At 44.4% G+C, this 57,998-nt stretch overlaps 3 protein-coding genes across 4 annotated transcripts; 2 read left to right on the forward strand and 1 right to left on the reverse strand.

The window, feature by feature from the left end:
• Positions 1-10,055: 10,055 nt before the first annotated feature.
• On the reverse strand, positions 10,056-10,883 carry PSMB11 (proteasome subunit beta 11). Its single transcript, XM_033924661.1, has one exon. The coding sequence runs from the start codon at positions 10,881-10,883 to the stop codon at positions 10,056-10,058; it is 828 nt and encodes a 275-aa protein (XP_033780552.1).
• A 6,323-nt stretch (positions 10,884-17,206) lies between these two features.
• PSMB5 (proteasome 20S subunit beta 5) lies at positions 17,207-20,290 on the forward strand. Its single transcript, XM_033925661.1, has 3 exons — positions 17,207-17,439; positions 18,558-18,864; positions 19,865-20,290. Exons 1-3 carry the CDS (start codon positions 17,248-17,250, stop codon positions 20,149-20,151), a joined length of 786 nt encoding a protein of 261 aa, XP_033781552.1. The 5' UTR covers positions 17,207-17,247; the 3' UTR covers positions 20,152-20,290.
• Positions 20,291-28,816: 8,526 nt separating this feature from the next.
• C16H14orf93 (chromosome 16 C14orf93 homolog) lies at positions 28,817-50,820 on the forward strand. 2 transcript variants are annotated; one of them, XM_033925156.1, is made up of 7 exons: positions 28,817-28,884; positions 36,774-37,839; positions 43,737-44,084; positions 45,197-45,258; positions 45,779-45,882; positions 48,426-48,538; positions 49,926-50,820. In XM_033925156.1, exons 2-7 carry the CDS (start codon positions 37,255-37,257, stop codon positions 50,355-50,357), a joined length of 1,644 nt encoding a protein of 547 aa, XP_033781047.1. In that variant the 5' UTR covers positions 28,817-28,884; positions 36,774-37,254; the 3' UTR covers positions 50,358-50,820. The 2 variants fall into 2 exon arrangements, with proteins under 2 accessions (XP_033781047.1, XP_033781048.1); XM_033925157.1 differs by having other exon boundaries at positions 48,426-48,572; positions 49,926-50,144.
• The last annotated feature ends 7,178 nt before the right edge of the window (positions 50,821-57,998 follow it).

Here is a 57,998-nt window from a genome sequence, read left to right on the forward strand (position 1 = left end):
CAATCCTAGTACTGGCAAATTCGGTATCCCTGGGCTCTTCTGCTGAGCCCTCCAGTTCCTTTGCCCACCCTCTGTGTACCCCCTGCTATGTCTACAGTATATTGATGAGTTGGCCTGTGGCTTTGGGGGGATCCCGACAATTGGTAGAAAAATAATTTGTAGAATACCAAATTGTCCTACATTTACCAATTAAAAATCTAAATAATCCATAGCTTGCCATCAGCTGATTGTAACAGGGGAATCCATGATCAGCTGAGCCAGCAGGACTCCCCAAAACCAGGGCTTCGGGGAGTCCTGCTGACTCAGCTGATCAGAGATCCCCCTACCATGATCAGCTAAACCGGCAGGGAGATCCCAGATTCCTCTCTCCCTTCCTCACACCCACCAATACCCCCCCCAGCTCCCCTTCCAAAGAGAGTTCCCTTCATTTGAGCCCAACGCCCCCCACACCTCCCAACTTCCCCTGACACCCCTCCCCTCACCCCAACATAGTTCATGGCTTGCCATCAGCTGATCGCAGCAGGGGAATCCCTGATTAGCTGAGCCAGTAGGACTTCCTGAAACTGGGGCTTTGGGGAGTCCTTCCAGCTCAGCTGATCGGGGATTCCATTGTCACGATCAGCTGATGGCAAGCCATGGATTATTTAAATTTTTTAATTAGTAGATGTAGGATAATTGGGTATGACAATTAGTAGGAAGACAATTGTCGTATCCTACAAATTGTATTTCTACAAATTGTCATAGTCCTGGCCTTGGGGCAGTGCAGTAAACTGCCATGCAAAAAAATTGGGTTTGTTTCCTGAGTCTGGTGATGTCGGTCATTACGGGACAGACAATCTACTGGAATAACCTGGTTCTGTACTGACCCTGCTAAGCTGGAGGAAAGAGAGGGGGACCTCAGATAACTGCACAAGGAGTAGGAGAAAGGTAAAAAATAAAATGGATGGGATCAAACTCAGCCAGGGGCAGTCAGTGGTGTTTTTTGGCCACTGACAGTATTATGCCCAGATATATAATGCTGATTTGTGCGTTCAGCTATCCTTTCTCAGGTTAAGTGCAATGTTTAGCACTTAACTGCTTAAAACAGGACTGAATTTTACATGGTCCGATTTATCCAGTTATCTTAGGTGGTTAAGTGCTGAAAATCGGTACTTACCGGCCACAAAATCACTAGCCGTGAGTTTAGTTCTCATATTCGGCAGCGCCATTTACCCCCCCCCCCCTTTTACAAAACCGCAGAAGTGTTTTTTAGCGCAGGCCAGCACGCCAAATGCTCTGTGCCACTCCCAACGCTCATAGAGGTCCTATGAGCGTCGGGACCTGCACAGAGCATTCAGCACACCGGCCTGCGCTAAAAACTACTTTTGCAGTTTTGTAAAAGGGGGGGATTAGTTAAGTGCCACACACACCCCCAACCGATTTAACTCGTCAAGAGTTTCCTGCCCAGTTAAATTGTTAGCTATGGTGACATCAGAAGAAAGTCAAGGTTCACAGAAAGGAAACCCTCCCCACCCATCGAATGCTCAGCCCCAGCGATCATGGCTCCCATTTGGCTTTAGGCTGATGCTAATGAAACACAGAAGGACAAATGTCCTCAGTGCCACCACAGGACTAAACAGCACCCGAACGCTGCACTACAGACCAAATGAACGTGTGGTTTATATCACTTCCTGCCCCCAACTGGCTCAGCAGCTAAGGTAGTCCACTTTCTTGCCCATCCTGTTCACGGCCTCAGGCCCGCTCAGCTACGAGATGTAGTTTGAGGGAGAGGAAACAGGTAAAAGGAGAGAGGGAGAGCAAGGGGATGGGAAAGAAGGAGAAATGTGCAAAACACAGGCAAGAGTGGGGGAGGGAAGCAGAGAAAGAGACATATGGAGAAGGAGAGGCAGAGAAAGACAGAAAGGCAAGCTCTCCCCGGGGTCCTCTCAGCACTGTGAGCACAGGTGATGCTTATCTCTGTAATGAGGCTGCCAGGTCTCTGATTGGCCGGCGCAGAGAAGATGGCACGCCATTACTCAGGGGTATAGTGGGAAAGGCAGAGGAGACGGGTGTGTGCTGAGATAAGAGGGGAAGAGGGAGGGAACGCCTCTCTGGCAATCTTCAGCAGTGCTCCCCCCCTCTAACACACAAACACACACACTGATTCATTTCACATTGTTTCTCTCTCTGTATCTTTCCTTAGCTTCCTCTATACTTATATCTGTCTGATCTCCCCTGTTTCTCTCAGTCACTCTGTCTTTTCCCAAACCTCAGCACTGATATACAGTAATATATCGCAAATACAGCATGGACAGACGACGGGACCTATGTTAGAACCCCATGGAGATGTTACTCTGACCCATGTAAAGCTTGAATACAGCACTGACGACAGCATCAGGCCATTTCTTCAGGGTGCCATGTAGTCAAAGCCTGTATACAGCACAGACTACGACAAGTGGGACTTGCAAATTAAAATATTTAAGAACCTGGAGGGGGGGGAAAGGGTGTTCCCATAAACATAAAAAAGTGTTCTGTTCCGTTTTTATTCCGCGAGTGTGTGCGTAAACAAACTAGGGTAAAAATAGAAAGGAAACCTGTGAATAAGACTAAAAAGAGAGGAGGAGTCAACAAAACAGCTGGTGATCTCTTGCAACCTCTAGGTGGTAGGAGAGAGCTCAACAATGTTTATTGTGATAAAGCAGATTTAAAACGCAGGACTTGATGTCACCCTAGCTTCGCCGCATCTTCGTTTTCTTCCGCCTCCTATGGAGAATGGTTTCTCTCTGCGATGACAGCTTTGAAAATGGCAATCTGTCATCGCAGGACTAAGAATGGAGAAATACACTAAGGCAATAGGGGCAGTGCTGGACTTGAGGCTTCAGCAGGGCTCTGCAAGGGTAAGCAAGGGTACCCTAGACCAGTGGTTCCCAACCCTGTCCTGGAGGACCACCAGGCCAATCGGGTTTTCAGGATCGCCCTAATGAATATGCATGGATCAGATTTGCATACATATCACTTCCATTATATGCAAATCTCTCTTATGCATATTCATTAGGGCTAGCCTGAAAACCCGATTGGCCTGGTGGTCCTCCAGGACAGGGTTGGGAACCACTGCCCTAGACAAACCTTTGACCTTGTGCCCCTCTAATTGGCATTTAAGCCCCTCCCTCCAACAATTATGACCACCCCTTCCAGAATAATGTGGGTTAAGCCACTGCTACTACTTATCATTTCTATTACGCTGCTAGACACACGCAGCTGCCTACACCCTCCCTCCCTGCTGATATAAGTACCTCATGTCCTCTTAGACTTCCGCGGCTGGTGTCATGATTGTAGTAGATTTCCAGGTCTTGCCACGTCTGTGTAGAAAGAACCGACGTTTCAGCCATCATGCTGTGGCTTTTAAACACTGGCTCTTTCCACACCGACGCAGCGAGTCCCGGAAAACCTGCTACAATCATAAGTGCCTCAAGTGTTTCTTGTAGTTCGGGTTGTCGGGACCTACAGATTTGCCTCGACTGCCACTGTTCTTTGACGTGCGTCCCCTACACACAACACACACACAAATGCTGTTACCCTAGGCAGCTGCCTAGTTCTGTCTAGCAGTCGGTCGCCAATCATTTCTGTCTCGCACAGCAGGTGAGTTTGCCACAGGTTCAATGACACAGCTGGGCCATGTATAAGCAATATTGCAGAAGAATTATTTATTTATTCATTCATTTTTGTAGCCCATCCTCCCCAGGAGCTCAGAATGGGTTACAAGGATACATACACAAAGTAGAGAAAGAGAGACTGTTCACCCTTTCCAAGGTGAAGAGAACGAGAGGGCACTCGCTAAAGTTAAAAGGGAAAAGATTCTGTACAAACGTAAGGAAGTTCTTCACCCAGAGAGTGGTAAAAATCTGGAACGCTCTTCCGGAGCACAAGACAAGGTTGGATAAGTTCCTACTGGAACAGAACATACATAAGTAAGGCTAGACTCAAATAGGGCACTGGTCTTTGACCTAAGGGCCACCGCGTGAGTGGACTGCTGGCACAATGGACCACTGGTCTGACCCTGCAGCGGCAATTCTTATGTTCATTACAGAGTCAATAACATGTTACAGGATCAAAACACAAAGCTATAGAATCAATAACCTACAACTTATAGAGCATTTGACTAAGAACACATGCTTTGCAGAATCTAAGAAAATAAGTCATAGTCACGAATGGGTATTAACATATCTGCAGTGAACGGTAGAAGAACTGGTTAGCAGGAACAGGTGCTCTGAGGTAAGGTATGTTGAAGCAAGGTCTGTCAAAGTTTGAGACCAGAATTGAGATTAGATAGACGAGTACCCCTCCCTCCTATGTTCAGAAAGGACACTGGGCCAGATGGAGTAAGCAGGACTCCCAGACCCACAACATGTGGCTCTATGAAAGCGATAACCCTGCTCAGATTGGGAGGGACAGGAGCATCTAGCTGAGAGATTTATACCCCCTGTCCTCTGCCCTTGAGAGTCTCAGGCTTCAGAGACGTAAGAGCGGTGAGGAGGACAAGAGAGAGTGATGCCACAGCTGCTGTGAATGCAGATCACTTCTCAGGCAAAGATCAGAGCCCCTGTCATCGAGCACCAGGAATGGGCAGGAGGGGGGGGGGGGGGAGAGACAGGAAGAAAAATATAAGGAGATGGGAAAGGAGAAAGAAGCTGTTTAAATAAAGGGCAAAGAAAGAAACACATTCAGTTCTGAAATCCTGTCACATCCAAGTCCCACGGTGCAGGGCTCCGAGCTGCTCTCATTCCATTTTGCTGCTTTATTTTTTTTTTAATCCACTTTGTTGTCTCAGTCTGTCCTTTCGGTCTCTCGGTGCCTGTCCCCAAAAATAAATCACTGGTGATCTGATGGACCCCCCCATATCCACCCACCCCTGACCCCATCACATGAGCCCTGGTGGTTTAGTGGACCCATCTCCTCCTTGGACCACTCCCCTGATGCCCACCTGTTTCTGTCTCCAGTGACACTATTATGGTGGTACCTGACCCCTAGAGGAATGTTCTGACCCACCTTTAAGAATCAGTGTGCAAATAAAGCAACGCTATAAAGGGGATAGGACTCAATATATTGCTTTGTCTGTGTGATTTACACAATCAAAGCAGTTTACATATTTTAGACAGGTACTTTTTGTACTTTTGTAGGAGCTGCAGTGGGAATCAAACTCACAACCTCAGGGTGCTGAGGCAGCTGTAGAGAATGACGCGGGGACAAATTGTCCCCGTCCCTGCAGGATCTATCTCCATCTCAAGGCTTGTGCAGATAAGGACAGAGCTTGCAGAGATGGGACTGAACTCACGGGGACAAGACAGAGATGGAGATAGATGCCATGGGCAGCTGCTCTAGCCACTAGGTCAGACCTCCACTCACAATGCTCCCCCCCTTACACAATGCTTTATTTGGTAGGCTGACCCCTAGCAGTGCATTGGGACACATCGTTAGAGGTCAGACACCAACATTATGGAAGATGGTGGCAGCTAGGCAAAAGCGAAAGGACAATGCTCTGTACAGGTAGGTGGGAAGAGTCCAGTGGGTCCATGGAGGGGAAAAAGGGATTTAATTTTGTGTGTTGGGGTCAGGAGTTAGGTTCAGGAGAGAGAAGGTGGGGTTCATGATCCGATCTATGCAGTCCTCAAACGAGGCGTACAGCCCCACTATTGTCCTCAGCCTTTAGGTTTTCAGCGCTCTTCTCTACATCAGCGCAGAATAGCCAATTAATTCCATTTCAACGGGCTTAAATATGCTGTGCGCTGAACTCTAGGAAAACTTTGTACAGGGTTAACTTGTGCGCAAAACCTTTTCCTGCACTGTGCACTTAAGCCTTGCTAACCCTGCACAAAGTCTTGGCGCAGTTAACTACATTGACCTCTAAGCTTGACCCTGGAACAGTGGTGGGTTAAATAACTTGTCCATGATTACAAGTATGTCAGTGAGATTCTCAGTCCACTGTACTTGCCATTAGGCTATACCTGTTCTTTGTCTCCTACCACCTTCAACCCCCCCCCCAAAAAAAAGTTGCTACCCTAGGCAACTGCTAGTCTATCTAATTGTTAAGCCAACCCTAGGTGTACTGGTTGATAGGGGCAGAGCTGAAGGGAATAGTGGCAGAGTGCTAGCTGTAGGGGAAGGGGCTGTAGGGATTGGAAGAGGAGGGCTGGCTAAGAGGGTGGGGGAGTTGTTGCAATAGTAAAAGAAAGCCAGCTTTAAAGGTAGGACTACTACTGCTATTTATTATTCCTATAGCGCTACCAGACATATGCAGTGCAGTACATTAAACATGCAAGAGACTGTCCCTGCTCGAAAGAGCTCACAATCTAATTATGACAGATGCACTGGACAAAAATGGTGGATCAATATATGCTGCTCATGTAGGGAAATCCAAAGGGATGAAAGGGTAGAGGCTACAGAGGGAATGATATGGTGCTTTACCAGTTGGTAGGGTTAGGACTTAAACGCAGCTTCAAAAAAGTGAGCTTTCAGCCTGGTTTTAAATACCGCCAGAGACGGAGCCCGATGTACCGAGTCTGGCAGGTTATTCCAGGCATACGGAGCATCCCTCCTGCTGATCTTCAATTTGGGGTCCTTTTTTTTTATTTGCGGGTTTATTCTGCGCATGTGCCGATCGCTATCACCAGTGAATGGCATATGCAAATTTAGTGACCCTCGGCAGCTCTCCGCGAACCTCATTTGCATGTGCAGTTTTTTAAAGAATGCTTGCCTTTTTTGAAAACAGAAAAATAATAATAATAATAATAATAATAACTTTATTTTTCTATACCGCCATAGTCAGACGACTTCTAGGCGGTTTACATAGTAAGAAGGCTGGACATTCAGCGAATATTAAAGGTTTTAAAACAGTACAAAACAAAACAATAGATCCACATACAATACGATACTATACAATACCGTGAGGCTGAATAACAATACTATACATTAAGTCTAAATACAATACTATACATTAAGTCTAAATACAATATCGTACAAAGAGTCTAAATGCAATACAATAGTTTAGATGCGAAAGTTACGTATTAATTGATTGGAGATCTAAGGGTAATGAGTGTCTGAGGGATTTAGAACAACCATGAGTTGGAGTTCTGGGTTCGAGGAGATCGAGGTATGAGGGGTTTGTAGAGAGAGAGAAAATGCGTTTTGTGGGGAGAGGAGACCTGGTGACGTTGGGGACCGTTTTAGTCAATGTATTTTGCGAATAGGGCAGTTTTGATTGTTTTGCGGAATGCATTATAAGTTACGTTGGGTTCGATTATGTGGTTTTTCAGCCAGATTTGCTGTCTGTTCGCTTGGAACTTAAAGGTTCTATCTAGGAAGGCTTTGTATCTGCAGCCTGTAATCTTTGGGTAAGCAAAGATGTTTTTGTTCCTGGTCGTTCTTGTGGGGTTGTGTAGGGTGAAGTGTGTTTGTAGATATGAAGGTGCTGTTCCCCAGGCTTGTTTAAAACAGGTGCAAGCAAATTTGAATATAATTCGCGCTTCTATTGGAAGCCAATGCAGTTTTTTATAGTAGGGGCTGATGTGGTCGTTTTTTCTTAGTCCGAAAATTAGGCGGACGGCGGTGTTTTGTATGAGTCTTAGTTTTTTGATTGTTTTTTGTGGGATGCCCAGATATATGATGTTGCAATAATCAAGAAGGGATAGTGTCAGTGCTTGTACCAGCAACCTGAATGATGTAGGGTCAAAGTATTTTTTTATGGTTCTTAGTTTCCATAACGTGTAAAAGCATTTTTTGACTAGTGCGTTTGTGTGGTCAGTCATAGTTAGATGAGTGTCTAGCGTGATACCTAGTATTTTTATGTTTTTGGAAATTGGGTATTCGTGGTTGTTTATTTTTATCGATGTATTTGAAATTTTGTCATTAGGACTAGCCAGAAAGACTTTTGTTTTCTCTGCGTTAAGTTTTAGTTTGAAGTTGTTGGTCCATTTATTGATTTCGGAGAGCGAAGAAGGGACATAATCACCCAACTTGAAGGACAATCATTTTATTGAAAACACAAGAAATGGTGCAAGCCTAACAGAGAGTCTTTCAATCATTACAATAGTGGCCACAACAACGGCCCGTTGGATTTTACCGCCAATGTTTGAGAATCTTCCCCAGTCAGATGGCAGATAAAGCCCCGAGTGGTCCATCCGGTCTGCCCAACCATACATGCCCCATAAATTCATTTGGTTTAAATGGTCCTTTTTCTTAGATATTTGTGGGCCAGAAACCCACAGCCCTGCCCAGTAGTGTGCTTAGGTTCCATCTACTGGAGCCTCCATCAAAGCTCACTACAGCCCATCTTAACCATCCCAGCCATTGAAACCCTCCCCAGCCCGTCCTCAACTGAATGTCCATATACGGGACACAGACCTTGAAAGCCTGCCCAGTACTGGCCTTAGTTCCTTCAATGTATACCCATTATTTTCTGATTAGAGATCATCTGTGTTCATCCCTCACTTGTTTAAACTCTGTCACCGTTTTCTTCTCCACCACCTCCCTCAGGAGCACATTCCATGCATCAACCACCCTCTCCGTAAAGAAGAATTTCCTAACATTACTCTTGAATCTACCACCCCTCAGCCTCAAATTATGCTCTCTGGTTTTACATATCTCCCCTGTCCCTCTTTTCCTCTAGGGAATACATATTCAGGGCTTCCAGTTGGCAGTAGAGGAGAAGAGAACAGACAAGATGAATGGAGTTCTCAGGGTTGAGTATAGGGAGAGATAAGAGAAGAGAGATATTGAGGAGGCGAAGAGTAAATACACTTGTAGGTCAGTAAGAGGAGTTTGAACTGTAGGAGAGTCGGAGGCAATGATGGAGGAAAGCTGGCAACAGGTGGAGGTGTGCACAAACCAAACTGTGTCCATGGTGATGGAGTGAATTTCAGGGTAAGAGCACCAGTTACAGATAGGAGCCTGGAGTTGACAGGCAGCCCTTCTCTGATAAGGTTTACTTTCCTCGTCATTGCGTCTCCGGTAACAAACACTTTCCCTTAAGTTTTTCTGTAAACATTAATGGAAGGAGACAGAAAGAGATAGCAAAGAGACAACCGCCGTCAGCTCCTGATGAATTTCTAAACAACAAAATGTATTTCAAGTTGTCTTAGGAGACGCCAATTTTATATATACAGACACATGCTTATTCTAGTCTTAAGAAAGACAGCAAAACATACATCCCCTCTACTCTCCAACTAAACATCTGGAAAATAAACAGTGAGGAGAGCCCGAGCTTTATCCTTAGTTTGCAGATATATTCAGAGGATCTTTAATTCCAGCCACTAGAACTAGAAACACAATAACCTCCTCTCCAACACACACTTAAGAACATAAGAGTTGCGATACTGGGACAGACGGAAGGTCCCTCAAGCATAGTATCCTGTTTCTAACAGTGGCCAACCCAGGTCAACCGGTACCTGGCAAGATCACAAGGAGTAAAACAGAGTTTATGCTGTTTATCCTAAGGAGAAGCCATGGATTTGTCCAAGACCATCTTAATAATGGCCTATGGACTTCTCTTTTAGAGAATTATCCAAACCTTTTTAAAACCCCGCTAAGCGAACTGATTTCCCCACATTCTCCAGCAGCAAATTCTACAGTTTAATTACACGTTGAGTAAAGAAATATTTTCTCCAGTTTGTTTTAAATCTACTACTTATTAGCTTCATCATATACCTTCTAGTCCTAGTATTTTTGGAAACAGTAAACAAGTGATTCACATCTACCCTTTCTACTCCACTCAGTATTTTATAGACCTCTATCAAATCTCCCCTGAGCACAGATAACGGAGGACTGGTGGTAGTTTCCTGAATACACAGAGTCTCATGACGTGCTCCATAAATGCCAGACATAGGACAGTGTGTAAAATGGAGCAGTCCAGAGCCAAGGCAGGGCATCTGCTATGGAAGACAACATTTCTAGACAATATAAGTGGCTCTTGGACAACTGGGCTAATCTCCAACAGGCTGTTCATCTTCTAGTCTGAGTGAATCTGCAGTAAGCGCTGAAGCATGATGGGTACAAAAAGCTTTGTTCATTTCCCTCTCTGGCCCTCATAGGGCGCTGGCTCCTTCCTCACCCTCCTCCACATTCTTTTGCCTTGACTGGAGATCATAATAGAATGGAAAGACGTCTTTCCGTGATACCAGCTTCCAGCCACTCTCCTGCACGTGGAAGAGGTCTACATGGCCTCCGGAGTAGGCGTCGCGGTGAGTAGCATGGCAGACGGCACGGCACGCCAACGCATAAGCCTCTGTTGTGCTCATCTCATACCTGTAGCCCTCATCCAGAACACTGTAGGCATATGGTGATCCTGAGCCCACTGAGAACATATCCCCAGGAAGTCGTGTTCCGTCGCTGTACACATAGAAAAGGGCAGGGCCCGTGTGGTCCCAGCCACAGAGAAGAGTCGCCACACACAGCCCCAGACTCTTGTAGCAGTATAGTGCACTGGAGAGGAGTTTGGCAGCCCCTGCTACACTCAATCTACGACCATGGCGCAGCTCGTAAAGCCGGAAATCCCGTGCCAACAGGCGCTCCCAGGTAGCACAGTCTGCAGCTGTGCCAGATGTGGTGCCCACGAGATGGCTATGGATAGGGATGACCTTCTGCGAGTCAGGGCTGGAGATGTATGAGCCACAGGAGGAACGGGTGTCCGCTGCTGCAATTATACCGCCCTGGAACTTGAAAGCCAGGGTGGTGGTACCATGTGCTAGTTGCAGGGCAACCCCACTGCCTTTGCCACGACATAACTGGGCTATGAAGGTCTCTGTATCCTGGCCGGGTGGTACTGCACCTGTGCTGTAGGCACCCAGAGACACAGGTTCTATATAATGCTTCCTTAGTGCAAAATCAGAACCGCAAACTTGCTCCAGGGCCATGGCTGTCTGCAATCGGGTCTTTTCCAACTTGCCACAGGGAAAGGAGTGACACCACAGGGAAGCAGAAGGGTTTTATATCATGACATTCCCCACATCCATCTCACACTCAGTGCCCCACCCCATGTCTCCACAGCCAAGCAGGACTGATGCTAAACTGAAGGCATCAAGGATGCTGTGAATGGTTGTATCTGACAGACGCTACCCAGGCACTGTAATACATTGAAAATAATCCCAACTGACTATGGATCAGTGACACTCTGTAACCTCACCCATCTCTGTTTTTTTTTCTACAGCTCCACATTGCTTTCTCTCTTTCTCCGCGTGTGTCTCTGTCTCCATTAACTCTCTTGGTCTGTGTATCTCTCTTTTTGTTTTAATTGGTCTCTCACCACTGCTCTCTGAAGCCCCATCATCCATCTCTTTCTCTCCCCAGTGCTCTCTGTAACTTAGTCTTATCTCTCTCCTGCATCCTGCTTTGCTCTGACTCAGAGGGGTAAACCCTTTCCCCATTAACTTTCGTGCCCCTAGCCTGGGTCTCCTAAGATTTTGTTAATTAAACTGAATAATCACGATCACCACACAAACCTTCTACAAAAGTATGGGTTTGGACCTCCCCTTTGCAATTCATTATACAAAGGCATTTCGCAAAAAGGACTGAGACGGTTACAAATAATTCCAAATACGGTGATAAAAGTTATTACAAATTCAAGAAAGTTTGACCACGTTACACCCCTTTTGAAGAATGCCCACTGGCTTCCAATCTCATATAGAATTACTTATAAAATAGCTCTTATAATTTTCATAATTCGACTATCAAAATCACCTGTCTTTATTTATTTATTTTTTAAAATATTTTTACATTTTTATTAAAGTTTTAGAAAATTACATAACATCGCAGAAAGAAAGGGATATCAGTACAATATAAAATACACAAGGAAATAACCAAACAACAACTGTCTAAACAATGCAAATCAAAAAGCATCCCCCTGAGCACCGCCAGTGCCCTGATATCCAAGCCACAACAGCCTATCCCAAAACCCCACATAACAATACCACTCTTACGAGTAGCCCCCTCTTGTTTCTTCATGAAGCCACCCTACCTTCTCAACCCCCCCCCCCCCCCCCCCCCCCCCGGTAAACTTAATTCAGCAAATTCACTTTATCCATAATTAGAGACCAAGTCTGAGTGTAAGAAGCATAATAGCCATGACTCTTTGCTATTGAAAGTTCCATGGCACTCAAAGCTTCATTTTCCGTTCAGTAAGGAAGGCGGTTCTGCCTGTTTCCAATGAGTAGCAACCAGGCATTTAGCCGCTGCCAATTCCCAGCGAAGGAGCTTAGTCTGCCAGGTATGCGGGCACACATTATAAAGTCCCAACAAACAACCCTGTGGAGTAAAAGTTAGAAGAATCTGCAACAGCTGAGACAAACCCCCCACCACCTTTTTCCAAAAAGTTTCAATACTGTACATTCCCACCAAATATGCAAAAATGTACCAGTCTTCCTCCCACAAAGCCAACAGGTATTAGAGGCCCCAGGATACATCTTGTGCAAACGTGCAAGTCAGTGTAAAGTACCACCTAGTGAACACTTTGTATGCATTTTCCTGAATACAGGAGGAAGCCTTACCCACTTCAATGCATACCTGGGATCGCTCCCAATCCGTAAAAATATACCCCAAATCCATTTCCCATGCCTTTTTATAGGTGGGGCGAAAAGGAGTAGAACCTCTATAATGTTGGTAAAGAACCGATATAGATTTAGGTAAGGTCCGAAACGTGATCCACAAACGTTCCAAATATTCAATAGACAATGGAGGCCCCTTATCCCAACCCCTAAAGCGTATAAAATGACAAATCTGGAAGTAAGTCAAATAATCCCCCAGAGGAAGAGCACAATTCTTCTGAAAGGCCTCAAAAGACACCAGGACCCCCCTATTAAGAGCATCTCAAAATGTAAACAAACCGGACTGCTCTTACCTCTCAAAAGATCAACTCTCCCATCCCACAGGAAACAGTGGTTCATCTTGTATGGAATCCAGTGTAGAAGGGACTAACCCCCCACTCCAGCCCCAACGGGTATCGCCTGTATTTCTTGATCAACTTCTTATACCCTACACCCCTTCCAGCATATTAAGATCAAATCCTTGAACATCATTAGTACAAAGGCATGCTGCCATCTTCTTGGTTACAGCTCCCCAACTTTGGGAACGCCCTACCAGCCTACCTGAGAAAAGAAACAGCACTGGATAGATTCAAAGGTTCCCTCAAAAGTTTAATTAATAGGGATGCCTTCGAAACCTAGGCTTAAGGATCAAGACATAATCGTATTGTTTTATATTTTCTGACAGTCTATACCCACACTTCTATTTTCACTCTTACCCCTCCTTGTTGTTCCAACCCTATATGTTTCTCTTGTGCTATCGCCATTGCAGTTCTTTTCCCTTCCCATCTTGTACCAGTCTAGTATTGTACATCTGTTCAAAATTGCCATGTATGTTATTGTCCTCCCATTTTAGAATTGTAATTTGCTTAGAAATATTTGATAAGCATGTGTATCAAATTTTAAATAAAACTTGAAACTTTTGCTCTGAAAGCAAGCCTTTCTTTGCTGCTCTCTAGAAGCTGCTGTCCCAGGTAACCTAGACTTGTTTAATGGCTGTGCCAATTTTACTCTGCCCCCTCTCTCTCATCTTGCATTTCCCCTAATGAAGAGAGGAAAGAAACCTTCCCTGCTCCCGTTTCTAAAAGAAAGATTACTAGCCTGGAGGAGGGGAAGTATTTTCTCCACAATCCCAAACTCTTAGAAGGCTCTAATAACACAGCACCTTTGCTCCTCTTTACCCCTCACTGCAATTTCAGCTTCGGGACGCAGCTTGGATGAGCTCAGAAGTCAAGCACTCTGTGTGTTTCACAGAGAATGTCCATGTCCACTGCGCAGCTCCACAGACCGACACAGTAGAAGGAGCTCTTCACACAAACTCAGTAGAGATGGAAAAGCAAGGAGGGGGATACACAGAGCATCCAAGGAATGGTGAGGACTCTCACCATTGCACATGCTAAGGTAATCTGAGACACAGAAAAATAAAGTGACTTCTTCAGGAATGCATAAGGAGTCAGTGACAGAGATAGGGATTAGAACTACACTTCTTTGAGGGAGTAAACAGACAGATAGACAAGGGAGACCCAGTCGACATTGTATATCTGGATTTTCAGAAGATTCGACAAGGTTCCGCATGAACAACTACAGTACTTTGAAAAATTGTGAGCCATGAAATCGAGGGTGATGTACTCACGTGGATAAAAAACTGGCTGGGGGATAGGAAACAGAGAGTGGGGGTAAATGGACAATACTCGGACTAGAAAAGCGTCACGAGTGGAGTGCCGCAGGGTTCGGTGCTTGGACCCGTACTCTTCAACATATTTATAAACGACCTGAAAATTGGTACGACGAGTGAGGTGATTAAATTTGCAGACGATACGAAGTTATTCAGAGTAGTGAAGACGCAGGATTGCGAAGACCTGCAACGTGACATAAACACGCTCGAGAAATGGGCCATGACATGGTAAATGAGGTTTAACATGGATAAGTGTAAAGTGATGCATGTCAGTAAGAAAAACCTTATACACGAATACAGGATGTCTGGTGCAGTACTTGGAGACCCCCGCAGGAAAGAGAGTTGGGAGTACTGGTCAACCAGTGGATGAAGCCGTCTGCGCAATGTGTGGTGGCGGCGGCGAAAAGGGCGAACAGAATGCTAGGAATGATTAAGAAGGGGATCACGAATAGATCGGAGAAGGTTATCATGCCGCTGTACCGGGCCATGGTGCGCCCTCACCTGGAGTACTGCCAGCACTGGTTGCCGTACATGAAGAAGGACATAGTGCTACTCGAAAGGGTCCAGAGAAGCGTGACTAAAATGGTTAAGGGGCTGGAGGAGTTGCCATACAGTGAGAGATTAGAGAAACTAGGCCTCTTCTCCCTTGAAAAGAGGAGACTGAGATGGGACGTGATCGAAACATTCAAGATAATGAAGGGAATAGACTTAGTAGATAAAAACAGGTTGTTCACCCTCTCCAAGGTAGGGAGAACGAAAGGGCGCTCTCTAAAGTTAAAAGGGGATAGATTCCGTATAAATGTAAGAAAGTTCTTCTTCACCCAGAGAGTGGTAGAAAACTGGAACGCTGTTCCAGAAAACAACTTCTAGGGATTCAAAACAAAGTTAGACAAGTTCCTCCTGAGCCAGAACATACGCAGGTAAGTATCAGTTAGGGCACTGGTCTTTGACCTAAGGGCCGCCACATGAGCGGTCTGCAGGGCATGATGGACCACTGGTCTGACCCAGCAATTCTTATGTTCTTAGTGAAATAAATTGACGCCTCCAAAGTCACATACACAGTCAGTGATAGAGCTAGGGATTAGAACCTTGGGGGGTTAGCGCCCAAGAAAAAAATCAGGGTATCTGTAGAGAATACGATTAAATCTTCCGCCCAATGTGCAGTGTCGGCCAAAAAAGCAAACAAGATGCTAGGAAATATTTAAAAAAGGGATGGTTAATAAGCCTAAGAACGTTATAATGCCTCTATATCACTCCCTGGTGCGACCTTACCTGGAGTATTGCGGTCAGTTCTGGTCTCTTATCTCAAGAAAGATATAGCGGCACTAGAAAAGGTTCAAAGAAGAGCGACCAAGATGGTAAAGGGGATGGAACTCCTCTCGTATGAGGAAAGACTAAAAGATTAGGGCTCTTCAGCTTGGAAAAGAGACGGCTGAGGGGAGATATGATTGAAGTTTACAAAATCCTGAGTAGAGTAAAACGGGTACAAGTGGATCAATTTTTCACTCCATCAAAGATTACAAAGACTAGGGAACACTTGATGAAGTTACAGGGAAAAGGCAGCAGTGCTAGGTAAGAATCTTGGGCACATTAAGGGTTCCTTTTACAAAGCCATGGTAGCAAGTACCACACAGAAAAAGCGATGAAGTCCATTCAATTAGGGTTACCAGATTTTACGTATGTAAAATCCGGACCCATAGACCCACCTCAACACTGCCCTGTTACACCCACACCCCGCCCCCCTCAGCCTTCTCGGCTCAGTCAAGAAGGCATCCGCTTATGCACCTCCCGACACAATCTGCTTTTCAAAACCTGGATAAAGTGCCATAAGAACATAAGAATTGCCACTGCTGGGTCAGACCGGTGGTCCATCGTGCCCAGCAGTCCGCTCATGCGGCGGCCCTTAGGTCAAAGACCAGTGCCCTAACTGAGACTAGCCCTACCAGCGCACGTTCTTGTTCAACAGAAACTTGTCTAACTTTGTCTTGAATCCTTGGAGGGTGTTTTCCCCTATAACAGCCTCTGGAAGGGCGTTCCAGCTTTCTATCACTCTCTGGGACAGTCTGGGTGAAGAAGAACTTCCTTACGTTTGTACGGAATCTATCCCCTTTCAACTTTAGAGAGTGCCCTCTCGTTCTCCCTACCTTGGAGAGGGTGAACAACCTGTCCTTATCTACTAAGTCTATTCCCTTCAGTACCTTGAATGTTTCAATCATGTCCCCTCTCAATCTCCTCTTTCGCTGTACGGCAACTCCTCCAGTCCCTTAACCATCTTAGTCGCTCTTCTCTGGACCCTTTCAAGTAGCACCATGTCCTTCTTTGGGTTTTGAAAAGCCATCCAGACGCCTGGACATACCCCCTAAAAAGAGGCCATGTCCAGATAAATCTGGACGTCTGGTAACCCTACATACAATTCTATGGGCTTCATCACATTTGCCACACCAGGAATCACTACTATACAGTACTATTCTAGCCCTCATCCACTTGTTTAGTATTATCCAACTTTTTGATTATCCAACAATTGTCAGTCAGTCCCATTGGATGATCACTACTATACTACTTTTTCCTGAAGGGCTCGTCTAGAAGATCTATAGTCTGAAATATTGATAAACAAAACTATATTCACTGTTAACTTAAAAACAAGAATTCTCCTTTGACCAGACAGATGGATATGACTAGGCCTGCAAGAAGAACAGCAGCCTTAGCAACAGTAACCATGACTCAGGGCGTTCTTTGCCCTTTTCCAAAATGGTGGCTTTTAAAATACATTTTATACAATTTAAATACCTCAGTTATAGGATATCGTAACCAGGACACAAGCTTCTCCGCCCATATTCAAGATGGCGAAGGTGTGCGCCGCCCTCACTTATGACAGTTGGCTGCGTTTACCCGTAAGTAAAATGGCGGCTGTCAACTCGACGGTAGACGGCGAGGAAAGCTGAGTCACTTGCCCCAAGTCAAGATGGCCGCCGCGCGTTTATATAACGGCGTTAGCGTGGGCGGCCCTTCGGGTTGCCCGGAGTTGACATGGCGTTGGCGAGCGTGTTGCGGTCCGATTGCGCGGCCTTGGGCGCGCGGCACCGGCAGGAGGAAGTGCGGGAGCCCGGCGGCTTGGCCTTCGACGCGGAGCGACTGAGCTTCGCGGCGCCGGTGGGGGAGGAATGGAGCGAGGAGGCCGGCATCGAGTTTCTCCACGGGACCACCACCCTGGCCTTCAAGGTAGCCACGTTCGTTCTACGCGCGTTGGCAGAAGCTGCGCGCGCTGTTGCTAAAGAAATGACTTGATAAACGCCAGCTTTCGTTTGAAACGTGGGAAAGGGTAAAAGCCGGATCCTCTGGGTTCACTGCCTCCCCATTATTTTGTGGTTGTGACCCCCCCCCTCCTCCTGAGAGTCCACCTAGTGGTGTTGGTGACCCCCCAAAAGCAAGATTTGTGACCCTAGTGGGAGGCTCTGCTCTGGATCTTGTGCATTGGAGGATCCAGAGGATGTCTTTTAGGCTGCCGGATCCTCCCGTTGGAAAGATCAAGGGAATTCAGAGAATCTTGGCTGTCCTGATCAAGACGGGGACAATTTTTTCCCTGTCCACTTTGTCGCTGTCACTTCCCCATTCTTGTAAGCTCTTATCTTAACCACACAAGCTTCAAACATTTATAATTTTAAAGTGTTTGAGGCTTGTGCAGATGAGGACTGAGCTTGCAGGGACGGGACAGGAAAAAATTTGTCCCCAAGTCATTCTCTACTCTGGATCTTCCAGGTAGGATCTGGTTCCCTTTCTTTTCTGGCTGCAGTTTGCCAAGGTATCCTCCTGATCCCCCAGTGGTTTTCAGAGCGGAAAGCTTAGAATTAGGGGGGATCTGGAAGATAGCAGATAAGAAAAGGGTTTCGATCTCCCGGATCCTGTAATTTCCATTGGGAGAATCCAGCAATTACAAAGCCGTGTTCTCTGGATCCCCTGATCCTTAAATCCAATTTAAGCTGGAATCTAGAGGGTCTGCCTTTTACCCAGTCCCTCACATTGCCCCAATACAACATATACCGCACAGGTAGTAACAAAATACACACACATGTAACAATGGGGCTGTGATGGACCCCTGAAATATTTTATTATGTCATATATAGATGACGATGTATGTATAGCTATATATCACATTAATATGCACAGTCTACTGACTTAACAATAGAAACACTGATTGTATTACTACTCTAGTCTTAAAGGTTATATTGTGAAAATACATTGTACATTGTGTTTATACTTGTCTACCTAAGTGTAAAGGAAGTCCTGCTTGAGATCCCCGTTTCCTCCCCCTCACCTTTTTCCTTTTTGGTTTCACTTAGTTCCGCCATGGAGTAATTGTGGCAGTGGATTCACGGGCCACAGCTGGCTGCTACATTGCCTCCCAAACAGTGAAGAAGGTGATCGAGATCAATCCATATCTGCTGGGCACAATGGCTGGGGGTGCCGCTGACTGCTCTTTCTGGGAGCGGCTGTTGGCACGGCAGTGTCGCATCTACGAACTGCGCAACAAGGAGCGGATATCAGTGGCTGCTGCCTCTAAGCTTCTAGCCAACATGGTATATCAGTACAAAGGCATGGGGCTTTCCATGGGCACCATGATCTGCGGCTGGGACAAGAGGGGTCCTGGTGAGTTCTGGGGTTCTTAGGCTATAGGTGTTGCAGAGGTAAGGAGAATTGGAGGGGGGGGGGGGGATTTGTCCAGGTAGTAGAGAGCAAAGTTAGCTAATCAATGCATGGCGTTCCAAAATGAAAATTAGTACCCAAGCTAGGTTAGAAAATACAAAAAGGTACTAAAGAGAGCAGACTTATGCAACTGTGCTGCACGACTCATCTTTTTCCAACCTTGCTATACTCATGTCACCCTCTCCTTAAATCACTTAACTGGTTCCCTATCCGCGTTCGCATACTGTTCAAGATCTTATTGCTGACCTACAAGTGTGTTCATTCTGCTGCCCCTCAATATCTCTCTTCTCTCTCTTTATACACCGCCCAGAGAACTCTGTTCCTCAGATAAGCTGCTCTTAGTGTTACCCTTCTCCTCCACTGCCAATTCCAGACTTCATTCCTTTCATCGAGCTGCCCACTATGCCTGGAATTACCCGAGTTTGTCCGCTTTCCCTTCCCTTGTTTAAAAGCAGATTGAAAACCCACCTTTTTGATATAGCCTTTGATCTATATAACTCTACACCCCTCTGACCCGTTCCCCTTAACTGTATCCATGACATCCTGTTTGTCTCTCTTGGCTGTTTAGATTGGAAGCTCTTTTCTGTTTCTTCTTTGTGACTGTGCAGCACTGCATACGTCTGGTAATGCTATAGAAATAATTAATAGTAGTAGCTTCTTGGACAGTGGTGAGTGTGCGCTGAACCTAAGAGCAAGATGAGAGAGAAGCTAGGTATGATGGGTTCCTGATAACTAGATAGTGCAGGCACAGAGTTTGTCCAGAATCTTGGGTTTGAGGAGGTGCTGCTAGCCTGTCATTGCATCATGACGGCTTGATTGTGGAGTCTGCATTATGATTGGCTGACCTCTGACTGCATAACAAGTGCAGGGATTGTATGGTTGGCACAGTATTTGGTTGAGCTGGAACGAGGGGTAACTGACACTACTTCTTCTCCCTTGGCAGGTTTGTACTATGTGGACAGCGAAGGGAACCGCGTTTCTGGTTCACTTTTCTCAGTGGGCTCTGGTTCCATGTATGCCTATGGTGTACTGGATAGAGGGTATGTAGAAGAAATGTCAGCGCAGGTTGCCCTGGAGCTTGCACGGAGAGCTATCTACCAGGCCACATACAGGGATGCTTATTCTGGTGGCGTGGTCAGCCTTTACCATGTGCGTGAGGATGGCTGGGTGCGGATCTCCCAAGATGACGTGTCAGACCTGCACGCCAAATACCTAGAGGCAGATATCTGAGGCATCTCCAGGCCAACAGTATGTGAGAGAGTCTGAAAATGCCAGCTCCTGCAATTAGGGGATTTGTTTGGGGGGAAGAGGGGTGTTCTTTGTTACTGCCATTTACGACATAAAGACAAAATTTGGTGTTTTCCCTTCATCATGTTTTCAGTCATTTATTGCAGAGTGACAATGGAAGAGGAAGCTTACAATCTGTTATTAAAGTCTCTGTATAAGAAAGATCCCTTTGGGTGGTGCGTGGGCATCTGTGAGTCCCTTACTTAAGAATTTTTCAGTTTCATATTACTGTGTTCTAGAGGTTTTTTTTTTTTTTGGTATTGGTGAAGAGAAATAGCCTGGAGTATTTATTCTGTTCTCTGTGTTGCACATAATAGGACTTGTGTATACCGCCTTTTTATAGTTTTACAACCACACTCAAAGCAGTTTACATCCAGGTACTCGAGCATTTTTCCTGTCTGTCGTGGCAGGCCCACAATCTGTCTAATGTACCTGGGGCAGTGGAGGATTAAGTGACTTGCCCAGGGTCACAAGGAGCAGCACAGGGCTTGAACCCACAGCCTCAGGGTGCTGAGGCCGTAGCTCTAATCACTGCGCCACACTCTCCTGTAAGTTTCAATTTATTTGATATGCCGCAAATACAGCCACAGTTAGTCTAAGCGATTTACAAGAATAATATAATTATTAAAAGAAAATTAAAAAGACATAAGGGAGGCAGTAAACAAAAACATAAGTTCAACCAATATACAAACCGAAATGGGTACAAGGGGGATAAAGAAAGGGGAGGTTACAATAAAAATAAAAAGGTTGGGGAAGGGAAGGAGTGATTGTATGTGATAATGTTAAGGTGGCCAAACAGGTTGAAAAGGTGACGGCGAAAGCTAGAAGGATGCTGGGTTGCATAGTAGGAAAAAAGGAGGTATTGATGCCTCTGTATAAGACTCTGGTGAAACCTCCTTTAGAATATTGTGTATAATTCTGGAGGCCGCACCTTCAAAAAGATATAAAAAGGATGGAGCCGGTCCATAGGAAGGCTACCAAAATGGTATGTGGTCTTTGTGATAAGGCATATGGAGGCAGACAATCTGTATACTTTGGAGGAAATACGGGAGAGGGGAGATATGATAGAGACGTTTAAATTCCTACGTAATGTAAATGCGCACGAGTCTAGTCTCTTTCATTTGAAAGGAAACTCTGCAATGAGAGGGCATAGGATGAAGTTAAGAGGTGATAGGCTCCGGAGTAATTTAAGGAAATACTTTTTTCCAGAAAGGGTGGTAGATGCGTGGAACAGTCTCCCAGAAGAGGTGGTGGAGACAGAGACTGTGTCTGAATTCAAAAGAGCCTGGGATAGGCACATGGGATCTCTCAGAGAGAGAAAGAGATAATGGTTACTGTGGATGGGCAGACTAGATGGGCCATTTGGCCTTTATCTGCCATCATGTTTATATGTTTCTAAAAGGGAAGGGAAGTCACATTGAAATTCTGCCCAAACAATTAAGGATATAAGCCAGGGGTGTCAAAGTCCCTCCTGGAGGGTCGCAGTCCTGTCGGGTTTTCAGGATTTCCCCAATGAATATGCATGAGATCTATTTGCATGCACTGCGTTCATTGTATGCTAATAGATCATTGGGGAAATCCTGAAAACCCGACTGGACTGCGACCCTCGAGGAGGGACTTTGACACCCCTGATATAAGCTAAGAAGTCAAGAAGAAAGGGTGATCCATAGCATAAGTAAAGTAAGGAAAAAAGGTCAAGAGCAGAAAGCCAAAGAAAAAAAGTATGACTTCAATTGCGCCTTAAAAATCGCAAAAGATTTTTCAATGCAGAGGGTAGTAGGGTAAGGAATTCCTAAGAGTGGGAGCCATAATGGAGAAAGAGGAATTCCTATGAACAGGTTCTACAGCAGGAGACACTATCCGAGAAAAGGATTTAGGGTGGGATCAATGTGGGCTGTCTTGGAGGCATCAGCTTAGGGTGCAGAGGTGGACAAACAAGCCAAGAATGTTATAGATTACTAGGTTATATATAGAAATAAAACAAAAAAATCCCCTAAGGAAACAAAGTAATACCTTTTTTTATTGGACTAACTCAATACATTTTATGATGAGCTTTCAAAGGTAACCCTTCTTCTTTAGATGAAAAATAAGCAAATGTTGACAAATATCAGTATATATAAAAAAAATATGAGGAAGGGTGGGTAAGAGAGAGGTGGCAGAGCAGTTTTAAATGTCTTTGTAGTGGAAAAGGAAGGCCAGATCTCTGCTAAGTCCTGTCTGGTAGGTGTCGTTCTTGGATTGTTTTAAAATTCCCTTTTAGTATTCTCACCATAAAATCGGTGCAGTGGCCAGTTTTTCCAAAGTGTTGTCCGACAAGAGGTGACATCCTGGTTGGTATTGGAATTTTTTTTTTTTAAATAATTCTTTATTGATTTTCCATACTTCAAAAGTGCAATACATGAATATATAACACATAAAACATCAATTTAAGCACATCCACTTACAATTATATATATATAACCACTCATTTTCTCCCCCCCACTCAATGATTATACAATAAAACATAGCAATATTTATTTGCCCAGTAACCTTACCCTCTTCATATTAATAATATCTTCCCACCCACTCCAACTGTAATTATTCTAGGTATTGCAATTTTTAATGATATCTATGAAACAAAAATTGGTAAAAAGCAAGCTCCCTACACAAACCCACGAAGAGAATGGCACACATCCTTGTGGTGTGACAAACTGTGAGCACAGCTCAGAGGATCCCACGGTCACTCATATGGGAAAAACATTCAGCATAAAGGGATCCTTCGCATGTTCACCTTCTAATGTGGTAGACATCAAGAGGTCTACATCGGTGAAACAAGCCAAATGCTAAAGACCAGATATCATATTAAGAATTGCAATACCAACCAGTGAAAAGGATTAGGTCCCAATTCCTGCCCCATACTTTCTCTGTCTCTGTCATTTGGAAGTCAGGTACCTGGGGACATATCTTAAAGACCAGAAATCATCTTCCAAAACATGTCCAAATTTTATTATGAGTTTCACATCTTTTATATCTTTTACATGAATCAGGTTTGTCAGCATGTGACGTAAACACAAACCATATATGGACACAGGTCACATGAAACTTTAAAGACATCAGCATTTTTTCTATCTGGAGACTGAAGTCCACAGAGGGTCAAAAAAAGCCTTGACCAGCAAAGCTCCTAATTTAAATCTGTTTGCAAATACGGCTTATAAAAACAATTGAATTCACTTCACAACATCTCTGTTTAAACATAAATGTCCTTGTAGTATTTTCAAAGAAGGAAAGACAAACAGGGTCTGGCTTTTACAGCTTGAAAACAAGGCCTAAGGACTTGATACGTGTCCCTTCAACCAGGATGTCACCTCTTGTCGGACAACACTCTGGAAAAACTGGCCACTGCACCAATGATTTTATGGTGAGAATACTAAAAGTGAAATTTTAAAACAATCCAAGAACGAAATCAAATGATAAGGAATTTTGACACCTACCAGACAGGACTTAACAGAGATCTGGGCTTTCTTTCCCACTACAAAGACATTTCAAACTGCTCTGCCACATTTCTGTCTCCTGCCCACCCACCCCACTTCCTATCCCTGATACACTTTCATGTTTTCCTTAGATATATATATATATATATATATATACTGATATTTGTCAACATTTGCTTATTTCTGATCTGAAGAAGAAGGGTTACCTTTGAAAGCTCATCATAAAATGCATTGAATTAGTCTAATAAAAAGGTATTATCTTATTTCCTTTGTTTTATTTCTGTATATTACCTTGGAAAGTGGACTAACACGGCCACCACACCATTTCATTCAAGATGATAGATTACTAAGAAAGGATCTGAGAATAAAACAAAAATACCTATGTATTACTTTCTGCTGTGTCCCCCCAAAAAACCCAGTATAACCTCATGGAGTGAAATGGATGAAGAGATTCTGTTGATTTGATTATTAAACTAGGGCCCATGCTATGACATTACAAAATGGTACATTGAAAACAAACAGGAGAAAATATTTTCACAAGAGGCACAACTACAGTAAGCTCTGGAATTTGATGCTGGTGGATGTAGTAAAAGCAGGGTTTAAAAGAGATTTAGAGAAGGCTGGAGGAATAGTCCGGCAGCACTTAGGTTGACCAGGGAAATGCTACTGCTTCATCCTAAATGTAAGAAGTGCGGAGTCTGACTGGGTTTGGGGATGTTGCCGATTCTTTTAACCTGGGTCGGTCACTTTTGGAAAACAGACCTGGATGGGCCTAGTATGACAGCTTTTCTTCAGTTCATGGTAACAGTTATGTAGCTCCTGTATAACTCAAAAGAAGTTTAATTTCTGCTACAGCTCTGTGCTTTCTTAGTCGCAGTAGTCAAATATTATAGAAAACAAACAAAAGCCCTCTGTGACCCAGGAAGAGCTCTTTTTTGACATATGCCACAGCGCCCCTCTTCTACTGCTGGAGTAGGGTTGACTGGTTTCTAAGCAGAAGGTGTAGGGCTGTGGCACAGAGGAATAGTACAATGCCCTTTTGCCTTAGGCCTTGCGATGAAGATAAAAAGTGTCCTGGACATGAAGGATAGTACCCTCCCTCCAAGCCATGCTGAGGAACTGGGGGATGGAAGCTGTGTTGGTAATCAGGGACAGCGTTTAGTATCCTAGGAGCTGAAGTATATTCTGCCTATGAAGGACAAAGCGCAGGGAGGTGTTTGCCTTAGATATGCAGACAAAACATTAATCATGTTGCCCTGCAGTGGTGTAAATGTGGGAGGAGGGGAGACATATTTCTTACCCATGGGGTTTGCACCAACCACAACCTGTGTGTACTTTTGCTTTGGGATATTGCCCTGTGAATTTATGAGTATTTTTCTTGTAAAACAATGCACCTTATTGCTATCTGACTTCCTCCTGCCCGTGCAAATTTCTGTACATAGAAACATAGAAAATGACGGCAGAAAAGGGTTATAGCCCATCAAGTCTGCCCACTCTATTAACCCTCCCTAACTACCCTCCTAGAGATCACACTCAGGTGGCGATACCTTTACACTTCCCTCATAGAGATCTGACGTGGGCATCCCACTTATTCTTGAAATCAGGCACGCTGTTGGCCATGATCACCTGCTCTGGGAGCTTGTTCCAATGGTCAACCACTCTCTCTGTGAAGAAATACTTCCTGGTGTCGCCATGAAATTTCCTGCCCCTGAGTTTCAGTGGGGGTGAAAGTATAATAGGAATGACTTTTAACTTCCATAAAAGTCCAAAGTGACATGTACCAGGGCTGAGTTCTATAAAGGCCATTAAAAACTAGGTGCCCAAAATCTGTGCACAAATAATATTCTATTACAGCATCTGTGTAGCCAGTTTCTGTTACTGATAGAGCGTAAGCTGGCATTTGGGGTGCCACCATTTACACCGTGTAAAATACAGGTTTAAATGTGACTACCTGGGTGTTCAAGAAACAATATTATTTCTATAAGTCTGGAGCCTAAATGTGTGGCCCGTCTATGACCCACTTCTGTGTAGGTCCCCTTTGCAGAAACATTAGGGCCTGATTCTATAAATGGTGCCTAAATCAGGAATATATCCATCACACGGACAAGTATAAATAACGCTTAAATTCAAACTGGTCAGAACAGAAAACCAGCATATATATGTGAGGAAAAGTACCTCAAACACCCAGACCACGGGTCACAGCCCAAGTCTTTAATGGGGTCATGAATTTTGTCATTGCTGCAATGTTTGCGCGGCCCCAAAAACATTTTTTTTGGCCAATGCGGCCCAGGGAAACCAAAAAATTGGACACCCCTGGTGTAGTGTCTTCTTTCTAAATGCTACACTAACCCCTGAAGAAGCCAACTTTGTGAAACAGCAGATTCTCCATTAGGAATATAAGTTAAAAGCCTCTTCTATCAAACAGCGCTGAATGGCCTGCGTTGCTCCCGACGCTTAGAGTTCTTATGAGCGTTGGGAGCAGCGCGGGCCATTCAGCGCGGCTCTCTGCACTAAAAACTGCTAGCGCGGTTTCATTGAAGAGGCCCTCAGTGTTTCAAATGTTGCGACTCAGGATTATGTGAATTATCCAAAATATTTTAACAGCATTAAAATTAAAACAAATTAAAGCGTCCTTTAACTAAGGCGCGCTAACCCTTTTAGTGCACCTTAGTAAAAGGACCCCTAAGTAAATTGTGAGGTTTGTTTTTTTTTAGGACTGATGATAAAATTCATGACCCCGTTAAAGACTTGGGCTGTGACCCCTGGTCTGGGTGTTTTAAGGTCCTTTTCCTCACATTTTTATGCTGGTTTTCAGTTCTGACCAGTTTGGATTTAAGCGTTCTTTATACTTGCCCGTGTTGTGGATATATTAATGATTTGGTTTGGGGGCAGTATTATAGCTTCTACCTGTTGTCTAAATGTTGAAAATGGCACCTACTGGATGTCAATCAAAGTTAGGTGAGTTTATTGAATTGCACCTAGTGGAGCCTAACTTGACATAAGTGCCTGGTATCTTAGACAATGGCTTTCCCGGCCTAGTTTACTGGCACCTAACACAGATGCATACCAGTGCCCTAACTCTGCTCCTAACCACACCTACTTTTTGGATAGGAGCTGTGCCAATCTGCACGCAGAACGTAACCAGTTTTTAATTGGCTTTTAATGGCATTTTCAATTATCACGTCATTTAAGCCAGTGTTTTCAACCTTTTTACACCTATGGACCGGCAGAAATAAAATAATTATTCTGTGGACCGGCGGTTTAAGAAACTGGGCTAAGTCATGGACCAGACCCCGCCCATCTCTACCCAATCTCCACCCCATAATAGTACTAATTGCACCTTGCACGTCCCGTGCTTCATCTGGAAGCCTTCCCTCTGACGTTGCAACGTCAGAGAGAAGGCTTCCGGTTCAGGCGCAGGATGCCCGTAGGAGCCACTGCCCATGGCTTTGTGCACTGAATCAGTTAGGAAGAGGGAGCTGGCTCAAAGATAACGCCGCATCGATCGCACCGTGGACCGGCAGTTGAAGAACACTGTTGGGCCTGATGCACGTGCTGGCCCTGTGGACTGGCACTGGTCCATGGACCTGTGGTTGAAGAACAGTGATTTAAGCCAATTAAAATGTATTTTCTGTGCAGAAATCGGCTAGGTGCCATTTATAGAAGCAGGGTCTTTGTGCCTAATAGCAGTTAAGCACTTAACTTCTGTGTTGCCCCCGTTTCGGTGTCTTAACTTCCATTTGCGTGCTTAAAGTTAGGTACTTAATTGGTGCTTAACTTGTGATGCACTATACAGGATTAGAGGGTTGGTGTCCTTTTTTGGCCACCTGTGGCAAAGAAAGATTTGAAAAAGCTGTTCCTGTGGGCAAGATGGTATGTGCTCCTGCTCTTAGGTTGTGTATAGAGAATGACACGGTGACAAATTTTTCCCCGTCTCCTGCAAGCCTCAAACACTTTAAAACTGTACGTGTTCGAGGCTTGTGCGGTTAAGGCAGAGACAGTGACAAAACTTGCAGGGATGGGGAAAAATTTGTCCCCAAGTCATTCTCTAGTTGCGTAATCAGGCGTACATTGTTGGCAATCTTCAGAAGGAAATGACTGCCTGCTACTTGCAGCTCCTGTTCGCTGTGTGGGGCCGATCAAACGTGGGTGCGCCCCAACCGAAACACTATTCACGATTCTCTTTTTTCTAGCAGCTGCAAGTGTGTGTGCTGTAGAAGCTGGCAAAAAAACAGCATGGAAATGTTTATAAACCGCCTGCAAGTTAACAAAAACCATCAAACTGTCAGCCACTGTGAGGAAAGCCAGCGAAGTCCAATTAGGAAAATATAGTTGCCTACCTATGCTATGCAGATACAATACAAGCCACACAGGCTATGTACATTACACAGCAGACGCACTCCAGCAGTTGCTCCTGGTATATTAACGGGGATAAAAGCTAAAAGAAACCAAAAGCAGCAAAATCCGCAGCCCTTCAAGGGAAGAATAAAAGATGAATGATCACCTCCCTCCAGTCTCATCTATCTTCATTCATATGGCATGTTTTATTATCACACCCACTTCTGGAGCCAGCAGTAAAGGAAATCATATACACTATGTACTCCCACTAGTCTAGTACTGAGATGTTGCCTCACATACAGCTCTGCCAGTGCAACTACGTCCTGCGCACACTTATTCCAGTACAGACACCCCCTCCTCCCCTCTGCCATCACCACCACAAGCATATACACTCTTGTTATTCCAGTACTGAGATCTGCAGATTTGTCAATACATTAAAAACAGTGAAGTACAGTAATGCAGTGTATCAGCAGCTGGTAGTGGGACCCACCACAGACAGATTTTGTTGGTCACTATACACCTGATCCACAGCACCCCTACTGAACCATTGGTGATGGGCTTGGCCTGGCCTGGCAGACAGCACTGAGCTATAGCTTGTATGTCGGTGTGTGCGTTTTTCATTGCCTTTTGAGATCAGAGTGAGCAAAGCCACGAGAAAAAAAAATGCTAAAGAGCTTCCCTCTCCATCCCCTAAAGGCCCCCCTCGGCTGGAATCCCTGCTCAGCACCGTGCCCGGCCGCCTGAGCCCTGGCTGCTCTCCTGCGTCCAATAAGCAGCTAGAGAAGGCGGGGCTCCCCTCTTCCCTGAGTGCACCCAGCCCTGCACACACAGAGAACACACAAGAATACAAAGAGAATACGTCCTTGTCGTATCCTTTTCGGGCTTTTTGTCTTTTAGGCCTTGTTTTCTCATCTGATCACTTCTTTTCCACTTTGTCTCTTATTTTCTTTTTATTTACTCCCCCTTTGAAAACCCAAAGTTACTATAATTAATAAGATTAGGGAAGGAGGAAGAGTGAAGGTTAGGAAAAGATAAGGAAGGGCTGGCCAAACAGCGAGGGTAATAAAAAGGTACGAATTGTGATTCCAAGAGTGGCTTTGGGAGTAATGGATGTGGGATAGGAGCACCAAGGAAATTTGGAAAGGATGGCTCTCTTGTCCCAGGTCAAGAGGCCCTGACTAAGTGGCCGCTTTTTATATTTCCATTGCCCTGGTAGTGATCTTATCCTTATATGAGAGATTTCATGCTTTCTGTGGATTTGGGAAGCCATTGAAGTTGAAAAAGCACCTGCAAACCAGGAAGTCAAGAGCATCTTTAGTATAAGAGGCCTGATGAACCTTGCTAAAATATAACCTGTTCTAGGAGGAGCCTAGTATATAATCTCACTGTAGTCATCAACCTCTGCATTTATATCACTAAAATGGCTTCCCTCTGTGCATGGAGAGGGCCACATCTGATCTGACCGCCTGATAGTTGAGAAATGGGGGTGGAGAGAGGCATGCAAAAAGACACATTGGAAGTTGCTTCTCAGCTTTAAAAAATTTTTTTTACTAGCACTATATATATTTTTTTATTACATATCCTGACCCCCTCCCGCAATCACCTGAGTTCCTCTTATCAGTTTGCTCAGCAGCTGTACAAAAATAAGGCATTGATGGAGGCTTATGTTCCAGCTTGGAAGACTCATTACTGTGAGGTTTGTGACTTCTCTGCCTTAAGGTCTATGTTGTGTCATGTGCTTGTGGACATCCTGTTGAGATCCTGTCAGGCGCAAAGACGGTAAGTAGGATTTCCATTAACTTTAAGGTTTTATATCTGATAGTTTCCCATGTGAGTGAAGCCATTACCACTTTATTCTGAAAGCAAGGTCTTCTTGCTGCGTGTGTGTGGGGAGTCTGGATGCCCATTGCCATTAGCGAAAGAATGGCCACAGTTAAACGTTTTGGGCGCCAATTTAAATGTAAACTGGAAAAGTCGGCTCATCTGCAGCTCACTTGGTGATTTCCTCAGTAGTCAACAGAATTTGCACACCAACCTCATTCTCCAAAGGTCACACTATAGTTATTAAACTGTAGGAAAACTATAATTTTGTTTAGGGTGCAATTTAGGGCTCCTTTTACTAAGGTGCGCTAGTGTTTTTAGCACGCGCTAACCCCGCGCTATGCGCCAAGAACTAACGCCAGCTCAATGCTGGCGGCAATGTAACCGCTAGCGCAGCTTAGTAAAAGGAGCCCTCAGTTATTGGTTAACAAGATTTTGACATAGATGTGGCCTGTATGCAGGAAAAAGGGCAAATTATCCCATCATATGGTCAGATTTTTTTTTTGTTTGTTTGCCATAAGTATAATAAATTATTGAAGAGTTATTTAGATGCTACCTTTCTCCGTGATTTCTGTATTATGATAAGCGTGATTAGCAAGCAGTTGATTTCCAGATTTGTTGTGAAATATTTTGCTATTTGTATTTTAATTATGTAACTCGTGCAGAACTAGAGGATGGCACGAATAATACATTTTTAAATAAATAAGTACCCTAGAAACAGGAACCAGGCTCTTGACTTCATGTTCAAATTTCTCTCCATTGGTGCTTGCCCCAAGAGATCAACACAAGGCCTTTCTCAGGCAAAAATGCCAATATCTGATTGCAGGTTTTATAGAAAGGGCCCTGGTGGAGAATTGTCATTGTGATGTCTGAACTTAAGCAAGTTGAGAAATGGTATTATTAAATCCAGGGGAAATACTAGGAGAAATTCCCCTAGTAGTTACAAATGGAGGCTCATGCCACTAGATCCCAGCTTCAATTTAACTTGGCCCAAAAGTGCAAAAGAAAACCATTGAAATATTTTAACAAGCTCATTTCTGAACGCTGTAATGAGATTTAGGCCTAGGAGGGACAGGAGAGATATGATATATTTAAATATTTTAAAGGTATTAATGTAGGACCAAATCTTTTCCAGAGAAAGGAAATTGGTAAAACTAGAGGACATAATTTGAGATTGAGGGATAGACTTGGGAGAAATGCTAGGAAATTATTTTTCCCGGAAAGGGTGGTGGATGCCTGGAATGTGCTCCCGAGGCATGTGATGGAGAGGAAAATGGTGACAGAATTTTTTTAAAAAGTGTGGGATGAACACAGAGGAACTCTAGCATATAGGTATGGGCAAACTTTCACAGTCCTGAATCCCGTAAAGAAGGTTTGGATAAGCTGGAGTAAGCTTCAACAGCAACTCCAGTAGTTGGAACCTAAGGACAGTATCATGTGGACTTCTAAGATTTGTGGCCCAGAAGAAACAACACAAAAGATAATGCAATCATGAAATTGTAATGCATGTAGTTACAGGGCAGACCATGGACCGTTCAGGTCTTCATCTACTGTCATTTACTATGAAAGAATGCAGAGATGTCTTAAAAGCCTATCATGCTTTGAAAATCATACATCTTTCAGGAAGGAAAGAGCTCATGTGTTTATTGACTTTTGGCCTCCATCCCACAGCACAAAACTAGACTGCTTTAAAGAGAAAAGTATGCCTAAAGTAAACACACATTTAAGATCTCTTTACCCGTATTTTTTTTTTATTTTTTATTTAATTACACTGTGAACTTTTTTGAAGGGAATGAGTGCCTAATCAGGAAGTAAGCAAACAAAAATAGTTTGCCTCCTAGCACGAAAAGCTAGGCTCTGTGTGCTCTGCTACATGAGCCCAGCCCAATCTCATTGCGGCTCAGTTTAAGAATACACCATCCAAGATGGCTGCCGGGCTATGAAAAGAGCCTCCGCGTAACGACAGTCATAGTCCCCCTTTTCTTGGGGGCTGAGAACGCTGCCCCCCTCGCGCTCAGAGTTTGCCTGAGCAGCAGCCGCTTCCACCAATCGCAGCCCACGTCTAGGTCTTTGCTTTGCCCCGAAGTCAGGCCCAGAGGAGGATCTGAAGGGCCCTAAGCCGCATGCGCTTTGTACACGGGAGCTCGGCTGAACCCATGTAAGGCTTTTTTTTTGTAATTCGTCTTTGTCTTCTTGGCGTGCACGGGTGCGTCACGTGGGACACGTGCCTTAAACCTGGCGCGCGCTCTCACAGGCTCTCTATGTGCTGGGCGGGAGATGGGCTGGCCAAATATTCAGTACTTCTAACCAAAAAGTGTTTGGTTGTGCGGATGTTTTTGCATTTAGTAGCAACAATCTGAACAGGATGCAACTAGTGAATTAAATGTGCAGATGATTCACAGTGTTAAAAAACATGAAACAAACGAAATTTAAATATGGACAAGTGCATTCAGTATACAGGGGCAGTGGTGTAGTCAGTTTGCCTCCTTATCTTGGATGATGAGGAGGGAGAGGTGCCAAAAACTAATTCAGCATTAGTAGCCACAATATTTATTTTTTTTGGGGTGGGGGGATAAAGGACATCGCCTCCCTCATTGTTAATGCATTCCCTGCACTAAAAAAACAGTTGTCTTAGGGCTAGATTCACTTTAAAGATTTGTATTTCATTCCTCCTTAAATTGATTGTATCTTGTATTTTTTTTTTCTTTTAAGTACTTTTATTTATTGTATTGTCACCCAACAAATGTAATTTTAAACTACATCGCTTAGAAGTATGATTAAGCGATTAATCAAAAAACTTATTAAACTTGAAACTAAGCCCACTGATCCTACCCGGTCCATGAGCGATTCGAGGCAGGCCGAATGATCCATACTTCGCACCTCATACAAATGGGGGCGATCAGAGGCACGCTGGAGAGCGATCCCGATGCATGCGCAGACCTTCTACTTTGCCTGTAGATAGTCTGCACATGCGTTTGCTGTTCGTGATTTTTTTAAACTTTTTTACTCATGAGCCTGTGGGTTAAAACCACGGGCTCATGCTGCAGGGAAGGCTGGCAAGCAGGAGAGTCGGGGCAGTGAGTGGGGCGGCAAGCATGAAAGTCGAGGCAGAGAGCAGGGCGGCTAGCAAGAGTCGGGGCAGAGAGCGCAGGGCGGCAAGCAGGAGAATTGGGGCAGAGAGTAGTGCGGCCAGCATAAAAGAGACGGGGCAGGGCGAGCAGGAGATTTGGGGCAGAGAACAGGGTTTTTGTTCAAGCAACTGGTCCTCACCAGTCACTTGTTTTTGGATCGGCCAGCCCAGTCGGTGTGCCTTCTTTAGTTTAGTGAATCATGTCCTTCCTACTTTGCAAGCCGTTTCCCCTCATTTGCATGCGCGGATCGGAGGATGATCGGCACAGAGGTTAGTGAATCGGGTCGGTACACGATCACAAACACGATCGGTGGGCTTAGTGAATCTAGCCCTTAATTACCATCAATTGGTTGATTTTTTTTAGATAAGAGACATAAGTGAAAAGCTGCACTTCATTGGAAACAAGACCCCTGAGGCAGGCCTTACGGCCGAAACACATATGTGTCGGGTCTTAGCAGTGAATAAACAGATTGAGCATCACAGGTCGCCTCTTTTGTTTTCTTTTATAGCACATAGTAACATAGTAGATGATGGCAGAAAAAGACCCGAATGGTTCATCTAGTCTGCCCAACCTTACCCACTCTTTAAATTACTGAATTAATTAAAATTTTCCTTATTCTTAGCTATTTCTGGGCCACCACCAAAAGCTCTGCTCAGTACTGTGCTTAGGTTCCATCTACTGAAGTCTCCGTCAAAGCTCATTCCAGCCCATCTAAACCATTCTAGCCATCGAAGCCCTCCCCAGCCCATCCTCAACCAAACGGCCATATACGGACACAGACCGTGCAAGTCAGGGGCGGGAAATTGCATGGCGACACCAGGAAATACTTTTTCACCGAAAGAGTGGTTGATCGCTGGAATAGACTTCCACTTCAGGTGATCGAGGCAAGCAGCGTGCCTGATTTTAAGAAGAAATGGGATCGTCACGTGGGATCTCTGCACAGAGCTAAATAGGGGAGGGTCATTATGGTGGGCAGACTAGATGGGCCGCAGCCCTTATCTGCCGTCTTTTTCTATGTTTCTATGTCTGCCGAGTACTGGCCTTAGTTCTTCAATATTTACCATTATTTTCTGATTGGGCCCAAAACTTAACACATTTTAAAGAGGCAGTAAGTAGGGGCTTGAAAATCTCTCTTATGGACACTGAACAGAAAGAGACCAGATTTAGGGGAAGAATCAGGAAAAAGATCATCACAGTCATTATTGGAAGAGTTGCTGCAGAGAAAACATCCCTCATAAAATGTGCCTGCGTTGTAATGTGAAAGGAAATTGCAGCAGCTACTATAGTGGTGGTTTACAGTGACATCTAATGGCTCAGTAACTCAAATGTTTCATTCTAGTCCAAAGGAATGCTATAAGGAAATATATAGGAGCTCAAAACATTGTCATATATACATAATGTGACCATTTATTTTTTTTCCTCAAAATGGGACAGGACCCCCAGATCCATTCTCTTCTTCGCCCCCCCCCCCCCCGGATCCCAGATCCCATTAAATATAATGCAAAATATAGACAGCAGATATAAATTCTCAAAAGTGACATATTTTGATCACTAAATTTAAAATAAAATAATTTTTCCTACCTTTGTTATCTGGTGATTTCATGAGTCTCTGGCTGCACTTCCTTCTGATTGTGCATCCTCTCATTTCTTTCTCTTTCTTTCTCTCTCCCTGCCCCCCTCCCCCAAGCCACCTGCTTCCCTGATGCTGCCTGCCCCCTGACAAGCCAAGTCACCCTGCTTCCCCTGTCCCCACACACCCTGCTTCCCTGACCCAGCAACATCAAGGCACGTGCAGCGACTGCACAAGCGCCAGCCCTACAAGTCTTCTCTCCCCCCCCCCCCTCCCCGACGTCAATTCTGATGTCAGAGAGGAAGTTCTGCCTGGAACTGCCTCTCCAATGTCAGAATTGATGTTGGGAAGAAGGCTTCTGGGTGGCAAGCAGCAGCGGAGGAGGGAGTGTGTGTTTTGAATTGGCGCTGGAGGGAGGCTGGTCAGCAGCGGCAGACTGGGGGGGGTTGAATCGGGCACTGGAGGGAGGGAAGGCAGGAGGCCAGCTTTGCTGCGGCAGGGAGGGAGGGGAAGCGATCGCCTGTCCCGTTGTCCAAGCGCACAGCTTCGGGACGCTGTCCCTGAAAACAGGACATTTCGGCATCCTGAAGCTGTGTGTGGGGACAACGGGACAGGGGATCTAAAAACGAGATAGACCTGTTCAAAACAGGATGTATGGTCACCTTATATATACATAAAGGCAGCAGAGACGGAAACACCAATGTTCTCTAAGGTTTAAAGTCCACTGTTGTATCTCAACCCTTGTGTGTGGTGCATTAATATCACAGTTTCTAACATACAGGCAGGCATTGGTGTAGTATGCCTGCTTATCTTGGATGAGGGGGGGGGAAGAGATGCCAAAAACTAAGGGCCGGATTCTTAAAACTTGCCGGTAAAATCCAGTGAGTCGATATAGTGGCCGTAGTGGCAGTGATTTTTATTTTACAGGCAATTCTCAGCATAATAGAATGCAAATTATATATACGCTATTTGTGCGGACAATCCCTGGTAAAAGCAGGAAGAAATGTGCCTGGAGCTTGATCAGAGTAGCATTTGCTAAGCACAGCTCCTCCCTTCTGACAAAGTTGCTCTCCCTGCTCCGATCAACTGAGCAGCAGGACTCCCCGAGTCTTGCCAGCTCAGCTGATTGACCGGCAGGGAGAGCAGCAGAGGGAAATGTTCCCCCCTTCTGCCGACACCCCCCTCTTGCCTGCCGCTGCCTGGCACCCCTTGCCCCCATACCTTGTACAAGATTGGCAGGAGGGATGCCACTCCCTGCACCTTTAAATTCAAGACCGGCCAGAGGGATGCTATTGCCTACTCCCTCCGGCCAGCAGGCCCACCTCTTCAAAATAGCGGGCTCTCCCCTTCCCAGTGCATCCTGGGATGCACAGGGAAGGGGCCTAAGGCCCAGAGGTAACTTGACCCCTGCATATCTCAGAGGGACTACCGACACCTGTTTTTAGAATAGTAAACCACTATAGCACTTTGGGTTTTAGTGGTATATTAAAATCAAATCAAACCAAAGGGGTTGGAAAGAATTCCATGAACCATGATCTGCATGCTTTCCCTGCTTGTTAAAATTTAGTTTTAAGGATTATTTATGGTTCCTTTGTATTTTGACCTAGTAATTCCCCCTCTCTCATTTTTCACCCAGCTCATTTGGAACCAGTACTTGCATCCTGACACCATGAGCCTTTATTTGCAACTACCCAAGGACTCTTTTTCCATCTGATCTGGGAGTCATGATGAAACCAGGGTTTTCACTGAAACATGGGCTTTGAAAATGTTCATGATTCCTCCCCAGAGGCTGGGAATGTTGCCATTCAGCAGCTCCAGACTACCCAGACAGAGAAGGGTCAACTAAGGGCTTGAAGGAGAGAGAAAACTGCTTAGGAGGAATTATACACAGTTTCAAAGAAACACCCTGTTCCTTTGTGAATTGCATTAGAAAAATTCCTGTGAAACATGTTATATTCAAATTCTAGTTCTTAGGAAGGAGTGGCTATGCTGGCAAGGGAGTAGACAGTATCCCACACTTTTGGGCTCATCTGAGTGGAAACGCAAGAGAGTTACCCAGGCTATTAGCTGTGATGCAATTTCTGGCATTCCTCCCAACATGGCCACTCCCCGGAGGGTAACTTACCAAAAAACGAGGGGCCCTTAACAGGATTTAAATAAGAGATGAGCATGAAATTCAAGAAAAAAACTATTAAGTGGCATACTTGTTTTCCTTAACCTAAACTTCCTGGACAGAGATTTGCAGAGAGAACGATGGACAAAGAAACTTCAAGTAATAATGACTGCATTATGTCTCTCAGTGTATAAGAAAACACAACATTAATTGGTTATCGACTCTACCTATCCTTCTCTGAAGAAAATATTTATTACTCCTGGATAACAATGAATGCCATGTGGACTAGCGGCACAGAGAGAATGACCCCTCCAATGCATTTATAACCCATCTTCACAGAAAGATTTCTCAGTTGTAGGCCACTAAGATGCTGGAATACAAAAAAACAATGACCAGAGTAAAGCTACTAAGGGCAAGAAAACCCAATATATCAATTTTGGGTCAATAATTGCTCAATGGGGCCTGCCATGAGGACTTTGTGCACAACTGTGCCACATCACAATCCCACTCTGTATTCTGTGGTTTCCGTCTGATGCCAAGTGGCACTTTAGAAAACATTAATTAAAATTTGGTATACCAAACGCAGCATTTTGACCTCATTGGATGCGAGGCGCCATGTCCTTTAGTGCCACAATTCTATTCTCACCGCCCAATGGGAGCAGCGACACCAAATGCTGTGGATGCCCCTGCAAGAGCGAGAGCAATGAAACATCTTCTGGTGACATGGGTGCAGGCCCAGCAGTCCCCACCCCCATCACTGTGTCTGGGCAGGGACTGGCAGTCCAAAACTCGGAGCAGCTGCTGCACCTCATCTACCAGCGAGTGGAGAAGGCGGTCAGTGTTGCCGAGGCTGCGCTGGGGGTGGCCAGGTCTAACTCTGAGCTCCTGACACGGCTGCAGGATGATGTGAATGAGCTAAGGAAATGGAAGTGCCATGGCAATGAAGCAGAGGTTACGGCAGTGGTGCCGCCGTCACAGCCACAGCCGGTGGAAAATGCCACGTTGGCTGGGCAAGTGAAGCTAGCATCGGAGGTGTGCAAGGCAGCAGAAGAGGAGACCGAAGGACTTGGCAGTGTGCAGGTTGTGATCGAGGAACTGCGACAGCTGGGTGCAGCATCAGCGGCGGCAGCCGCAGCCACATCTGTGCCACCACATCTGGCATATCCAACAGAAAGAGTGCCTAGAGAGGTTAGGCTTCCTGGCTGCTGCCAAGGGGACTGGAAAAGATCAGCGCTTAGCGCCATTCTGTAAAGGGCACCAGACTTACACCTGCTGAAACCTGGTGTAAATCCCGGTGGCCAAGTTGGGTGCAGAAGCCCAATATTCTATAGCACAATTTATTTGGAAGGCTCAGGCCTCATCCATGGCCACACCCCCTTCTGGGTTGCATGCTATGGGATTTATGTGCCCAGCGTGACAGACTAGAGTGCAGCCATATGTGTTCGCAAATCCTAATTGGTGCTAGTTGACATCAATAATTGGTTTTAGCTTCCAATCATTGATGGTCAACAGCTTGATAGCTAGTTGGGTTGCGCGTGCATCTCGAAAGCATGCCTGAATTTGGGTACCATGTATAGAATCTAGGAGATCAGTATAATTCTGAAAAAGGCTGCCTAAACTAAGGTCTGGGTTCTTTAAATGGCGCCGTTGTTGGTGGCCGCCTTAAGAGCGGCCGCTGATCACATCTCAGTCTCATGATTTAGAGAATCACGCCTCCGGTAAAGGTAGGCACCGGAAATGTAGGCCAAGGTTTTCGAGGCCTACATTTCTGGCACCTATCTTTTTTTTTTTTTTTTTATATTCTTTATTTCTATATTCAACAAAACTTACAAGAATACATCTTGCTACAATAAAACACAGGGAGGCAAACTACACAGAAGTATTATAAACTCATACATATGAAAATAAAAAGTATTTCTTTATCCCCTTCTTAGACCTCAATTTTTGGGGGGGTGGTCATTCAAGAAAATATATGAGAGAAAAATTAAAGAAGAATTTGATTAACAAATAGGCTTAATGTATCTAAGCACCAGCTATTAAAGTTCGTTATCCCTCAGTCCTTAATGATCTTCTTCACATCTAGGAATTCCTTCAGATGGTTTGGAGAAAAAAAAGTGTATTTGACTCCCAAATACTTAACCAAGCATTTGCAGGGGTATGCTAGAAGAAATGTTGCTCCCAAATTAATAGTATCTTGACGCATAGAAAGAAATTCTTTCCTCCGTTCTTGCGTAGTCTTTGCGACGTCAGGGTATATCCATATTTTCTGTTCCCCAAATAACTTTTGTGAATTTTTAAAGAACAATTTCATAATCATGTTCACATCTTGTTCAAAAACAAATGATACTAAGAGCGTAGCTCTATCAGTGTCAACAGTTATTGTTTGTTCAAGAAGAGCAGTCACGTCAGCAAATTCTATTTCTTTATCTTTTATTCTTCTATCTTTCTCAATCTCATTCTCTCCTCCTTCTCTTCCAGGTATCTTCTTATTTGGTAAATAGTAAATTTTGTTTATTGGAGGAATACAATTTGAGGAAATCTTTAAATTTTCAATCAAATATCTTTTCAATAAGTCAAAAGGCAATATACCCGGAATTTGGGGAAAATTTAAAATACGGAGGTTCAAGCGTCTATTAAAATTTTCAAATTGCTCTAATTTTTTATGAATAGAAGTACTATCTTTAATAGAAGCCACCTTAAACTGTTGTAGATGCAGTATCTCCTCCTGCATCTGCTTAGTTTGAGCAACAGAGTTCAATTTCATTGTTTCCACAGTTTTAGTCAATGAATCTAAGTTCTCCACTATTTTAGTTACCTCCTCCGAAGATTTTTCCATTTTGTCTCCATCCGCTGAAGCAAAGACCAGATGTTGTGTAAGGAAACCTCCGTCAGTGAAGACAAATTCTCCCCACTCTTGCTTGCTTCCATCAGCTGACCAAACTCGGTCACCTATCTTTGACGTGAATCGTGCCTATGGCGCCTAACACCAATTCTGGCGTCAGCCATGCCTACAGTGGCATTAGGCGCTGGTAGGTGCCTCAGGAGGCATGATTCTGGCACTGTTTTTTTTAGGCACCTAGAATTTTTTGTAAGTAGCGTTTTAAACGTTTCTCTTTAAACTTAGGTGCCAGTAGGGTGCCTACCGATGCCTTAGTTAAGGTACTGTTTATAGAATAAGGGCCTAAGCGTGAATTCTATAGTGGCAGTTATGTGTGTAGCTGCTGTTATAGAATATTAGACTAATTCTATATTTATGCTTGTAACTGTAGGCGTGAGCACTGACTGGCGTGAATGTTCGTACCTAACTGTAACAAAACACAACAAAAGAGGCAAGTGAGATGTCTTAAAACAACCAAGTAAGCCACGTTTATTAAAGTGAGATGTCTTAAAACAACCAAGTAAGCCACATTTATTAGTCCAACAAAGAGAAATACTCATCTGTTATGGTCCCAACTAGGATCCCAGTTTCAGCACAAGCCTTCCTCAGGGGACTAGTGAGATACTTGTTGGTAAGGTGTACACAAATAGCCTTTTCTGGAAGTTTCAAGAAGACGACAGGAGTCTCATGTGAAGCTCTCCTGGAATTCTTATTGTATTCGCCTAATGTCTCTTGTTTTGCTTCTAGCCCGAGTCAGAGGTGTTTGAAATCACAGACTTTACCACAGCTTCGGAGTGGGAAAGATTTATTTCAAAAGTTGAAGAAGTTTTGAATGACTGGAAATTAATTGGAAAGTCTTCTCCAAAACCTCCAGAAAAGACTATTTGTGTACCCCTTACCAACAAGTATCTCACTAGTCTCCTGAGGAAGTCCCCCTCGTACATATTAAGGTCACTAATTCTGTCCCCATACAATTTTTGACAAAGACTACTGGCAACTAAACCTGTCCAAAACTGAGTTATTATGGACCTGTATAGCCCCTCAACCCTCCCTCACCTGGGATAACACTACTCTCGTACCCAAAGACCAAGTTTGCAGTCTAGGCATCATCCTATATACCAACCTTATGTTTTCTGCACGAATCTCCAAGGTGGTGTCTTCATCCTTCTACCACCTATGCCAACTGAAGCATTTTAGGCAATACTTTTCCGACCCAGACTTCACTCAACTGCTATTTGCCTTTTGTGCTATCTCGCCTGGACTACTGTAACAGCTTATACGCCAGCCTTCCTATGAAAGAACAACACTGACTACAAAGAGTCCAGAATGCCGCAGTCAGGCTATTGAAAAACCTTGGTCCTTTCGATCCCATTATCCCAGCACTGAATGCAGTATACTGGCTACCCGTAGGAAAACGGGCCATCTTCAAACAAATTACTATTGCCTTTAAGTACTTCTACGACATGACCCCCCCCCCCCCACTATATAGCTGAAAATCTATTCATCTATCACCCAACCAGACCACTCAGATCACAATTGGAATGCCGACTATGTATCCCATCGGCTCATCTGCTCCATCTTGAAACTGCTCGGAAACGATCCTTCTCCCATAGTGTGACAAAACTATGGAACCAACTTCCTCCAGACATTCGAGCTATAGATAGCCTGATACCTTTCTGGAAAGCGGTAAAAACCATACTGTTTTCAAACTATCACATACCTGCCTTGAGATCTTAAGGCCGACTATAGCAATCTGTAACTGAAACCGATCACCTATGACTCATCCCGACAACAGCGCACTGTTCTGTACGGGTACTATTCCAACACCTTCTAAGTCCCAAATAGTCTCATATCTCTCCGGTTTAGCTGAGAATGTACCGCTGTTACCCTTAATCCAGTGCTTTGAGAATATGGCAAATGTACCCTAATCCAATGCCTCAAGAAACCCCAAAGGCAAGACTGTAGTGGACTTCAGCCAAACTATGGCGACTGTACCCTAACCCAGTGCCTCCAGCACTTTGTGAATGTATCTCTATATGTCTTCAGTACATGAACAATGTATCTCTATAATCTTGTACTGCTCTTACTCCTACCACGGTCCCACTAGTCTAACATCTCCAGTCTAGTTGTGAATACATCTTGATACCCTTAATCCAATTCTCCAGTATATTGTGAATGTACCCTCAATCCTATGTCTCCAAGATATTGTGAACGTACCGCTGTAATCCGTTCTGGGCTCCTGGGGAGGACGGGCTATAAAACTGTATTCGCAGTTTCAGCAATCGCGGTTTTGATTATTCATGGTTTTTAGCTTGCTGGCTCCTCCCTCCAAATTGCGTCAGCTTGCATAGAGAAATATGATTCCAAGCGTTTACAGAGAATTGCTGATTCCCAGCACTTTCTTCACCGTGTTTTGCCTCTCCTTCAGGAACAGGCCAGGTCTCCCACCATGTTATTTGCGGTTTCACCATATTCACAATGGTTTTTAATGAAAAACAGCTAATAACATATGTTATTTGCGGTTTTTCTGTATTTTCGGTTCTGTTAATCCCCTATCACAGCGAATACGGAGGGAGAAGTATATACCTTTTTGAAGGTCTGGTCTCCAAAAACTGCACACAGTATTCCAAATGGGGCCTCACCAGAGACTTATACAACAGCATTATCACCTCCCTTTTCCTACTGGCCATTCTTCTCCATAGGCACCCAAGCATCTTCTTGGCTTCGATCATTGCCTTTTCTACCTGTTTTTGACATCCTGAGATCATCAGATAATCACTCCCAACTCCTGATCTTCTTCCCTGCACAGAAGTACTTCACGTCCTATACTATGCTGTTCTCCTGGATTTTTGCAGCCCAAGTAAATCTTGGTTGCCAGTTACCAGACCATTCTTCAAGCTTCACTAGATCCCACTTCGTGTTATCCACATCCTCCAGGGTGTCTACCCTATTACACAGCTTGGTATCATCTGCAAAAAGACAAACTTTGCCAGACTGGATGGGCCATTTGGCCTTTATCTGCCATCATGTTTCTAATATCACTCACAACAATGTTAAATAGAGCCAGCCCGAGGACAGATCCCTGCGGCATTCTACAAACAACATCCTTATCCTCTGAGCAAACTCCATTTACCGCTACCCTATGTCTCCTTCCACTTAACCAGCTTTTAATCCAGTTTGTCACTTTAGGACCCATACCACATGCATTAATATGCCATACACATTATTATACCATATACCATTATTATTTATCAATTACCTATATGGCACCATGTCAAAAGTTTTGCTAAAGTCCCAGTACACTACATCTAGCGCCCCTCCCATATCCAACTGTTTGGTCACCCGGTCAAAGAAATCAATCAGATTTGTCTGCTAAGACCTGCCTCAGGTTCTGCAGTCCATTTGATTCTAGAAATCTCACTATCCTCCGCTTAGAAGCGTTCCCATTAGTTTACTCACTACAGAGGTCAGACTAACCGGCCTGTAATAATCACAATTTTTAAAATGAACACAAAGAGCTATCAATGCAGGAGGGGTGTAACATGATCACATTTTCGTTCAGTTAAGTCTTTTTATAGATGTATTTTGTATAAGTTGCAGACTTCTCAGCCTATACAAGGAGTTGCAATAATCCATTTTTGACATTACAGGCTAGCTATGTAAAGACTGAAAATCCAGAAAGGAGCTCACGGAACAAATCTAGTTCACATTTAACCAAGAACTTTGATGAAACATTTAGGAGATAATGGTGTCCCATCAATAATGGAACCAGGTGACAGAGGAGGAGAAAGACCCCAAAATGGCGGATTCTGATTTAATGTCTCTCCATCGTTCCTCAGTTTATCCTTCTTTCATTGGCTGTGGTCTCACTATCCTCTCTTCCCTTTTTTCTTCCTTTTCCCTCTCAACTTTCAGTCTCCTCTGTGCCTTTTTCTCCCCGATACAGAAGCCCTAATACGGTACGTTAGATAGGTACGTTAGATAGATTGTGAGCCCACCGGGACAGAGAGGGAAAATGCTTGAGTACCTGATTGTAAAAAACCGCTTAGATAACCTTGATAGGCGGTATATAAAATCCTAATAAACTTGAAACTTGAACTTGAAACTAATATCCAAATTTCTCCTCAGGACTTTGCTTCTAACAAGCAACCCTTGTATGTTGTATTAACCCGAGGACTCCTCATCATTTCTTCTGATCTAATTGCAGGTTACAGATGAATTCATCACCTCTGATAGATCCCTTCAACGCCTGCTTGCCCCAGCATTTGCCAAGCAGCACTCTGCAGCTGCATCTCTTAACATTCACAGCTGTGGTGTGGAAAGCGGACTCCTTTCGGGAGTGAAGCAGCAGCTACAGCAGGAGGAATCCTTGAGTCCTGGCGCAATGGTCATAGACAGTGGGGGGGAAGCTTCAGCCACCTGTAGCGACCGCCGGTCTTCATCCTCTCCACCGCCACCACAACCTGGCCCCCTGCTCCTCTACACTGGCTCTTCTTGCAAGGCCAGGGGCAATGGGCAGAAGAACTCCCGCAGGAAAAGGGACCTGGTGTTATCTGTGAGTGCTCTCTCCCTCCCCACTCTGCTTCTTCCCCAGCATCTACCAGTATATTCAGGTGTGACAGTTGTTGGTCTTTCTAAAAGAGAGATCCATTGGAAGGGAAAGGAGCAGAAAGAAGAGAGTTCAGAGCCGAGTTGGAACCATAATTGCATAGGGTTAAGTTTAGCCACATTGCATCTACAGGGTTTGTAATCTTTGTTCTATCAGTGGCATGCAGAGAATAGTCCTGTTATAGACCCCATTGTATCTATGAGCTCAAAGTTTACTTATCTGTTCACATTTAATTCACATCCTCTTCCCACCAAAAGGCCCAAGGTGAAAATAGGAAACATACAATACAAATCAATAACCATACTAGAAAATACACAAACAATAAACAAAACAGTAATATTCAGAATATCATTGATCAAAAAAAGATGCCGTATGCCTGGAACAGGCTGCCAGTCAATACGTCATGCTCCATCTCCACTTTTTTTGAAGCTGCTTTCAACTCTTAACTCCCACTCATCGTCAGATACACTGTACCCTTCATATCATTCCTTCTGCTAGAAACTCCCAACCCCCTTTCTGTCCAAATCAGATTGTAAGCTCTTCTGAGCAGGGACCGTCTATTGACTGTTATAATAAATCATTTTTATTGAACATGAGAAAATACAAATAATATGAAGAGTGGGCATACAAATATATATTATTATATAAATAAAAAATCAATAATAAATTTAAACAATTTCAATCTTACAAACCCTTGACCACCAACCACCTACCCAACTTCCCGATTAAGTCTATTGACTGTTAAATGTACAGCGCTGCGTATGCCTTTAGTAGTCATCTCTAATCGACGTAGGTCGGTCAGTGAGGCCTTGCTCAGCCTGACCCTAGAGTTTATTGTTAAGTTTATGCTTCTTTACAGATTGGTGAAAAGTAAAAGATGCAGTAGCGGGTGGACATTCCCCACGTACCCCCCTTGATTTCACACTCTTGCCCTCCCACATCCAGGCTCTGTTATGATGGCTTGAAATGCCAGAATTGAGTGTAATTAGTACCTGAAGAGTAACTGCTTGCTTGCTTCCTTCCAATCACACTCTCTCTCTCTCTCTCTCCCTTTCCAGAAACTGGTACACAGTGTACACAATCACATCTCCAACAGCAAACGCTTTAATGGCTCGGAGAGGTAGGGAACTTTCTCTGCACGCATGTTCAGCCTTAATACCATCCGCAAACCCTGAAGACCGTGTTATCCTGGGAACTCAGGCTGAGACTCAAACTTGTGCCACTGAGAGCATTACAGGTAGTCGTCGACTTACGACCGCAATTGGTTCCGACTGCTAGGTTGTAATTGGATCAGGACGTAAGTCGGCCTATGTTAAATTAAGGCAAGAATATTAGACTGGGTCATGATATTGTAATCATTTTAATCATCTTAAAGCAACCTGTTAACAACATTTTCTTTCTTTGGAGAACGGAAGTCGCATCGTAAGGTCGAACAGTCGTAGCTTGGATAGGTCATAAGTCGGCGACTACCTGTATATCTTCTCTGTCTCTTTCTCTATTGTGCAATGCAGCTCTCATCTTTCCCCTGTCCTCTATACCTCCCTCCCTCTGTCCAATGCACTGTCTCTCTGCCCTGCATTCTGTTTCTCTGAACCATTGGTATTATCCACCTGTGCTCTCTCTCTTTTCTTATTTTCCAGTATCAAGTCTTCCTGGAATATCTCAGTGGTGAAGTTTCTGGTGGAGAAACTGAAGCAGGAACTGGTGTCCAGCATTCACCACTATACAGACAAAGAGCTGAAAGGTGTGGAAGAGGGGGTGTCCCCACAGACCTACTTCTTCCCCATCCCCCAACAGCAGGAATACACTGTGCAGAGGGCTTCTTCATCTTCTTGTAGTTTATGAAGTCTGTACCAAGACTGGAGAGATCTCTTGATTTATGACCAGATGTTGGGTTGAACGCTATAGTGCAAGAAGGCTTGAATCATCATGGGCCCAACACCTTATATAAAAAGTTTTCACACCCTCATATGTTTTTTCAAACTCTACTGTCTACAAAATACAGTTGAAGATGTATTCAAGTAGGAGTTGTTCCAGTGTTCTACACAACTTAATTTACACTTATTTATTCCATTTTCTATACTGTACCTGGGACAATGGGGGGGGGGGGATTAAGTGACTTGCCCAGGGTCAAAAGACACAGTGTAGGTTTGGACCCACAACCTTATGGGTGCTGAGGCTGTAGCTTTAACCACCTTGCCACTCTAGAAATCGAAATGTAGCAAAAGTGAACCAAGTCTAGGACAATGAAGCCATTGTGACATCACTGATGAGGTTGGCTCTTATTGGTGGAATGAGGCATTATGACATCACAATACCAGTTCTGGTTATCAGAGGCTGAAATATTTCACACTATTTATTCATTCAGTTTTCTAGACTGTTCTCCCAGGGGAGCTCAGGATGGTTTACATAAATTTATTCAGGTATTCAAGCATTTTTCCCTTTCTGTCCTGGCAGGCTCACAATCTATATACGGTAATGTACCTGGGGTAAATCTGACAAAGATGGCAAAACAAAGTTTACAAAGCTTGGTAAAACTATAATATGACGAAACATGGTACGGTGAGAGACAGCATGGCGAACATAGTTCAGTAAAACATAACACGGTAAACACAGTATTACAAAGCATGACTAACATACCTCCCCTTTAACCAAACTGTGATAGCAGTTATTAGTGCAGGGAGCCACGCTGAAAGTTCCGTGCATCTCCCGACGCTCTTAGGCTCCCTGCACTAATAACCGCTATTGCGGTTTAGTGAAAGGGGGGGGGTTAGTATAGTTTATTTTATTTAATTTATAGTCTGCCTTTAACAAGGCAGATCACAAAAATCACATACATAAGAAATATCACAAAACACTCATATAAAATCAAACAACAGAATAATTTATCCTTGAACCATGCTGTACATTTTCTTCTAGATGACAACTAATTCTTCAGCAGTCATACTTCATTTGACAAAATAGGTGCTGTTTCGGCAACTTCCCTTGCTGCCTTGCATAGGCCAGAAGTCTGTTCCATTCTGCAGGGCCTGTGCAAGAAAAAAATACTTACTCTAGTTGTTTGTAATATTAATTCTTTTCTTGTTGGTATAAATAAATCGCAGTCCCTGCAGAACGTAACTTTTGAAGAGGAAAAATACTATCAAATATTTAACTGATGTATGACATAACAACATAAATCTTTATTTATACGCCATGAAAGCCTTTCGGTTCGAGGCGGTTTACAGGAAAAGTGGCTGAGCAGAGTCAGCGAGCTACAACACAAATGAATGAACTGGAACGTTTGCCATGTGGGAATTAAGCAGGACTTTACAAAGAGGGAGTTTAATAAATAGGCAAGAATGGTTATAGTTTGTGGGCCGCAACGTGGAATAAAGGATCAATGGTGGCGGAAGACTTTTAAGGTGGACCGCAAGTTTGGAGGAAAGGTGCGTTTTAGGAGCCTTCTGACGTGGATGTTCTGACCAGTTGGCTCCATTCAGGATCTTTGGTGGTTGCTTAGTAGGGTAAGAGTTTCTTGATGAATCTCATTTGGGTGCATTCTTTAAGACTATGGGGAAGGTGATGAAACATAGCATGGAAGAAATGGAACGGCAAAGATGATATGAGAGATTGTAGCAGGGCAAACGTAGTATGGTAAATATGGTGTGTAAAGTAAAGCAGGACAAGGATGGCAAACAATGGTAGAACATTGGACGATAAAACATGGCCTGGTCAAACTTAGGACGAAGCACATCAGCGTTTGAGAATCGGCTCTTTGTCAGAAGGTCCGGGGAATTTGGGTTGGCGCACGCTCATAGAGGGTGAGGGGAAGAGGGACGCTTTTATTGCCTTCCTGAATTTCAGTAACTCTTCTAACGATGTTATGTGGGTAGGTGGTGCGAAAAGCAATTACAGAAATCAGGTCTCAATTGCGTAAATCTTTGCATTGATAGCTGGTGAAAGCCCTTTTTACAGCAGCGAGAGTCATAGCTCAAACTCTTGGGTTCTCTGGGGCTCATTTGTAGATGGCAGTCCTCGAATGAATAATTGTTCCTCTCATGTTGAGAACTGTAGAGTACATTGTGTAGATCGGTGACACCAACTTCTGCTTAATGCAGTTTGAATTGTGTTTTGTGGATAGCAGGACGTGAAAAACATGTAAAGACTTTTAGATAGTTAATGTAGAACAGAAACATATCCATCTACAGTCACATCTGCATTCATAGATAAAAATGTTCACATCTGTCCAGAGAAAGATACTAACAGCATGTTTCTAATCTGCTTCCTTTCCTGATCCTGTCACAGGAGCTTGTGTGGCCTATTTCCTTACGAAGAGGCGGGAGTATCGCAACTCCATGAACCCTTTCAAGAGCCTAAAGGAAAAAGAGGAGAAGAAACTCAGAAGCCGCAGATACAGGGTGAGGGGCAGAAGACTGCTGACGTTTGTTACTGGTGAGGCTGTGCATGTGTGTGTGTGTCTGTTAAGTTGTATGCGTATGTATGGATGTGTGTATTGGTGAGGCTGTGTGTGTGGGTGGGTGCATGCGTGAAGTGGGGGGGAGGGTTGTATGTATGCGCGCATGCACATATGCACCCAGTGGCTTAGTAAGGGAGGGGTGGGGCTGGCACCTATCCTCCTCTCCGCCCATTGCTCCTACACTGCCCCACCCACTACCGCAGTGTCAGCAGCGACCCCCCCAACCTGCTGCTCATACCAGCGTCGGCTCTTCCTCTGATGTCACTTCCTGGGCCCGCACCTAGGAAGTGATGTCAGAGGAAGAGCCGATGCTGGTATGAGCAGCAGGTTGGGGTTGCTGCTCGTGCTGGGAATGTTAAAGAGGTACCTGTGGAGAAGAGGGCAGGGGAGGGACCCCATCGCTCCAAGTGCCTCTCACCACTACATAAACCTTTCTGTTAAATTGTACCTTGCACTAGTTAGGGCTGGCCCTACTACTCTGTATCTCCCCAGGGCTTCAGAATTTGTGGGACAGCCTCAACAGGAAGTTTACTTCATAGGAGGCAGAATACAGCAGGCTTTGAGTGCATGTGGTTATGCAAAGGTCCTATGCCACCCTACTGTTTCCTGCTCAGCTGGGGGCTGATCTAAGGTTTTGGCAGCAGGGAGAAGGATGGACAAGAGGGAGGTAGTAGGAAAAGAAAGATGCTGGGGATTGGGGGAGAGGAGGAGGGCCTTGAGCCACCACTAGGGGGTGCATAGCTAAAGGATCATCTACGGCAGCGGTGGCCAACCTGTAAACACAGAAGGCCGTAAGGAGGTCAGCACTGTTCCTAGCGGGCCACACACAAAAAATTCACAAATGCCAACAAAACTCAATGTGATGACTGAACGAACATCAGTCTGTTATTGTATACTTCTGTTGCTAACACTGTCAAACAAGTCTTGTTCCATTGTTGTATCATTCAATGCTTCTACTGACGACAAAACTCTGATTAATGATGTTTTTTGGGCCGTTTTCTGTGTATACTTCCCATGGTCTCGTGAGTTACATAAAATTCAATGGTGGGCTGCAGGCTGCCCACCCTTGATCTACGAGGGGGTGCTGAAAAAGTTCTCAGTCCAGCCAACAAACTTCCTAAATTTTGAGCGTTATTTTGCTGAAAAGAGTGTTATCTTATTTCATAAATTCTATGTTTTGACATTGTTTCATATCATTGATTGAACCATTTTCTTCTCGATTGGGCTGAGAGCTTTTCAACACCCCCTCTTAGGATGTCATATACCCTTGGGCCTACCCATATTTTTCAGAAATAACCTGATAATCTGTTACTGGTTGTGTCTCCTAGCTCTTTGCCAACCGTTCTTCAGTCATCCACCACTTCCCACCAGAACAGCAGCGCCTGTGGAAGGATGTGACTGAAGAGCTGATGTCAGATGAAGAGGACAGCCTGAATGAGCCTGGGGTGTGGGTGGCACGGCCGCCACGCTTCCGCTCTCGTGAGCTGTCTGAGCTCTGCTATCACATAGATGCTAATTCCAAGCATGGCACCAAGGCAAACCGGGTCTATGGTCCTCCCTCTGAGCGCCTGCCTTCTGCTGAGGCCCAGCTCTTGCCGCTCCATGTCTACAACCCCAACTTCCAGGAGGAGGAGGAAGAAGAGGACGAGGAGGATGAAGAAAGGTCGGTGGAACAAGACCCTCGTTATACTCAGGGACTTAAAGCCTTTTGCCCAGGCATGAACTCTTTCATTGAAGTCAAAGTAGAGAAGGATGAGTGAAACCAATGCAACAAATGACTGCATGTGGGTGGCAGGACAGAACTTGGTTATCTCAGCCTCTATTTTTGGATGGCTTGTTTTTGAATCAAGTTCTGGGTTATCCCAGCTGGACTGAAGTAAGAGCTCTAGGTGAAGATGTTTTCTTTCAGCTTTTTCCTTTGACACCTCTGGGACATAAACAGATGGAAGCCCCTGTGACACCTTGTCCATGGTGTAAATCTTTGCTAAGGAACAGCAAGCATCTCCAAGGTCTGGTGATTCCACCAATATATCAGATCCAACAGACAAGATGGACAGATAAATCTTTCCCTGTTTCAGATGATGTGGCGTGCTGGGAACGCTGACCTTGGCCCCTTCTGGATGGTACTGTCTGGGTTCCCCCTTCTTAAATTGCAGCCTGCCTTTGTTTGATAGGTTTTAATTTTGCAGTTGGAAATTATCTTTAAAATGAGAAGGATGCCTTGTTTTTATTCTGCGTTCTCTTTGATTGCCGTGGGGTTATGACTGGGGAGTGGTGGGAGAAAGAAGAGAGATTTCTGGCCACGCGTCTTGGGAACATAGGCGTTGAGTCAGATGATCGGGCTTGTGCTGTGGTATGTCTCAAATGGCGCAGGTTTTGCTTGAGGCACGAACTGGGCGCAAGACAAAAACAGGCACAGCAAAGTTAAAAAAAAAAAAAAAAGGAGGAATCTCAGAAATGAAGCACGTTGGAATGTGAACAAAGCAGGCTGTAGGAGTTTTGCCTTCTTCTCACGTCTGGACAGGAATATTTTAGTTGTGGCCAACAGAGGTCATAAAAGAGCAGAGCATGGGGAGCTAAAGAAAATGACATGCGAGAGGGATGGAAATGAGGGGGGACAGAGGAGAGGAATGAGGGAACTAAAACAGAGAAGAGAGTAAGTTAGAGACCAAAAAAATAAAGGGAGAGAAGAAGGGAGTGTGAGAGGGGACAGAGAACAGGAAGAAGGGGACTAAAGGGGAGAAAAGAGACAAAGAAAAGCGAGGGGAGAGAAGAAGGGAGTAAGAGACAAAGAACAGGGGGTGTGGGAGAGACCAGGACTGAAAGAATGTGAAGGACATGTGGGAAGATGTGAAGGAGAAATAGGGAAGAGAGCGGAGTAAGGAGCTAGACGAGAGGAAGAAAATTAAGAGCGAGAGATTAATAACTGAAGGAAGGAGAGAACCAAAGGCTAGAGCAGAGACTGAGTGGAGGTACCGTGTTTCCCCAAAATGATTTTCAGGGTAGGTCTTAATATAAGCCCTACCCCAAAAGTAAGCCTTAGTCCCCGGAAGCCTAACCCCAATGTCCCTGGATTCGCTGGCAGCAGCGCTTTTCCCCACCCCCTCCGCTCAGCCGATCCCCCGCTGGCCCTCCTATCTTTCCATCCCTCTCTCCCGTCCGAACCCCTCCGACCGCAAGACCTACATTGGCAGCACTCTGAACAGGCTGCTTCGTGGCCTTCTCCCGCCAGGGCGTTCCCTCTGCCGCATCACTGATGATGTCATCAGTAACGCGGCACACGGAAGGCCTCGGCAGGAGAATGCCATGAAGCAGCCTGTCTAGAGTGCTGCCGATGCTGCTCTTTGGAGGGAGGTATCTAGGTCTCGCGATTAGCGGGGTTCAGACGTGAGGGATAGATGTAAGGATGCGAGGGTCAGCGGGGGTTTGGCTTCACGGCAGGGGGCTGCACAAGTGTCTTCTGTACGGAAGGGAGGGATAGAAGCTGTGCAAGGGTTCTGCTGCACAGGGGGATGGGAGGGAGGGAGGGATAGAAAGATGCTGCAGAGGGAAGGCACAAGGGGATGGGTGAGAGGGGAGGAAAGATGCTGCACATGTGGGGGAGAGAAAGGAAAGAGGAAGAATTGGGGTGAAAGAGAGGAAGGGAGAGATGATCATTGTACATGAAAAAAATAAGACCTACCCTGAAAATAAACCCTAGTGCATTTTTTTGGGCCCAACATTAATAAAAGACACTGTCTTATTTTCGGGGAGGAAGTGTGAGAGAATATAGGAGAGTGACTGGGAGGTGTCTGAGCGTGTTCAGCCTGGCTCATACCTTCCCAACTTCCCTTACATGTCTTGGCGTGCACGCCTGCTGTCACCTGCACAGCACTAGCCCTCCGGCCACACTTTTCTCAGCTTACATAACTTGTTATTTTATAGACCATGAGATGGAGCACGAAGGTAGAAAGGCAGAAAAAGCAGGTCTGGGAAGGGGGATGGGATGGAGTGGGGATGGTTGCCAACTGGCTCCCTTTTTCAGGAAAGACTGAAGCAGTCTTGTTTTTGTCCTGTGGCATCCATGCACTTACAGTTCCTGTTTTGCTGACGGAAATGAGATCTACAGGTCCGTGTGTGCTAGAAAGTGAAAGCACCTCTGGGTTAACCTTCGTAAAGAAAAAGAGATAGACTTGTAATGCGAGGAAGCAAGAGGGCTAAAGAGAGCGAAAGGATAAAGGGAGTCCTGCTCCTGCACTACAGATCCCAGAATGCCTCTGGAAGGACCCAATTTATTTATGCACTTAATTTTTAACTCATCTTCCCAAAAGAGCCCAGAATAAGTAACAAATCAACACACAAGATAATACAAACATAGATTCTTAAGTAAATTACAATTTGTTACTACAATTACAGAATATTCAAAGGCCCATTCAAAACAACGTCTGCGGACATTTTGATATAAGAAGCCTCCTCGTCAACACTCCTGTATAGCTAAAAAGGAACCTGAGGCTGGTGAGGATAAGGTGGAGAAGTCACTTCTTCCCAGCCCTCACTGCCTTTCCTACCTCTCCCTGCAGGCCTAACCTCCACTCTACGTTCCTTCTCTGCCCTCCACATCTCTTTTATAAGGCTGAATCCGTCAAGTGCTGTTGACGCCACCCCTGGAATGCCCAAAATAGTTGGTTTGCAGTTCAGCGTTAACCAATAGCAAAGTAAGGGGGAGGGCAAGGGAGGCAGTCTGCCCCAGGTGCCATGTTAGTAGAGGCGCTGGCACCCCTGCTCCTCTCCGCCCCCCCCCCAACCTCCTCCCATTCCCACCCTTCCCTTCCCCCATACCTCCAGTTGAAGTTGTTGTTCGCGGCGGTCAACAACGTCAACAACCCCGTCGGCACTCCCGCTGATGTCGCTTTTGGGTGCCGCGCATAGGAAGTTACATCAGAGGGAGAGATGACGGGGTTGCGAGGAGCACATTGTTGACCGCCGTGAACAACAACTTCAACTGGAGGTATGGGGGAAGGAGCAGGGGAGGGGCGCCTCGCTACGCCACTGGCATTAACCATTTTTTTCAGTGGCGCTAACTAGATTTACGTACACTGCTCAAAGCAAAATATATAGAATGGAGGTATATAGATAAAAATACAGTATTTTTACGTGCAGGGAGGGTGAAGAGTTTTCACACAGTCTATTTACGTTAGACCTTTATCTTTATTCTACCTTGTTTGGTGCCATCGACTTGTTGAACATCATCAAGTTTTGCTGGGCCTTTTCTTCTGCACGGTATAAATTTGATGTTGTCGAACTGTCGCATCAAACGCGATCCTCCGCCTCCAGCACTGCCCATCTGCTGCTCCCAGATGGGTGGTACGTCGTTAGTCTGACATCTCCACCGAAAGCTGTCTGCCTTGTGAAGCTCTTCTGATAGTGAAGCTACCGACGGCATAGCTTTCAGCTTCTCAGCTGCGCGCAAACCCCAGTGGCACGAGAAGCCCGTGCACCAATCTGTACATGATATACTACCAAAATGACCTAGAAAAAGAGGCATCATTGCAGTTTACTCTTACAAAAGAGAAAAAAAAAAACAAATTCAGTTGGTATAAAAATGAGCGAGGACAAAACAAACAGAGCTTAACTAATTAAACATTAAGGTCATTTGAAATTTACAAACGTTAACACAGGAGAAAAGATTATATTATGACCTTTCTTACCCGCATTGACCTAAAAAGCTCAATGCGGCTTCACAGCAAAAGAAGCTAAGTCTCCCTGGGATTGCCCAATTAAGACTCAAAAACACTTATTCAAGATGCAGATTTTTAAGCCTTTACAAAACTGTTTAAAACAAGATGATTCTTTTATATCTTTGGGGAGAGCATTCCACCATTTGGCAGCCCGATATGAAAGAGGTTGAACAAATTGGAAAATGAAGATCCAAATGATATATCAAAGTGTGTTTATAATAGAAGGGCCCTTTTTTACAAAGCCATGGTAGAAATTCCCGCATGGCATATGTGATACAGCCTAGTCAATTCCTATGGGCTGCGTTGCATTTGCCGTACCGTGGCTTTGTAAAGGGGGACCTAAATTAGGTAATCAGATCATACATATATACCTGGATAGAGTCATTTAAATGTTTGAACATATGCTATTTAATCCCGCCAGGTAACGGGATTGTTCTGAGAAGGATGATGCTATGATAATCATGACTGTTGAAATTCATGGTGCCAGCTCAGGGGGGAGGGCAACGAGTAGCCTGGGAAATTGGCGGGGCCTATGGTAGGGTTTCCCAAACTTTGGGTCATGACCCGAAATGGGATCCCATATGGTACGTCATTCGGATGCACTTTGGTGGGGTCAGGTGATCGCTGCAGCTGTGACCGTGAGGTAATGTAAGGACTGGCCTCTAAAAGCTCTGTGCTGGCCTTGTATTTCTTGTCCTCTGTATCATTTTGGGGGCAAAGTCTGCAAATGGGTTAGGTTTGAAGATACCTTACAGTAGTTTATTGAAATGTATTAAGCACATTTTCATGAAGAAATTCATCCAAAGTGGTTTACACACTACATTGATTAGGAATCAGATACTCTTTTAAGTCTTTTCCCTTTCTGTCCTGACACAATCTAGCTGTGGTACCTGGGGCAATAGAGGGTTAAGTGACTTGCCCAGAAACACAGGGAGCAGGCTGGGATCAAAGTCATAACCTCAGGGAGCTGAGGCAGCAGCTCTAACCACTAGGCCGCTCCTCCCCTTACTCCTGGGGAGGATTGATTTCTAAAATTTGTAAACCACCTATAACTAAGCAGTTAACAGTTACAATAGTTCAAGGACAGTACATTCCCAAAATACATTCAAATTCCATTGCAATTACATAGTAATTTAGCAATGTAATGTAATTTTGTAATTTATTTCTTATATACCGCTAAACTCCGTTAGGATTCTAAGCGGTTTATAGAAAAATAGACAATAGGGTGCATTAAAATTATAAGTAAAATAGGTACTTAGAAATTCCCTTATTGTCCCGAAGGCTCACAATCTAACTAAAGTACCTGGAAAAATGACAATTAGTAGAGTAATGAAGAAATAAAATAGAGAATAGATGAGAAAAATAAGAAAATAAACATTCTAATAAGACTACAATGATCTAAAGGACTTTGAAAGGTTGAAAAAAGAGGGGAGATAAGAATAGATGCAGAGGAAGAACCGTTGAAGCAATAGAATTCTGGAGAAATTTAAATGAAATTTGAATGATAAAATAAAACAAAATAAGTGGTAAAACAATAAGTGAGATTAAAAAATATATCATAAACTAAAAAGAATTGAAAATAAAATCAAAACAGTCATAACTGAAGTCCAGCTTGAACGGGCCCCCAAGCCAACCGTTGGTCCGATGGCCGGACTGCAGCCCTCCTTCGTCGGCTCTCCCTCCACTTAAAATGATGTGAAAAAAAAATCAACAAATTTACACTTTAACCATCCCCACTAAATAAAGTGCAACAATCACAGAATGATCTCAGTCTGTCAAATTTACTGCTAATATTCACTCACCACCATATGTGCATTGTACCAAAAAAAAAAAAGCTTCCTTCTGGAGCCCACTGGACGCTATGGGGCTCATTTCCAAAGCACAAAGAGAATGACACGGGGATAGAATTTGTCCCCGTCCCCGTGGATAACTGCAGAAAACCATCTTGTGTCATTCTTTAGTGTCTATCTCAACCTCAGTCCTTCTACACCATCATTCTCCAATGCAAGGCTTGAGGGTCAGTGGTTTTGCCCATTCATACTCTGATCCTTTCCTCTCTCCTTAAAGAATGACACGGGCATGAAAATGACCCTTAATATGTCAGGGTGGGCAACCTAAAGCCTGCCATCAAATTTTATTCAGCCCTTGAGACCACGGGAAGTACAGTATACACAGAAAAACATCAATAACCGGAGTTTGGACAATTTTAAATACTCTGTTTTCCAAATATAGCCACTCTAGCATTATGATTGCATCATTTTCAGTTAAAGTTTTACTTTTTAAAAAAAAATCACAGAAGGTCTATAGAGTTCTGTGCATTTTCAGTTCCAACATTACATAATGTTAGTACTGTCATCCATGCAGCCCCCTGTTTATAAAGGTTTCCCACCCCTGCAATATGTATAGGAAGTTTATCAAGGGGGAGAGTGTGGCACAGCTTTAGCCCCCTGAGGATGTGAGTTCAAACCCACACTGCTCCTTCTGACCCTGGGCAAGTCACTTAATCCCCCAATACCCCAGGTACATTAGATAGATTGTGAGCCCACCAGGACAGATAGGGAAAATGCTCGAGTACCTGACTCCCTTTGGGAGAGCAGAATAGAAAATTGAATAAATAAAGCAATGGAAGTAACTCTAAGGGAGTTTGACACCAGATTAAGAAAAGTCCTGGTTCTGAAGAAGTGCCCATTTTTGGCTCAATTAAGGTAATAAATGGAAAAAACAAAGAAAAGAAACTAAACGAAACCTTAAGTTTGTATACCGCATCCTCTCCACAAATGTAGAGCTCGGCACGGTTTGCAGGAATTGATATAGAAAGGAACTCCAATGAAAAGTTGAAGGACTTAGTAAAGAGAAAGTTTAGAGGGACTTAGTATATCGAAGAGGGAGGGGTAATTATATTGTAGAGAAAAGCCAAGTTTTTCATTGGACTAAAGACATTTTTTGATTAGCTTCCGAAGGTGACCTTTGTATTTATTTATTTTTTCTCACTTATTACCTCAAAAAGTGGACTACCCTACCACTTGGCTCAAATAACATATCTCAAAACGGGTAATAAGAGAAAGAATTCTTCTCCTTCTAAAAATTGTCATCCAATCACTTGTCTACTCACAATTCACAAATTGTTCACTGCAATAGATGACAATAGGACAGACAGTCAAATACCAGTTGATGCTAAATAGGATTATGGCTGATTGACAGCATTCCACAATAATAAATAAATTGCCTTGAGTTGTATAAAAATTAAATCTAAATTGATTGAGGACCTCAAGTTCACCATTAAAATATTCCATCTGAATTATAAGGATGGGCATTTTGTCATTTCAAACATCAAGATCCAATGAGGAATACTTCAGAGAGATTCCCTATCACCAATCTTATTTTGTATGGCGATAAATCCATTAGGTGCCCTTATAAAATCCACCCCTCTCATGATTGTATAAACCTCTGGGTTTTCGACAAGTTTCTGGAGGAAAAGTCCATTGACAGACATGGGGGAAGCCACTGCTTACCCTGGTATCAGTAACAGAGGATCTCGTTACTACTGGGATCGGTAGCATTGGTTTTTGTCAGGCACTTGTGACCTTGATTGGCCACTATTAGAAGCTTTGGAACTCATTACCAGAGGATGTGGAAATAGGGTTACCGTAGGGCTCCAGAAAAAGGAGGACAGATTGAGATATC

This window comes from Geotrypetes seraphini, chromosome 16, assembly GCF_902459505.1.
Source record: "Geotrypetes seraphini chromosome 16, aGeoSer1.1, whole genome shotgun sequence".
NCBI classification, from domain to species: domain Eukaryota; kingdom Metazoa; phylum Chordata; class Amphibia; order Gymnophiona; family Dermophiidae; genus Geotrypetes; species Geotrypetes seraphini.

Coding starts and splice junctions, on each gene's coding strand:
- PSMB11 (XM_033924661.1), bottom strand. CDS start 10,883: ATGGCCCTGGAGCAAGTTTGCGGTTCTGATTTTGCACTAAGGAAGCAT.
- PSMB5 (XM_033925661.1), top strand. CDS start 17,248: ATGGCGTTGGCGAGCGTGTTGCGGTCCGATTGCGCGGCCTTGGGCGCG. Junction 17,440..18,557: donor CCACCACCCTGGCCTTCAAG/GTAGCCACGTTC, acceptor GGTTTCACTTAG/TTCCGCCATGGAGTAATTGT. Junction 18,865..19,864: donor CTGGGACAAGAGGGGTCCTG/GTGAGTTCTGGG, acceptor CTCCCTTGGCAG/GTTTGTACTATGTGGACAGC.
- C16H14orf93 (XM_033925156.1), top strand. CDS start 37,255: ATGCGAGGCGCCATGTCCTTTAGTGCCACAATTCTATTCTCACCGCCC. Junction 45,883..48,425: donor TACAGACAAAGAGCTGAAAG/GTGTGGAAGAGG, acceptor ATCCTGTCACAG/GAGCTTGTGTGGCCTATTTC. Junction 48,539..49,925: donor TCAGAAGCCGCAGATACAGG/GTGAGGGGCAGA, acceptor TGTGTCTCCTAG/CTCTTTGCCAACCGTTCTTC.